The sequence below is a fragment of the Macaca fascicularis genome, chromosome 13 (assembly GCF_037993035.2).
Source record: "Macaca fascicularis isolate 582-1 chromosome 13, T2T-MFA8v1.1".
NCBI classification, from domain to species: Eukaryota; Metazoa; Chordata; class Mammalia; order Primates; family Cercopithecidae; genus Macaca; species Macaca fascicularis.
The window spans coordinates 109,560,496-109,632,584 of NC_088387.1; the positions used below are offsets into that span (position 1 = coordinate 109,560,496).

General features: G+C 39.2%; 1 long non-coding RNA gene across 1 annotated transcript; it reads left to right on the plus strand.

The window, feature by feature from the left end:
* Positions 1–18,133: 18,133 nt before the first annotated feature.
* LOC102123161 (uncharacterized) lies at positions 18,134–23,156 on the plus strand. The gene is made up of 3 exons (XR_283557.4): positions 18,134–18,266; positions 20,710–21,035; positions 22,913–23,156. It is a non-coding gene; the product is annotated as an uncharacterized lncRNA (long non-coding RNA).
* The last annotated feature ends 48,933 nt before the right edge of the window (positions 23,157–72,089 follow it).

Here is a 72,089-nt window from a genome sequence, read left to right on the forward strand (position 1 = left end):
TATAGCTCTGAAAAAATGTAGCACATGTACTCCACTTTGTAGTTTTTCAGCCTGCTTCCCGCCTGTAGAATCTAAGGATTCTGATATCTCTTTGTATTTTCTTAGTTTTGATAGCCCTTTCAGTGTAAGCTAATATAATTCCTTTAAAAACATTCTGGGTTTTCAATGAATCAATTTATAATTCACTCCATTAGATCTAAGCCACTCCACAATTTCTTCAAGATAATTCTTTCTGTGCTATGAACTCCCTTGGGGAACACTGTGGGACAATGATCTTAATGTTCTCAGAAAAACTGTTGTTTAAAGAATAGAATCTTCAAGTCATGCCCTCAAGATCTTTAGAAGGATTTCTGTCTGTTGAAAAGGTCTATTAGGCAACACCTTAAATTGATCTGTGGACTTAACAAAGTGTTTTATTTTGATACCCTTAGCTTCTCCCTTACATCATATTTTTCTAAAATTATAAGTTTGTCTTCTTTCCAGAAGTCATTTCTGAATTTCAGCATTGTTTGGCCACTGGTGTGGCTGGGCATGAGAAAAACTTTTATTTCAAAACCTGGCAGGTCCTACCTCTCTTATATTTAACAGTTCTTTATTTAGATTTTCTATCTCCTTTCGCATTTTACTATGTTTAATAAGACGAAGCTACACAGCACTACCAACATTCCACCTAGAAATCTTGACTGGATCATCCAAGGCACGAGGCAGACTGCCTATTTTCCACCTTACAGCTGGATGTAGTGATGTTAAACTGTCTATCACTCTGTAAGAAAGTCTCCTTTCTTTCAACTCCTAATTGCCTTACTCTCACTTCCTTTTAAGTCTTTCCTGATGATCTCTTTGGGGTTCATTAAGCTCCCACTGTTTTTCTAAAGTTTTTTCAATGTTTGCATCATCGCTTAATCCCAAAGTCCCTTAGTTACTTAGTCCCAAAGCCACTGCCTCATGTCGTAGATTCTGTTAGAGCAACACTTCACTTACAGGTATCAGAAGGTTTTCCAGTGACCTATTGCTGAATAACAAGTTGCCCTATTCCGTAGGGGTCTTAAACAACAGTATTCATTTCATTACTATTTCTCACATTTCTGGGAGTTGGCTGGACTCTTATGCAATGCCTTTCATGTAGGTATCAACCCATGCAGCTGGTGCTTGAATCTTCTGAGTATTTGCTCCCTCTCCTGTATGGTGGCATTGCTGGGAGATTCAAACTGCTGGGGTCCTGGATTAGCTGGAGTCCTTGGAAGTCTCTCTCAGTCTCTATGTGGTCTCCCAGTTGGCCTTTCCAGCATGGCAGCTTCAGGATAGCTGCAGGGTTGCTGGAATTCTTATGTGGTATATGAGGGCTCCTACAAGAGAGACAAACACAGAGAAAGAGAGAGAAAAAGAGAGGGAGAGAGAGGAGGCTAAAACTGTAGTACCTTTTCTAATCCAGCTTTAGAAGCCACCTGTGTCCCTTCTGTCACGTCTCTTTCTTGGACCAGCCATTAAGACCTGTCAAGACTCATGGTGTGGGTAAATCTGCTCTGCTTCTTGATCACAAAATTCTGGAAGACCATGTGGTACCAGAATTATTATTATGGAGACTACAATCTACCACACTGAGTGCTATTCTTTCAAGCATTCAACGTTTCTAGGTGTGAAACACTGTGATGTTGTCAGGGGTTAGAACAAGAGTGACTCCATCTTGAGTAGGGGGTGGGTAAAATAAGGCTAAAACCTACTGGCTGCATTCCCTGTTAGGCATTATAAGTCACAGGGTGAGATAGGAGACTGGCACAAGACACAGGTCACGAAGGCCTTGCTGATAAAACAGGTTGCAGTAAAGGAACTGGCTAAAACCCAACAAAACCAAAATGGCCATGAGAGTGTCGTCCTCACTGCTACACTCTCACCAGCGCCATGACAGTTTACAAATGCCATGGCAATGTCATGAAGGTACCCTATCTGGTCCAAAAAGAGGAGGCATGAATAATCCACCCTTTGTTTAGCATATCATCAAGAAATAACCATAAAAATAGGCAACCAACAGCTCTCAGGGCTGCTGTGTCTACAGAGTAGCCCATTCTTTTATTCCTTTACTTTCTTAAACTTGCTTTCACTTCACTCTGTGGACTTGCCCTGAATTCTTTCTTGCATGAGATCAAAGAACCCTCTCTTGGGGACTGGATCCAGACCTCTTTCCAGTAACAATGTAAGCAGATGCAGAGTGAGGATAAAGAGGATACAGTGAGCTACATCCTGAAAAATAAGGATGAGCTTGAGACTCTCTCAGGGGGGAGTTAGAAACTCCAGAACAAGGATCACAGCTGTAAAGACCTTGTAGTTTAGAAAGCTTTGCCACTCCCTCTGGTGTGTTAGTTCTGCAGTTCTTCATCATTGCCAATGATCCTTGCATGTGACTTCATGAGCAAACTGGAGGAGCGTTAGCTGCAGACTGATTCCACACTGCAGCTATTTACAAAGATTAAAAACTCGAAGGAGATCATGAGAGGTGTCTGCTCTCAAAGGAAGTGCAAACAGCAAAGTCCTGGGTCCTGAAGCAAGAAACACATGCAGAATGGTGGATGACCTGGGACAGCCACACAGCAGCTACCCCTTGTTGACTCATAGTTCAGGCTCTTCCATCGTGCGGTTTAATCTTCATAGCAAGCCTGTGAGGTAGCTCTCTGCATTGTAGGTGAGGAAATGGAGGCTTCCATGATTTAATTAACTTCATACAGCTTTAAGGCAGGAAACTAGGATACAAAACCACGTAAGTCTGTCTCCAAACCCTACAACCTTTCACAACAGTGTACTGGGACAGGTGACTGACAGGACCACATGCAACCCCACTTATCAGGGACGTGTTTTTTCCTCTCTGGAAATGAGAGAACAAAGATTACAAAGACTAAGAGACATTGGCCTGAGGAGTGGGACGTTCACTTAGCTCTTTCTTTTCTATAAGCACTTATAAGTTGAACTAACTTTTTTCCTAATATTCTCCTGTAAATGGTGGGTAGATCGTTTCTGCTATTGATGGTCTTGTTTGTAACTAACAAAATGCATATATTAGTTAGGAGAGAGGAATGAAAATAGTCTGTCAATTACTTTTGTGCTCACAAACTATGCTAGACATTTCAAGTTCTTCATTCAAAATTCCATAGCATCTGTTTAAGGTAGTAGGTACCTACTTCATTTCACAGGTGAGATACTAAGGCTCAGAAAGGTGAAGCATCTCGCCGATGTCACATAGGTAGTAACTGGAAGAATCAAGGTTTAATCCAAAGTTGTCTAACTGCAAACTTAATTTTGGGCTTTCAAATGTACAATAAAAGCACTGGCTAGGCTGGTTGGGGAGAAACTGAAGAAGAGGAACTCGTGTAGAACAGGGGAACTGTTGGACCAGCCAAGGGTGCTTAACCTCTTCTGCTGTAATAAAACGTTCAAGGGTACCATGGCCTTAGTCAGCTGGGCCTAAATCCACTCTTATGAAGCTGTGATTCTGTGACATGCTTGATAGACACTTATCTGAGTCTATCAATTAAAGCTTCAGCAACCACTGTCCGGATGTATTTTCATCTATAGTTTTAAGACAAATTATTATTTAGTGTCAATCTTTTTTCCTGTAAATGTATACACCATGCTAAGTGCTTTACATACTTAGCATCAGTTAATCTTCACAACAGCTCTGTGCTGTGGCTTGTTATCCTCATCCAACAGATGTGAAAACCAAGGATCCTTCCAAGCTTGCACAGCCAGTTTTGGTGGAACCACAATTAAGATGCAAGTTGGTTTAACTCTGAAACCTGTATTTCTTCATTAAATTGTGCCACGATTTCATTAGGAGAAGCCCTCTTGCAGGCCCCTTTCGTATTTAACGAATAATCCATACTTCATGATTTCTGCTGCTTTTCTTTTCCTGGAGGATTTTATGAAGAAATCCATTTGTCTTCGCGCCCTGGGAGCTGCTTCCTCCTGCTGTCTGACTCAGGCTTTTCAGACTCTTTGCACCTCAAATCCCTCATTAGGGAATCCAAGCTGGGGAGAGTTCTAGGCACAGTTTAAAAGGTTTTGTTCCCCCCCCCACCGCCCGCCCACCCCTTCCTATTTTTGCTTTTATTTTTAACTGCACTTCTTTCTGACAGGAACTCTGTTTGTCCTGACTTGAGTCTGATGTTATGAGTCATTGGGGAGATATAATATGCTGATTGCCGAACCAGGTTATTATTTTTTCTTTTTCTATGACTCATTCTCTTCAAAATCTCTAATTTATGATAAAAGTCAGTAAGATGTAAGCACAGAAAATGTTCCTAATGGGCTGTCTTATTATGTTCGGGCCCACTTTGTCTAGTTTAACTCTTGAGGTGAACAATGTAATTCAGTGTGCCCCTTAGAAAGACCTGGGGCCGGTGGGCCATAGTTCCCCTGACACCACTTCCAGACAGGGCAATGAGCAGTCCTGGGGCTTCACTCCTAGGTAAGAGTTCAACCTGTGGACCCAGTTGAAAGAAGAGAGGGCTTCTGATGAGATACTACTAGCGCTGCCTACATACGTGCATCAAAAGGACATAGAGCCATAAAAGCCTATCTTGCTTTACAATGTTTCTAATGAAGGAACATTATAAGTCATCCTCCTCTTAAAATGCCACCCCAAAATGGGGCAAACACATATGCAAAATACAAACATTGCTCACAAGATTACAGTGTAAACTAAGAAAACCTATCAGGTGTAGAAAGAGATGGGGAATTTTTATGAGCCACTTTATTATGTAAACAAAGAGTCAGACTCTTAGACCAGGACAAAATTTTCAAGGTCTCATTCAATGCACAACCACTTTGCATAGCCCCTTGGACAGATGCGGTCAGTGATGGGGAGCTCCCTGTATTCTCAAATATTTAACCATTTGAAATTCATTGGCGAATAACTGAACACTTACCCTGTGCCCCCATGTCTCCTAGGAACCAGAGACACGAATGTGATAATGGTGTCTCTGAGTTGCCCTGGTCTTAGGAAAACAAACTCCTGACTCTTACTCAGCAACCCCCACTGTGTCCCTGGCTTCTTAGCCTTGCCCAAGACTGTTTAACCTGCGCAGGAGCCACAGCATGAGGCTGAGGCAGCTTCTAAGCTGCTATAGATGTGGCCTTTAGTCCCCTGGGTTGCTCTTTTGTGTCAGCCTCTGCCTGGTGACATAGCTTGTCAGTGCCACTGCTTGGGAGCTGCCACAGTGCAGCAGCCGGAATGAGTGGCACGCCTCTTCCAATTTCAGTGGTCCTCTGTTGTTATGGACTGAGTTCTGTCCCCCTAAAATTCACGTGTGGAAGTAGTCCTAACCCAATGTGACTGTATTTAAAGGTAAGGTCTTTAAGGAGATAATTAAGCTTATTTAATTTTTTATTCATGTAAGTTTACCGGATATAAGTGTAATTTCTTTGCCTATATAGATTACATAGTGGTCAAGTCAGGACTTTTAGGGTACCCATCGCCTGAATAGCATAATTTCTCATCCTCTACCAATTTAATTAAGTTTAAATGCTGTCAAAAGAGTGGGATGCTAATCTGATGAAAACTGTATCCTTATTAAAAGAGGAAGAGACACCAGGAATGTGCAACTTGCTGTTTATTTTATATTCATTTTAGATTATGAAATTATGTTAGACAAAAAGCAAATTCAAGAGATTTTCTTATTTGGGTTCAAAATGGGTTGTAAAGACATTTGACCCAGGATCTGCTAATGAACATACAGTGCAGTGGTGGTTCAAGAAGTCTTGCAAAGGAAATGAGAGCCTTGAAGATGAGGAGTGTAGTGGCCGGTCATCACAAACTGACAACAGCCAATTGAGAGCAATCATCAAAGCTGATCCTCTTACAACTACATGAGAAGTTGCTGAAGAACTCAACCTCAACCATTCTGCGATTGTTCAGCATTAGAAGCAAATTGGAAAGGTGAAAAAGCTTGACATGTGGGTGCCTCACGAGCTGAGTGAAAATTTTAAAAATCGTCATTTTGAACTGTTGTCTTTTCTTATTCTGCACAACAACAAACCGTTTCTCAATCAGATTGTGACATGCGACAAAAAGTGGATTTTATACGACAACTAGCAATGACCAGCTCAGTGGTTAGACAGAGAAGCTCCAAAGCACTTCCCAAAGCCAAACTTGTACCAAAAAAAGTCATGGTCACTATTTGGTGGTCTGCTGCCGGTCTGACCCACTACAGCTTTCTGAATCCCGGTGAAACCATTGCATCTGAGAAGTATGCTCAGCAAATCAATGAGATGCACCGAAAACCACAACGCCTGCAGCCAGCATTGGTCAACAGAAAGGGCTCAATTCTTCTCCATGAAAACGCCGGACCACACATCGCACAACCAACTCTTCAAAAGTTGAACGAATTGGGCTATGAGGCTCTACTTCATTCACTATATTCAACTGACCTCTCATCAATCAACTATCACTTCTTCAAGCATCTTGACGACTTTTTGCCAGGAAAATGTTTCCACAACCAGCAGGATGCAGAAAATGCTTTCCAAGAATTCGCTGAATCCCAAAGCATGGATTTTTACACTACAGGAATAAACAAATTTCTTATTGGTAAAAAGTTGTTGATTGTAATGGTTCCCATTTTGATTAATAAAGATGTGTTTGAGCCTAGTTATAATGATTTAAAAATCATGATCTGAAACAGCAATTATTTTTGCACCAACCTAGTAACTGTGGTTTTTAGAACCAAAGACAAATCAATCTTTCTTGTCTCTTCCTTTTTGTTAGTTCCGCTTTTATTCAGTCACCAAAGGTCTTAGTACTCCTCTTTCTGACTTCAGAAGTCACTATTTCTTCCACCTGTTTTTCCAAAAGACATTTGTTTTCAATTTTTATGAGCAGACTTGACATAGTTTTGCATTTTTCTTCAAAGATATCATGACCCTTAACCTCCCCCTCCAAAAGAAAAAGCTTCCGAGAGTTCATAGTTCAATGATGGAGACACCTGTAGAAAAATGTCCAAAGAATAAGCCAAGGAGGGCTATACAGGGCAAGTGACTTCTTTTGACTGGTGGCATTTGAGCAGATTTCACAGTGGGAGGGGTAGTTAAGCTGGGCCTTGAAGGATAGGTGATTATGGGTGAAGAAGAGAGGAAAAGGGTCCCAGCAAGGGAAGTAACACGTGAAGCTGCAGGGAGACATAGAAAAGGCACATTGGAGCAAGAGTGAGTGAACTCCTGTGGTTGCAGCCCAGGGTTCTAGGTGTGAGGGAAGAGCTGGGGAGGTGGCACCACGTGGGATGTGATTATGTCGGATTTACCAGCACCTTTAGGACCTTCCCTGCAGGTGTGTAAGGAGCAGTTCCTGAGCTCTCTGAGCTTGCCTTTCTTCTGAAAAAGACTTGGATAGATGACCAGTGAATGGCATAGTGGTTTTGGCCATCAACACCTGGCATTGCGAAGGAAGTTCTGGGTAAAACAACTTCTTCCCATTCTTTCTATATATGTTTGTATGTTGATGAAATGGCACCAACATTTTTTGAAAAGTGAACTTCCTTTCTCCTTGAGAGTCTCTCACTGATATTTTTACTGTCTAATCAAGGCACAGTGAGGCAGGCTATGCAACTTTTTCAGATCCCTCACCTGGTAAATAATGGAGCACGAAGTGAGACTCACATCTTTATGGCTCCAAAGCTGTGCTCCTTCCACCATTTTCCCTTCCTCAAACGTGGATTGTAGAAAAATAAACACAATTCAATACATTGTGGTCATTTATTTTGCTAACCTTAGGAAAATGTCCAACAGTTGCCTGAATTACCTATGACAAAAACATTTCCACTGGAATCTCCTCCACTCTCCTCTCTGAGTGAGTTAAGTGGATTTCTATAACTACCTTAATGGGTGTATATATTTTGAAAAACAGTATACATAGGTGCTTAAGCCGATACCTGTTACAGTATTTGTTCAATAAATGTTGACTATTACTAATATGAATAAATAATATTTTCTTAATTGTATATATATTCCCAAAGTATATATAGATATATGGAATTTTTTTTAAATGCAGTGCTCGTAAAGCATTTCTTTCTTTCTTCAGGCAATATTCCCTGAGCACCAATATCTTCTAGGCCTTTAGATTGGAGATTACATTTTTGTGGAACTCATAGATGAAGAGGGGCTAGGAATCACTTAGACCTTATTAGAAAAATGCCATGGCAAGTGTTATAATCTTTGATAATTTCTTCAAATGACAATAATTTTATAATATTTTTTATTAAGAAAAGGGAAAGAGAACTCAGGGTCTTTCCTTTTGCATAGTCGGTTGATTTCTTTAACTTATTAACAATTCAGAAAAACTTCTGTTACTTTCAAACTCCCTATCAGTAAGGCCATGAAAACGTTTACTGTTGTGAAATTTGGAAAAAAACACATCACATTTATTTCAAAGATATAAGATTTCAAGTCACTTCACATTTTCTTGTGCAGCAACCATTCTTAAAATCTTTGATTAGACAAACTTCATTAACCAGCTTTTTAAGAAGCCTTTGTTGCAATGGCACATTATGAGTTTGCTATTTTGACGATGTCAGTATTTCCAGTCAAATCAGTAGGAAATTTAAATAGTCACTTTCATAATTCTATTTTATCTAATTCCCTTCTTAAAAGAAAACAATGTGGGGTGTTTTAATTGTATATGATGTATGATTAAGCATATTCTGAGACAGATAGAACTTTTGTTTCAAATTATCTGCTTGCAGTTTTATGTGTTTGATGATTGAAAGCATTTTCCACAGATTAGCTTCTGAGCCTTCACATTTCAAAACCTGTTTCTCCTCTGCTCCCCAGACATTTCTGCAGCCTTGGGGCAAGCTTATATTGTGTATCAACCTCCAGCCCTGCTCTTTTTTGTCATGGCACTGGGTGAGTCAACACAGTGGGTGGTAGGAATATTCTAGAAGACATTTCTACACCAGGATGGTTAGCAATAGCTTAATTGTTCTGGAAGTGACTAGGAGACATAGGAATTCATTTCAATAAACCCAAACTAACCCTAACTGAGGTTCTTCTCAGTTAGATCCTCAAAATGCCGCCCACCTCTGCACCACAACTCAACACGAGGAGAAGTTGGACAGAGATGAAGTGAAATGGAAAAAGACAACAGTCTTAATTGACTACAATTAAAATATCTTACTTTTGCAAATTTGACAAAACCATATGATCATCAAGACACATGGTCAGGGACTTTCTGAGAGCCTTGGAAGGAGCCCATGCACATGGCGGGTTCTGGAGCTGAAGTTTCCTTAAACTCAGGGAAAACACACCCCTGGCTCCATGTCTGGAGCCTTTGCAGGGTGGACGACTAGTTTACATCGCTCTGAAAAGCACCGAGTGGGATAACAAAGAGCACATGCTAATCCCCAGTCCACAACCTGGGGCACAGTTTTTTTTTTGTTTGTTTGTTTGTTTTTAATGAAAATAGCTCTCTTGTGACCATGAAGTCTGTCAGGGCCTGGATATAGAAGTCACCTCTGTTTCCATGTATTTTTTGGCACCCAAACTGTTGACTTGTGAGCTGTGGTCATTGAAATGATCTGTGTCAATAATAACAACTTTGAGCCTGAATCAGTCCACTAGAATATAGCTAAACCCTCTCCTATAGTTCTTCGTCATTGTAATTCGATAAAAAGCAAAGGGAGAAAGAAACTCTGCCTTAGGGGCGGCCCAAGCACATTGTAAAATAAGTTGTCAGCAGGGAAGAATGAATTGGACTGTAAGTATTAGAAGGGCTGAATGGCTGGAAAGTTGGAGACATGCCTCACTGACGGGCAGAGGTTCAGTTGAATGTTCTGAGGAATTGTTTTCTTGAAAGTCATGCTCTCCTAAATCTAGTTTCTCTGGAGATTCATCCCTTACATGCCTACAAGCAGGTGGCTTTCCAGAAAATAAATATGACCATTTTGCTCCTCTTCCTGAAGACTATCAATGGTTCTGATGAACCTCAGGATAAAGTCCCAAGGCCTTCAGCTGATACCAGGAGATCTTCATTATCTGACCTTGGCCACCAACTCACGGCCTCACTTTCTGGTCATCACCCCCTCCATGCCTGTGTTAGGCAGTGTTTTCCAGAGAAACAGGATCAAAAGGATGTGTATGTCTGCATCTGTACCTGTATTTATATCATTTACATAACCTATCTATATCTACATTTATGTATCTAGATCATCTATATATCTATATCATCTCAATAACTATATCTTTCTGTATCTATAGAGAGGTTTTAAAAGCTCATCACAATTACTTTCCTAGCTCGGTACATAATACTGATTTCCGTTGCCGCCCATATCACATTGCTCCATAATCTGAGTCTATTGAGGAAAACTCTAAACTTCTATCAGTCTGTGTCCAGTCAGAAACCACTTTAGGTGTTTCATGGAGGGAATTTAATACAGACAAGGTGGTATAAAGCCAGAAAAAAAATATATAGAAGAGAAAATAAAGAAGTGAAGGAAGAGAAAGGAAGAAAGGTCGGATCCACCCACCAGCTTAGGCGAACACCCTGGCGCTGGCAGCTACAGTCTACTCCTGCCCTGGGCTGTTGGAGACGCTACCACACCCAATCCTGGATCCTGACTCTACTAAAGGGGCATTGCTTGGGCCAGAGCTGGAACTGCTAAGCAGGTGCTACTTCCCCTGGGGTTACTGGAGCCTGCCATTCCCTATGTTCACTGTCAGCTGTACCCAGTAACTTCTACACAATCAGAGGCACAAACCTCCAACTTCTTTCCCCAGCCTTGTAATCTTCAGCCAGTGCCTCCTATTGGCTGAATCTAGTGGGAATCCTGCTGACCGAGGCTCTCTGGAAACATAGTTTGCAAACGCCTGGTTTTAGCTCCAGGCAGGAGTGTCTTGTCCTTTGGAGGCCTCCTGAAATCACGGATCCCAAGCATTTTACTGTGGTCTTTGTCTTTCTCTTTAGAGCATCTTCTTCAAAGCAGTGATGAAAGTTTAAATAAGTTAATCTGTTGCCAAGCAACACACTTTTACATTAGCACACTTCTTATTGCTAGTGGTGGCATTTTTTTTTTTTTTTTCCATTTCCGCAGTGACAAGGTACTGGCAGGTTTTAAGGAATTATACATACACCTACAATACTGAGAGGGTTTTTTCCCCCCTTCTCTTCTAAAAATGTGCTGAGTTTTATTACCTTAGATAGAGGATTCTATGAAGCTAGAGAATGAATTAACATGTCTTCTTTCAAAACCTCACGTGCTTTCAAGAGATATTGGTTGCATATTTTATGGGCTTTTCACTTTTTTTTTTTGTTTTGAACATAAAGTAAACCTGGTGCCTTAGATAAAACCATGAGCTTCTCCATCTTCTCATTTTCTCTTTTTCAGTGCTTTTCGCTTGAGTATGAATCATAATCCACAATGGGCTTTGTTCCTTGAGAAAATAATACTCAAAGCTAACTGATGAATCAGAGATTTTTGGACACTGCCATTCAGCTGTGATTTGGTCTTTCAGTTAGAAAAGTTTTTGTTTATTTTTCTTTTAGAGAAATCTATACACACACACTCACAAGTGTGCATTTCTTCACATCTATATTGTGTCTGTATAAATGGAAGAAATGGACATTTGTTGTTTGTTCTGCTGTAAATAGGTGCTGTTCTCAGCAATTCTCATCCATTGCTATAGCCCCCAGTCAGTATTTCATGTTTTTTCCTTAGGTTTTATTGCTGCCATTTGATAGACGAAAAAAACTGAATAGCAGAAAAGTAAAGTAACTTGCCAAAGTCATCGCAGTCATTGATGGAGACAGAAATCAAACTTAGGTGTGTTGTTGCTAAGACAGAGGCTTTGCCACTGGTTGTCACATCATGTCAGCACACACGGTGCGTGCCTCATGCTCATGATCATGGTGAAGCTGATCAACTCTAAGATTATCTTATACTCAGAATCTATAAAATATTAACTTGTTTTACTTTTGCTTGAAGTTATTTTTTATTACTATAATCCTAACCAAAATACTTTCACATGCACAATTATAGCACAACGATAAGTCTCCAGAAATGGAAGGATGAATCTATGAACACTCACTCAAAACTTCTCATCCTTGTTACAGTACAGGAGAGCAGTAGTCTCAAACTGGCTCTATGTGCTTAGCGAGCATGTGTTAAAGACATGGTATTGAGCTATGGCAGCATGTTCATCCATAAGATTGGTCTCCCAATTGGGCAGTTTGACCTGATATTCTGAAAAACACACACACACAAAGTTGCATTCTATTGTCTTTAATATCCGCACATTAGCTAAAAATAACCCTATGCTTATTTTCACCGTATCTCCTCTCTGTAATTTTTTGCTTTGTTTACACAACTATACATTTTAAGAGCAATAGTTAAAATAGTAGCAAGCATTTTTTTTTCCATTATTTTGCTTACTGGACTGACCAAGACTCAGGGAAAGGGAAAGTAAGACCATCTTTTGGTTAAGTGCATTAGGATTTTCCAACCAAAAATACTAATCTTGCTATCTATTGCTACCTATCACCACCACCACCTTGTTGAAACTATGTACCATTGCATCTTAAAATAGTTCTCTCTATCTATCTATTGCTACCTATCACCAACCACCACCTTATTGAAACCATGTACCATTGTGTCTTAAAATAGTTTTCTCTATGTGATACTTTTTCAATATATTAAAACATTAGAACCCTTGGTGATATAAAAAATTAGCTATCAACTGGTTAAACTCTCAGAGGGAAGTTGCTGAATAGTTTTACACGGAGACAGTATAAGAAGAAAGGGTTATTGTCAAAGTAAATTAAAGCACAATTCGAGTCCAAGGCAAATTTTCAAAATCTTTCCTTTTTACCTGTTATATATTTTTAAAAAATCTTCAACTTATACCCTTTGCAATAAGAAAAACCTAAAACATATTATGTGCAAACAATAGGCAATGTATAAGTGCAAATTGGAGAGAAAAGAAAGGTTGCTCTGAAGAAGGGAGGGGACACACAGTCGTGTCAACACCTTCCCATCTTCCCTGCTTTTGGGGTTTGGGAAAGTTAAGTCAGAAGGTCTTCTTGCATACAAGATTAACTTTTATTTAACAATTCTAGTCTATATATTATGGAGCATTTGATAGTACCTTGTTAAAATGTAATAGCATCTTCCATATTAATTATTCACTGGATTCTCACAGCAGATGCTCCCCTTTCCAGGTGTAAAATCTCCTAAGGTAGGGATGAAGTCCCACTATTTCCTCCTCTACTGGCCCTACTCTCTCCCCCATAGCGCCCAGCACCAGCAGGCATCTCACAGGAGGCATCTTACAGGTGATTCTAGGCAGAGTGAAGAGCCCCACCTCTTCTTTCCTTTCTTTTTGGGTCTGCCTGCCTGCAGAGAGGATAGACTTTTAGAGATATGCTGTGTTCTTGCTCAAGGAGGCCAGTACTGACAGTGACCAGGTGAGTGTGTCTGTCTAATTCCAGGAATCAGTATGGGAAGCAAACTGTGGCCACAAAACTAAGTTATATCTTTTAACTTGGCCTTTCTCACTATATTTTGAATTTCATCTCTCTGGGTCATATGACTATCTCTCTGTCAGTTCTGAACCTTGACAAAGAGATGGTTAGCTATTGGTTTCTCCAACTCCAAAGTGCCAACTATCAGCTAATCATCATACTGATTGCATATAGTCACTCATTTAATGCTTATAAAAATCCCACAAGTTCCAACTGGGGAAATTGTGCTGCAAGGAATCAAGAAAACAAAAAATAAAACTTGCCAGTGTTAAACAGCTAATCAATGGCAGAGCTGAAAGTCAAATCCAACATGGCTTAATTTCAAAATTTATGTCATTTATACCACCATCTACAACCTTTAGTAATCATTGCCTTTGCCCCACTTTCACCTCTTCAACTATATTTTTTCTTGACCCTTTTAAATACCTATTCCAGATGTGTTGAAATAAAATCACCCCAATTGTTCAGTGATAGATTCTGCTTTTCAATTTCATTTTCTTTTCATTGCACCACTGCATAGGATCTGTAAAAAAGGGACAGGTCACTGAGTTTCCCTCCAACTCTTCATTCTGTGGGCAATCTAAGATTCATTCTGTGGGTAATCTGAGATGGCCTCTTTTCTTCATAACCAAGGACCTATTTATACAACAGTGACACTTTCGCATATGAGAATAAGCGGATTGTGACAAAAAAGAGACCCTTTCAAAAAGCAGAGTGATCTCTTTACTCCAATATTGTGATCAAGTTTGTATGTTTCCTGTCCATTAATTTATTTATTATCTTTCTTATAAAGGCAAATTATGTCTATTTAATAGACAGTGTTTTGTAAATGTACACTTAAAACAATAACAGCAAGTGGCGTTTGCAACTGTTTCTATTCATTTTCTTTAAATTAAAATGAAATCTGAGTATAATTGCCAGATCCTCTCAGAACCCTGAGTAAGTAAGATTCGTGATGTCAACAGACACGTAGGTTGTTTCCATAGCTTGATTATTGTAAATAATGCTTCAATGAACATGAGAAAAAAAAGTTTCTTGGTTTCCTTTTTATGAAGATGTTTAAAAAGAAGACTTAAGTTTCGAAATAGCTGGCCATCTCTTGTTTTAAAAGGCAAGTCGCTGGACTTGATCTGAGTGAAATCAGATACTGTGTTCCCTCCCTTGGATGGATGATACACTCTGAAGTTGCTGATTGCGCGCTATAGCAGAAAAAGCAATCTGCAGAGTACAAGAATCTAGAGTACGAGAAAAAGCCCAGACCTCTCTGCTTGATGAGACTTTTATCAACCATGTGGAACAACTTTAGGTTACTCAATCACTGCAGCACTGAAATATTTTAAAATTCTGAGCCATGTGTTGCCACACACTAAACACAGATTCAGCAAACCTTCCACTGTGGCATGGTAGAGAACCTGAGGCTAAGGATTAACAGACATTCTGAATTTGCAAACCAGAAAGAGCTGCACTTCATCACTGCTTCAAGAAGGCACCTGGGACGGGAAGGCCTTCTGCTTTTCTGTCTTCCTCTCTCTGTAAGCTCCCCAAATGCGTATTTTGGTCACCTGCATAACCGTTTAGTACATGTGAGATTCTCCAACGTTGCATTTAATGGGAATCACATCAGCTGTTGGGGGAGCCTGAGGAGAGAGAGACGACCAGAGCAAGACAGAGCTCGGGGGGATTGCAGTCCTTGGGGACTGTCCACACTCAGGCAGAGAATGATCCTTGTCTACTTCTGCTCCAAGGAAGTTTTCACTCACGCTAGAGAGAGCTGCTTTTCCTTCTGCTGATATTTTTATTTAAGGCAACAAGCCAGTCCGAACATAGAGGCTTTTAAAAAATTTATCCTTTTGCACAGACAGTTCCTCTTCCTGCAACACTGTTCCCACCCACATCCACCAGTGAATTTCTTCCCATTCTGATATTCAGCTCAAATGTCATCTCAGGCAAACACAGTAGTTCCACATCACATCTCTTCTGTGCTCTCTGATGCCCCATGTGTATCTGTGTTAGTTGGAGTTGTAACTGTTAATGTCTACTACACTGCCAGCTCAGGGATGGCTCTGTCTGATTAATTTCTACATTCCTAGGAGTCAGCACTGTGCCTGGAAAAGAGAATTCTCCAAGAAATTATTAATTGACAAAGTAGTGGATGAATGAATAATTGTCATTGAGAAGTTATTATATGCTCTGTGTGTGTGTGTGTGCGTGTGTGTGAGAGAGAGAGAATTACCAATCTACCTTTCTGCATAAAAACCCCACACCTGTCTATATGTAATCACCTGATGGACATTTATATCTGTGTGTGCCACAGGTCCCCAAACCCAACATAACTAAAATTGCTGCATTCTTTAAATTCTCCCAGTACCTCTCCTAAGTTAATCCTCCTTCTCTATTTTCTAATTCAGCCATTTGTCTGTTCCACACTCTACATTTAGGGTCATCATAAATTTCTTCCTCTCTTTTCAAAAGTGCAATGTGTCATTAAACCTTCATAAATGGCTTTTCTTTTCATGCCCTCTTACATTCTGAGATAACTTGCTTACAGTTTCCAGGATGATTTCAAAACAAAATTTCTGGCCAATCTCCCCTGTTTAAGCAACAAACAGACAACGATCTTTGATGGATGTCTGTGGCCTGTAATCTGAAGAGACTAAAGTTCTGTGATGGTAACTCAGGAGCCAGCGGGAGGGAAGTCCAGAGGCCAAGTGTGCAAAGGGATGTTTCCTGACCTCAGAGTACGCAGTTTTCTGAAATCCACAGGTTGTGTACATGGGTCTGGCTATCCCAGAAATCAGCAGAACATCTCTCCTACATGGGAAGAAGGAGCAATGGCAGCTCAGGACTACAGATGTGAGGGCAAACAGCGCCTAGGATCACTGGGCCACCCACATCACATTCCAACAAGGCACACACTTTTGCCAACAGACTGCCTCTCTTTCCTCCAGAACTTGTAGTCTGAATTTCATCCAATATGTTCATAACTTCCTTCTCATCTCAAATTTAGACGGAGCCTGTAAATACTAATCATGACCTTTGCATATTTGATAAAATTTAAAGGTACAAAAGAGACTCTGCAAAGAAATAAAAGTATTTCCCTTAGCAAGTCTCGTGTGCAGGAATTTTTTTATTTATAATTAAATGATTGAACCATGACTGTCTCAACCCATTTCATCATTCTTCAAGAGGTAAAAACACCTGTAACTGCCACTCTGGCTTTTAGAGTGTTTTGCAGTTTACAAGGAGGTTTAAGATGGATCAGCTCCATATATCGTGTATTTCTTTAAGGAAAGAAGGCCTCAGATGATTATTTTTGTTTAATAGAGGTTCGAAAAGAAAATGGAGGCTTCTAGAAAGTAATTGTTTTGGCCAATGTTACACTACTAGCAGGCAGAGAGACAAGACAAGAAGCTGGATGTTTGGGTTTCCACAATTCTTGGCTGAATCTCACTTTCTAACACTAGGTACACTAGGCATTCACACTGTCTTGTTTTTGTTTTTGTTCTCGTTGCTTTTAGTTTCCATTTTTTTAGAAACATACCTATTGTCTTTGATCTCAATTCTTCAAGATAGAATTGGCTTATACAAAAGTGTTAGGGTGTGTAAAAACCTGGCTCAAAATCATATTCTTGTACCGTATTCGCTACATGACATTGGATAATTTATTCATCGTTGAACTTCACTTTTCTCATCTTTAAAAGAGAACTATGACAATCTGCATCCTAAGGTAAGGCTGGCAGGGTGCACAGTGAGAACACTTGGAATCTCCACATGCATCACCAATGCCAACTGTTGTCTCTGTAATGGCAACTCCTGCCCAGCAGGACTTAAACTGATCCTTGTTCAGCTTTCCTAATTTGTGGCCTCTTGCTTTGCATTTGGGCCATAAACAATGGGCTACAGGTCCTCAACAGGGGTTCCATGTGATATTTGCTTCTGGGTCTGCCTTATGTGGATAGTAAGCAATTAGACTTAAGCCTAAGGAGCAATTTTGCTTATGCAATATAATTAGAAGCCATCTCTGTTTTTCATTTGTTTTTTGTTTTTGAGACAAAGTCTCACTCTGTCGCCTAGGTTGGAGTGCAGTGGCACAATCTCGGCTCACTGCAACCTCTGCTTCCCTGCTTCAAGCAATTCTCCTGCCTCAGCCTCCTGATGTGGCTGGGATTATAGGTGCCCACCACAACACTCAGCTAATTTTTATACTTTTAATAGAGACAGGGTTTCACTACGTTGGCCAGGCTGGTCTCGAACTCCTGACCTCAAGTGACCTGCCCTCCTCGGTCTCCCAAAGTGCTGGGATTACAAGTGTGAGCCACCGTGCCCAACCTAGAAGCCAACTCTGAATGGTGTTATAATTAGAGGTATAGTTTAGTTTAATTCAACATATATTTATTGAGCACCAGGTATTTAATACGTAAAGATAAATGAGGTGAAGTGTCCTTAAGCATGCATGGTATATGAAATCTGGAAGATAAACATGTAGATAATTGCAGATAATTGTGATATATACTCTATGTGCACACAAAGGCTGTGAGGACGCAAGAACGAAGCGTAAGCAGCTGTGCTTGGTCAGAGGAAGGGTTCCAGGAAAGCCACACGGAAGAGATAGCATTGGACTGTGACCAGGACTAAAAAGATGATGTTGCCTTGGCAGACAACTGGAAAAACATCATAAGCAGAGAGAACAATGTCTAAAATATCAACCAAGGTATTTTGCAACCAGTTACGACTCTGATTCTGATTTTCATGCTTCCTACCTCTTTCGCCTTGGGTAAGTTACTAAACCTATCATTTAGTCTTTCTTATTTGTAAATTGATTCGAATAACGTCTTTCAAAAAGGTATTGACATTGACCTTACATTGTGGGATTTCACTAATCTAATGCTTGGTGTATAGAAGGTACCCCATAAATTTCAGGCTGGAACTAGCAGAGGCATGGCTTATTCATGGAATGCAAAGGACAGGAGGAGCGCAGCATAATTCAGTGTTTTAATGAAGGTGTCCAAGGGTAAGACCCTTGGGAAATGAACAGTGTGCAGCATGGCTAGATGTTGATGTCTGTGAGAGAGACAATTATGACCAGGTTTTGTGGTGGTGTGTCTGTTCCTTGTTTAGATCATCAAACTGAATCATTGTGGTGCCTTTCTCCGCTCTCTCCAGACAACTATTCCCTGTTCACGCTCTTGAGGGTTTTATCGGGTTTTTCGGAGCTGAGATCTCTTGCTTAATGTGTGTGGTGGCCATAATTTTCTCAGCATAGCAACCTGTCCACCGTGACAGCGTCCCGTTGCTGGCCTTTCAGCAGCGCAGTGGATAAGCTCTGCAGTTGACAACCATCCACCCTGGCTTAATGTTTCACATGACTGAGGTTGTACTGGGGAAGCCAAATTCCAAGAGGAGTGAATTATGTACAACTGTTCCAAGAGCATCTGTTCAAGCTCCCGTTCTAGGGCCCCCCATACTTAACTCCACACTTGTGTACCCAGTACACAATCGTACTTTTGACCCTGGAAAAAATCATCCAGCAGACAACAGGCGAAATAAATATCTCTCACCAGGTACCTAATGGAAAATAAGCGGGTGGCTCATGTTCACTGTGCAGCTATCTTTATTTTTAAGGTCTCCTGAGCAAGAGGGCCAAAGTCCAAACTTCCCGAATTCATAGTATTAAGTTACTGTTAATAGGACTGGATTCAAACTACTGCACTGTAGACTGACCCTCCAGCTCGTGGTTTTGTTTTTTAACTCCAGGCTCGAGTTTAGAGCAATAAGGTTAGCCACCTGAAACAACAACATTTGCCTAATCTAGTGTGATCTATTTCCCCAGCGAAGATTACTTTCTGTGTTATTTTATTTTTAAAGGGAGTTAACATTTAACGTACACGTTAGCTCGTTCCTGTTGCCCTGAATGGTTCTGTTTGTTTCAGCACGTCTCTCTACCATGCTGTTGAGCCCCGCTTTTCTTAAGGTTCAGGAAACTCTAAATATTAATAAGGGCCAAAGACCCATGCATTTGGCAACTCCTTCCCCACCACACACTCCATTAAACACAATATCCGAAGGCATTTTGTAAGTTGGGAAACTTGACCAGGAAAAGTATAGCACCATTGCAATTGGGAATAGTGACTTTTTTAAAAAAATGTCATTGATGGAGAAGCAATTGATAGAATTGGCTGGTCAATAGTTTATTTTCAGCAACTCCAAGGATTTATAGAGATGAGTAGTTCTCAAAGTCATCAGTGGTATCAGCATTTCCTGGGAAAATTGTTCGAAATGCAAATGACCAAAGCCTACCCCAAATCTGCAGAATCATAAACTCATCAGAGAGTCTGAGATGGGGCCTACCAGCTGGCGACTCTGATACACCTTACAGTTTGAGAACTAGTAGTATAGACACAACCTCCTACCTCGTAGAGCCGTAATAATCAGCATTAGGGAAACACAAGTGTACTTCAGGGAGCTTAGGACCGAGGCCCAGACAGTCCTGAATTCTATTCCCAGTTCTGCCATTGACTGGATATTAATCTTACATGTGTTTTGCAATATATCTAGGCCTCCTATTCCTCGTTTATAAAATGATTATAGTAATGCATTCCATTCTACTTGACTCCTTGAGTTTTGATGGCATTAATAATAAATAATACATTTTAATAATATTTTTAAAAATATTTTATTTTAAATAATAAAATGAATATTGCTCAAAGTGCTTTGAAACATTGAGAGGGCTTCCCATGGTGACCAACCTGTGGCAGCACTTTATTGCAGAGATCCCCTTAATCAGTCTCTCCAGGTATATGGGGATTTCTGAAATTCCAGACGAATAATCTTATCACAGTGCAAAATTATTCTGTCCTATAAATGGCAACAACAAAAAGCATTCATTTCAAGTGGTTAGTAGACAGATAAAATGAAGGAGGCGTCAGTGGAACTTGAAGGATGAGTTTGGCAAGCAAAAATAATAGCACGTCCTTCTTGGAGCCAAGAGGGAGCAACCTGTGTTCACTAACGACAGAGCTGAGGATACATAGAGCAGAAGGAGTGCATGAATATGTATAAATGCTTGTGTGTGTGTGTGTGTGTGTGTGTGTGTGTGTGACCGATAGAGACAGAGAGAGAGAGCAAGAGATAGAGAGAAGGAGAAGTAAAAAGAGGACAGTGGCAAGGTGGAAGCATGCAGCTCCCATCTGTACCTAATGGTACTTTCTCCTTTACAGAGTACTGCACTCCCCTCAATCCTCACCCAAGCTGTTGGGTTGACACAGGAGGAAACTGAAGCCCAGAGGACATAATTTATCTCCCTCCTTGATACTGGCATGTGAAGAAGCTGAGGCAGAAGCTGAAGGAATGGCCACAGGCACCAAGGATGGCCAAGGAGGCCCTTGATGCTTCTGGTCCTGCTGGGACCACTGAACACACATGGACCTCTCTGCAACTTGAGCAAGGGAGGGTCAGGCTGGGTGACAAAGGCATGAGCAGAGCTGCCCAGGGTGTCTCTGTGCATGTTCATCCCAGTCTTAGCAGAGCACAATTTCAATCCACGGTAATGCTCCAAACTTGGTCCCCCCAACACGTCCAGACACTCTTGTTAAGTCAAACACTAAGAGATATTGGACAGTATTTATTTTTGTTTCTCTGTCTCTATTTATTCTTGTTGAAATAATAATATACCAGTTAGACTATTTAAATAAAAATTCTATCTCCATGATCTTCAATACATAATATTTTTCACAATTTTTTTTATTTGTTGTTCACAGTTGTTTTACACGGTTGTAATGACAGCATACATATCCTCTTGACCCTTCCTTTTTTATTGCTACTAAATAATAAACAATTAGACTTGTTGTTATGGTGTTTCCACGATGTTCTCTTTAATAGCTACGTAGTATTTTATTCAGAAAACACACCATAAATTTTTGAACCATTTCTGTTTTTTTTAGTTGAACTCCCATTTTGTGCTAAGACATTCATTGCAGATATATACAATAACTCATTCCATTTTTACTATGCTTTTTGGTACTTTGGTTAATATTTATTTCCTGTTACGTTTTGATAGAATTTGGAAGGTAAGCATCCTATTTTTAATAGGATGCTCATTGTTATCATAAGGAGTTCCACAAACATTCCGAATACTGTGATGTTCTATTTATATCCATCTATTCAAACACATGGACACTCAGCTCCCTTTTATGGAGTTTTGTGCATTTTGCCTCTTCTCCCTCTCCTTCTCCCTTCCTGTTCTTCACTAGTTTAATCTGGGGAGTCTGACATCCTTGCTTAAACACCACCACCTCCCCCCTCCAACACATCACCACCAGTTTGCTTCTTGTGTCCTGTTTCTAGTCAAAAATGAGTTAGATTGCCAGTTTTCTTTCTCTGTTTTTCACTTTTCCTTTTCTCTTTTTGCTATAATAATTGCCCATCCCGTTCCTTTCTTTTTAAATTTAGCACTTGATTTCATCACTCATATTAAGTATTCTTTTCAAGAATTTTCCCCTCTACTCTGTTCTTGCTGTTAACAGATTTAGGGAAATGTAGGAGTCCCTGGCAGGAAAGAGCACATCAGGGCAGCATGAAAGAGAATTACAGGCCCTATGTTTGAGGTCGCATTCTTTGCTTTGGCCACTATTAAATGAGCTTATTTACAACCCTCAACTTCGTCCCTCTCTTTTAAAGACATGCATGTATACATTAAATGTAATACTCTCACCCCCATCTTCATTTAATTTTATTACCAATAATATTCCATTTTCAAGGTCCAGGGGTCTATTATTTACTTGTTGAATTTTATTTTGTAAGCTGTCTCAATTTACTTTTTGAAAGGAATGGAAAAACAAAAGAAAGGTTGTCTACATGATCAAACACACTTAGATTTGACAGTGAAAAAAATCACAGAAAGACATTCCATGGTGTGGCAACTCAGATACAATTGATCTTAAAAACCCAGTTCAGCAGAATGCCTTAGTAATTATTATTCAGAATACCAAGGCCCAGGCCCATGGTACAATTATCAGAAGCTCCAGTTTTGATACTTACTCTCTGTTAAGAGAACTCTCGGGAGAGGAACTGAAATAAAACAGTCTCTGGAATCACTGATGAAAGTCTCTCCTAAATGTCTGCTGCACACTGAATGAGGATGAGCTGTGGTCCTTGTCATGCCTTCTCACTGGAAGAGGAAAGAGGGTAGAATGGGAATTTCTTCTTTTCCTTAAGTAGCAAAAACTGGCCTGCTGTTTACCAAACCCATCCTCTTTTTCTCCTGAGCATACAACTAGGAGACATTTCCAGTGTTCCCTAAAGTCAGGTGAGGTTACATGACCGAGTCCCGGCCAATGAGATGTGTGTAGAAGTGGTAAGTGCTATTTCCATGGTGGTCCATGATAGTTGATTACATGTCATTTCCTATGCTCTTGCCTTTAGTTTCAGATTCACCCAGATGCCTTGGATAATTTGTTTTGGAAAACATATATTGAAGTTACCAGAGCCACAGTATGACAGAAGACTGGGTCCCAGAATCAGAACTGCAAGGAAAGTCATGCACTAATGAAGAAAACAATTCTTAAGGCTTATGTGAGCTGAAAACAAACTTGTCATGTTGCTGCCTTCACCCATTTTTAGAAGATGTTTGTCCCCAGTAGTGCTACTCTAATAAAATACATCATCAACACAGTAACTTAAACTGGTCTCATTATAAATCCTAGCTCTCCTATCATCGCAGTTTAAATCCAGCCTACTGATGTGGAAAGGCATATAAATGCCTTCCAGATTCTGAAAGGCATAATTTTCTTCACTTATTTCAGGTTTTACTAAGGATTCCATACCCTTTGCTTCTGTTGAATTATTTCGTAGACACTATTTTGTAAAGTAGATAGAAGAGGTGCCTAGGATTTAGGGTTTTTAATGTCTTTCCATCTTCCCAGGATGCCTATATAGTAATCATTTAAAATACAAGACAATCCAATAACATGACATGAAGCTTTCCACGAACTCAAAGAACCAATGAGAATAGACTTCTCTAAAATATTGGTGAACAAATGAATACTTGCCAGAGTCAGAACAATGCATTTTAATTGAATTATTGCACTCACCAGGCATTCCTGAGCCAAAGCACTTTTCCTTTTTTAAGTAACAATTTTGTCTTTTAAAAAGTGTATTTCTAGCTTGACATAAGCATGACTTTTTCTTTCATGTGTCATGTATAAATGGAGCAATTTATTTTCTTTGGACTCACAGAGTAAATCCTCATCTTTGCTTGTGCTGATGGGGTGCAGGCCTGTGTGGGAGGAATTCTGTGAATGTGGAGCTTTCCCGTGGGTGCAGAGAGAGTTTGATGGGAGCTGATGAGGTGTGTGTGTTCTTTAGACTTATCAACCACCACATGATGCTGGAAGATGAGCCAGTGAATCTGTGGGTGTTGAGCTTGTTGGATATTCTGGATGCAGGTTTTTTTTTTTTTTAATTTACAATTTAATAAAACCCAGCTGACAAGCTTTTTTTGTAAATCGTGTTTATGAGATATGAGTCAGTGATGACATATCCGTAAGCGATTCCAATGAAAGGAAAACCTTTCAGGCAAGCGGCCCTTGGTTTTGTGGGAAGCTTAGCCAAGCATGTTGCTCTAGCCTCTGGGGTGAATTCTTTCCTAGCTTCAGTGAGATGAGAAAATCTTCAGAGCACATTCCAAGATGGGGCTTTTTTTTTTTTTTTTTTCTGTGAGAGGGTGAAGATAGAGACCAGTTTGGTTTGGTGGTTGTCATTCCGACTTTCCACACTGTCATAACTAGGACATGGCTGTGAAAGAACATCTTGAAGATGAAGCAAACCCTGTTTTAGTAGCCGGAAAGATTTTGTTTAGTTTTAGTTTAGTTTTTTGTTGTTGTCGAAGCTTTCAAAAGTCTTCTCTGAAAGTGGTTCTGTGTAGTGGGGGGGAGAGACAACTTTGTTGTTTTCTAAGAAACAAACAAACAAAAAACCTGCTTCTTTGAATCTCCCAAATGCAAAAGCAAAGATACTTTCCTTGTACCTTCCTCCAATTCCTGCCGTACGGGTTTGCTCTCATCAGACTTCTCTCCTTACTGTGCCATCCAACGAAATGTCATGGTCCTTGAATGGTTTTATTAAATATCAGTTGGCAAATACGTATGCAGTCGTGAGGCACAGGAAATAGCAAACCATCCTAATATCCTCTAAATAAGATGAACATTTCACTTGAGGGAAGGTATTGCAGATGCTCCAACTTGAGGAAGAGAATACACACTCTATAAATTGAAACCTTTCATTGTAGTTTTTAAAAATCTCGTATTTTCATTAGGAACTGGAAATAAGATCAATTTTCTCTTGGGACCTATATTGAAAAACAGAGAGAGACAAATATAACCCAGGCATACCGGAATTGATGGGCACTCAAGTAGGGATTTTTTTTTTTAAATAAAAACTTACCTGCCCATGGTATGGTTAAGCTTGACTCAACTGCAACATGATTTTTGTCATTGTTAGATGCCATAAGGTATTGTATTAACAGCCTAACCTACATGAGAGATCGTATGCCTCAGGAGTTCAAACATATCATCAACATTATGGCTAGAACCAAGGTTTTTAACAGGTCAGGCTACTTTCAGGAAAACTCTTTCAAGTGTCATATGTATACAATGTTTGGAATTCTTATTTAACGCATTCTATTATTTAGAGGGCTTGCTTCTATTTTTCAGGGGCTGAATAGTGCTTTGACTTAGTTGTTTACAAAGTGCAACTTAAAATGCAAAGGAGGGAGAGAAAGAGAGAGAGAAAGAGAGACTTCTGTCAGAGGTGTCCTCTGCAGTAAAAACTTTGTATTTTACTTCCTAGAAGAGCCCAGGTCTTGATCTGAAGGATCTTGACCTGCCCCAGGCATGACTGTGTGACAAAGCCGAATATGAAAACAGTTGGGCATAACCACTGGAGAAAAACTGCTACTTTCTGCATGACTTTGCTCCATCAAGCACAGCAGCTATATCCTACTCAGTTCTGAGCATAAAAGTTTAAAAGTAAAATTGACAATGTGGAATTTATCCAGAGGAGAGCAACTAGTATGCTAAGTATTATAAAACCAGAAAACTACTTGAAATGAGGAGATAACACTGAAAGAAAAGGAGACATTTAACTGAAGAAAGAAAACTGAATGGGGACCCTAATTCTGTTTTCACGTATAAGGGAACTGTCAAGAGAAAGTAAAATTTGATGCTTTCTAGGTAGCTCCATTGGGTGGAAAATTAAGAGAGGGAGATTTCAGTGGAATGATTATTTAACTGATAATTAAAATGAAATGACCTCTCTCATAAGTGACTTCTTATCACTGGAAGTAATCAACGGAGATCCTTGATAATCTTGACAAGGAAGCTATAGATGACATTTATAATGGATGAATGTGATCAGATTATTTCTATGGCTCTCTTTCTGCTTCAAACTTCTGCAATTTCATAAACCATCTGTTGCGGCTTTTTCGTTGTTCTCATTTGTTTGTTTTTAAGACAACCCTATTAAATTGATGTAGAAGAGCCAAGATTAAGAGACTGACAAAGTTTATGCTGAAAAAGGCCTGTCAATAGATTTGCTGACATGTAGATGTTACGTGATATAAGCACACTAAGACTTTCCTGTTCTCATTAATTCCTCATACTGATTGTGTCCAAGTTTCTCTGAGTAGGTAGCCAAACCATCATGAACTTTGGAGGTTTTCTCCTTCTCATGGATGTCTTATTAAAAGAAGATTCACTAACATCTAGCAGAAAAGTACTTTTTCCGTATTTTACCATCTAGAGTGCCATACGACTCAGGCATTATATCACCCACTTAAGCTTTACAAAAGATGTGTCAGGTTGTTACCACTCCGTTTTTGCAAATGAAAAACTGAGTCTCAGTGAAGTTGGGGGGTTTCTGCCAATAGGCTTTTATGGAAGATATTTTGGAATGCAGAGAAAAGTGAACTTTCTTGTGTTTCCAGGATGTTACTTCAGCATGTCCACTGGATACCTACTAGGTCTCCAGTAAGAGCCTACGTATCTGGATAGATAGATCTAGGATACTGAGATGCTACGTATCTCAGTAGGTCTGGTGGAGAATTCCTTAATCTACGGAAAAGACTAAGCCAATAACTCTTTGTGGGTATGACAAAAAAGATGTATGTTTTTGCTGAATAATTTTGCCTGTGTTACCTACACATTAAGGATTTTATTCCTCAGTAAATCATCTGTAATAAACCAACTGTGTAAAATTTCCTGTCACAATAATCTTGATGTCTTAAAATTAATATCTATATGGATTTACAAATTTAAAGACTTTTTTGACAAAAAGTCTCATTTTTGAATTATTTTAAATGCCCAAGAAATTTAAAATACCGTCAAAAATATGAAGTACTTGGGAATAAATCTGATGAGCGATGTGCAAACCTTCGAAAGTTGAGTGGTTTTTAAATACTATCATTGACAATTAGAGCTTTCTCTTCTATGATTGCCTAATTTATTCTTTGACTCTATTTTTTGTCTCTTTTTTATCATTTATGGAAATTCATCATTTTGGCTTACATAGCCATTTAATTTTTTTCCAATTTTGGTGTATCAGTTTACATATTTCATATTTTTTTGACATATTACTTATTTTGTTTGTTTTTTAAGCATTCAGGTTTCAGGTTGTTTTTACAATGTTGTTACTTAGATTATACTTACAGAGCTTTATTTTATTGATTTTCATAACGGTTTTTAATTTTTCTGGAATTTAATTTTTAAAAGGTATTTTTTGAAACACCTTTTCAATGTGTTAAGTGTATAATGTATTAAACAGACAATCAGTTTTCAGTTTAATTAAAATTTTATCTGAAATAAATTAGATTACCATATTCTGGATTTTATTTTCAGCGATCCATTTATGCACTTATATTCAAGTGCATAAATGACATTATTATATTACAAATAACATTATAAAACTTTGTGTTATTTTAATACATCAAAAGCACAAATATTTCCACAGTAATTTCTTATATCACAGTTTTATTTACTCTTTGTTATTATCCCACTGGAATTTTAAGAACCTTTTATAGAAATCTTTGTCTTTTTCCTTCACCACTGAAAAAATGAAATTCTTATTGGAATCATATGCAAAATTTTATGTATGTTTTGTTAAAATGAGCATTAAGATATCACAATTTCTCATTCAAAAAGTATATGTTTTCATTTCATAAAATTTTGTTTTTCTATACAGATCTTATATCTCTAATGTGAAATACATTCTTAAATATTTTATAGCTTTGGCATATTTTTGTATAAAAAAAGTTTTTCGACTGGGCACGGTGGCTGACCCCTGTAATCCCCACACTTTGGGAGGCTGAGGCAGGCGGATTACCTGAGGTTAGGAGTTCAAGACCAGCCTGGCTAATATGGTGAAACCCCATCTCTACTAAAAAAATACAAAAATTAGCCAGGCGTGGGCGTTGGTGCCTGTAATCCCAGCTACTTGGGAGGCTGAGGCAGGAGAATCACTTGAACCCAGGAGGCGGAGATTGCAGTGAGCCAAGATTGTGCCATTGTACTCCAGCCTGGCCGACAGAGCGATATTCTGTCTCAAAAAAAAAAAAAAAGAAGAAGTTTTTCATCTCTGTTTATAGCTAGTTATTTCTGGGATTGGGGAAATCTATTGATATTTGTGTGCCTTTAATTCAGCCCCTACACCAAAGTAATTTATTCAATCTAATACAAAATTTTTCATTTTTTTGGCCAATCATTGGATTTCCAAGACACATAATCACATCTTTAGAAAAAATATTAATAAAAGGTATTTATACTAATTATTTAATACTGTATTATTACAAATGTACTTTGCCAGGAATGTTGAATAATGGTAATATAGACAATAGACATCCTAGTTCTGGAATTTAATACTAGCAGTTTTAGCAACTCTGTTGCTAGAAATATGTTTTCTGTTAGTGTGTGATAAGTAAACCTCATTATGTTAAATCATTTTCTTGTATGCACATTTTACTAAGAGATCTTTTTATAACTTTTCGATTTTATCTAGCATCTTTTTAGGATCTATTAATAAATGACAATATGATTTCATTCTTTAATTTGTTGAATTGTAGTATTTCTGATATTAAACTATCTATGGTTTCTTATAGTAAGTTATCCTGTAATAGCTTCAAAACCCAAGTTTCCAGGAGATAGTGCCATTTAGGAGTTCTCAAAATCCATGTGATACCGTGTCTACTTTTCTGTACCTTACATTTTTGTGGAACACTATATTTTTGAGGTTCCATTAAGTCCTTTAATTTTGCTATTGTACATTAGTGTTTAAGTATCTAAAAGTTGATGTGCCTATCCCCCTTTGGGTGAAAATATAAGGCATTGTTTTCAAAATTGAATAAATATTGAAATCATCTAGAAATATATACATTTTTAAAAGACAAAAATCCCAGTTCCTAGACTTTATCACAGATCAGTGACTTGAGAATATTGGAAAAAACTATCCAACCACCAATATTTTTGCATCCTGTTTTATGTCCTTCGATATCCCCATCAATGTGTAGTGTTGCCAAGTTTTTTGTTTGTTTTTGTTCTTGACAATCTGTTGGGTATAAAATTGTATCTCATTGTGATTGTAATTTTTATTTACATAATTACCAGTGGGGTTGAACATCTTTCCGCATGTTCCTTGACCATCTGTTTATTCTCTTCTTTCAACTGCCTCTCAATTTCCTTCACATATTTTTATTTTGAATAGTTTTTCTCTTTCATAATAATTTGTAGAAGTTTGATTTTAAAATATTTTGAATAATAAGCTTTTGTCATATATATATAGATCACATATTCTCCAATTATTTTAGTTTTTGTTTTGCTTTTAGTAGTTTCTTTTTAACACCAGAAGTTTTAATGTTCAGCTAGATTAAAATTACCGCTCAATTCTTTGTAGCTCTCATTTTGAATCTTGTTTAAAGAACACATTTCAAAATCTGAGACTATAAAGATGATCTCCGGTATTTAATCTTAAAATTACACATTTTTTGTTTTTTCATTTATGAAATAAATAAATAAATATGGTGTAGGGTGAAGATGTCTGTGGTTTCTTTTCAATATTAATAACTTATATTTCCCTGTTCGTTTAATTTATATAAAATTTAACATGCTTTAATGAAAACATGAAATGTTTTAGCAATTGTGTTCAAATAAGCTACGGCAATATTTCACTGTATGAATAAGTAATAATTTTTGTATTTGGTAGATCAAGTTCATTGACATTGTTATGTAGCTCAAGAATCGTTTTGTTTATTTTTGACTTTTTTCTTCTACGTACGTTTAAAACCAGCTTCTCTGGATATTTGAAATATTCTTGGGATTTTTTCACTTGTTTTGAATTTACTGGTTACTTTAGAAATAATTGCTGATTTTGTCTTGAGGGTTCTTACATAAATTTTTAAATTTCTCCATTTATTAAATTTTCTTTAATAAAAATAAATAAAGTTTAAATTGAAATTGAAATAAAGTTATAATTTTTTCCAAAGGCTCACACACACTGTTTATTTAGATTCATTCCTAGGTGACGTTTTAAAAAATATATTATTGTAAATGGGACTATCATAAAAGTTTCTCATTATGTTTTGTTGATATATAAAGGAACATTATTGTGATTTCTAATCCACCAAAATTGCTGAACTTTTAAAAAATTTTAATAATTTATATGAACACTTTGGGTTTCCTTAGGCAGATAATCACATCAACTGCAAAAAATTGTGACTTTGCTTTTTAATTCCCAGTTCAGTTGTGTCCTACTTACTTGCTTTATTTCACTAAGAGTGTCTTGTCCAAAAGAAACATGTTATATTTAAATTTAAATTTTCTAGTAGGCATATAAATAAGTAAAAGATAAACAAATTAAATTGAATTTAATAATACGTTTTATTAGGCAAGATATCTTAAATATTATAATGTCAACATATAATCAATATAAAATTACAAATAAGGTATTTTTATTTTTATTTTTTACTAAATATTTGAAATCCAGAGGGCATTTTACACTCAAAGTACATCTCCATTGAGACTATCCTCATTTCAATTGTCTATAGTCACATGTGGCTGGGGCTACTGTATTATACAGTGTGACACAAACTTCAGCCATATTAGCTACAGTGGTGATATTGGACATCCTCTTCCATTTTCTGATTGCAAGGAGATTGCCTGAAGAAAATCTGAGGGTTTTCTTCTTTTTGTTATTTATTTATTTATATTATTATACTTTATTTTCTGGAGTGCATGTGCAGAATGTGGAGGTTTATTACATAGGTATACATGTGCCATGGTGGTTTGCTGCACCCCTCAACCAGTCATCTACCTTAGGTATTTCTCCTAATACTATCCCTCTCCAGCCCCCCAGCCCCTGATGGGCCCCAGTGTGTGATGTTCCCTTCCCTGTGTCCATGTGTTCTCAGTGTTCTACTATAAAGACACATGCACACATATGTTTATTGCAGCACTCTTCACAACAGCAAAGACATGGAACCAACCCAAATGCCCACCAATGATAGACTGGATAAAGAAAATGTGGCACATATACACCATGGAATACTATACAGCTATAAAAGAAAGGATGAGTTCATGTCCTTTGCAGGGACATGGATGAAGCTGGAAACCATCATTCTCAGCAAACTAACACAAGAACAGAAAACCAAACACCACATGTTCTCACTTGAAAATCTGAATTTTAAAGGCAATATCTGCAGTGTACCTTTGGTTCCAATTTTTTTTTTTTTTTTTTTGAGACGGAGTCTCGCTCTGTCGCCCAGGCTGGAGTGCAGTGGCGCAGTCTCGGCTCACTGCAAGTTCCACCCCCGGGGGTTCATGCCATTCTCCTGCCTCAGCCTCCCCAGTAGCTGGGACTACAGGCGCCCGCCACCACGCCCGGCTAATTTTTTGTATTTTTAGTAGAGACGGGGTTTCACCATGTTACCCAGGATGGTCTCGATTCCCTAACTTCGTGATCCGCTCTCTTCGTCCTCCCAAATTGCTGGGATTACAGACGTGAACCACCGCACCTGGCCTGATTCCAAATTTTAATCAAGTTAAAAGAAGTTATTCCTATTCTCGGTTTCAGATTTTTAAAATCATGAATAAGCTCTACATTACATTGAATATTTTAGTCAATTCTTGAGATTAGCATATGTTTTAGAACTAATTTATTAATGATTGATCACATTAATAAAATTCTCATATTAAAATATCCTTGCTTTCTTAGGCTAAACCTAACTTATTTAGGTATTTTCTTTTATATAACTGCACTTTGTTTTATATTATTTATAAACTTTTATTTTATTTTAGAGTGAGATTTGCCTTTAGTTTTCCTTTATCATGCAATTCTTTTCTGTCAAGATTATAATGTGTCATAAAATGTGTTGGGTATAATTATTTTTCAGTTCAGCGGATCAATTTTAATAATAATGGAAATGATCTTTTGTGGAACTTATTTTTAAATCATTCTAGACACTGTAAAAGTAGGTTCCAACAATTACATTTTGTTTTTCATTTGTATTTTGCTAAGTCAAAATTTGAATAAAACTATTTGAAATAATCTGTGATTACTTACTACATATTCTGAGGACATGGATATTTAAAAACATCTTTATTTTGGTTTTCTTTAGTCAATTGATATTAAACAGGTTGCTAAAATTTTCCTTTCCTTTTTATCAGTAAGTTTTGCTTAGTCTTGTTTTCTGAAAAACTAGTGGCAAAATTATTTGCAAAAACTATTCTTAGTATTTTACCATCGATTTTATTCACTATAATTTATTTTATTTCTGCAGCTATGTGCCTCTTCTTTCTCACTCTCTCTTTTCCTCCCTCCCTCTCTCACTAACATATTTGTTTGAGGCTGATCCATTCCCCTGGACACACTGCCTTATCTGTATCTCATAGGTTTTGATGGGTGGTATTTTGTATAGATAGATACATAGTTTTAAATTCTTAACGTGGTTTTTTATTTGATATTCATATTTAAATATGTATTCTCTTTAGCATTTGTTTTTTGGTCGGGTGAAGAGGTTTGAATTAAGTTCATGCCCCCATCATCACTGGTCTGCACAAGGGGTACAGTGCCATCCTTCCTCCACTAGCAACAATTATTCTAATAGTTTGATTGATCTCCTTTTATTGATATGTGCCTTCCAAAATGCATATTGCTATTTCATGCTTGTACCTAAATATAGAGAAATGTTCATCTTCTTAATCTCTTCATATGCTTATCAATCTTTAATATTTTCTTTTCCATAAATCGCCTGTAACTGTTATACTAACTGTTATAACTGTTATACTTCTTTGTCCCAGCATTCTTTGTTATATCTAGTATTTTTCTTTCTTGGATTTAATTTTTATTTTGCTAGAGTCCAGATTTGAATACTACTATGAGAAATAGCCTGTAAGTACTAGGTATTCTGTGGCGTTGAATATTTAAAGCACCTTTGTTTTGCTTTTACATGTATATGCTAGATGGATTTATTGGAAATAAAATTGTAAGTTTTTCATTACATTTCTCAGAATTTTGAAAATGAATCCTCATTATCTTCCAGCAACTTCAGTGATGATCTTCCTGTGAGAACCTTCATCATTGATTCATAACTGAAATATTCTAATTCCTGGACTTGTTCTGAAATCACACCATGTTGGGACCAGTTGAATGTTTGTTGATATTCTTTTATCCTGTTTGGCATTTCCTTGTTTCTTTAATTCTAAAGAATCTGGAAAAATGTTTTTCCTCTTACTTTGATTGTTTCCCCTATATATTTCATACACCTGGAATGCCTGCTGGGAAGGTGTTGCAGCTTCTGGATCTGGCCATGATGTTTCTGAAGTTTTCTGTACTTCCATAGCTCTTAGTCCATTTGTACTGCACCCTAGAGAGATCCCATGGTTCAAACTCCCACTTAGCTAATTCTCTCTTAAGGAGTCTCCTACCTACTACTAAGCCCTGGTGGGTTTTGTGTAAGGATCACACTTTTCATGCATAAGATCTCAAATGACTGTTTTTCTTAAGAGACTAGTTTTTTTTTTTCTTTTGTCTATCTGAAATTATTAATTGTTGTAGTTCTTTTTCTTCATTTCCTACATTATTTCTCATTTTTAGTGTATTTTTTTCAGTTTGCGTCTCTGTTTCATTTAGTTTATTTTCCTAAAATGTTTGTTTATTTCTGACTTCTCTGTTCATCTTATTTGTCAATTCCTGTCCAAATGTGAAAATTTGTATTTCAAGAATTTCTGTTTAGATTATGGCAATCTTTCTTGATTTCCAGTATTGCTATGATTTTATTTATTTTTAGATGTTTCTTTTTCTTCTGTCATTCCTAGGGATTTGGGTCAGAAGCGAAAGTGGTATGTGCACTTGGTCCAACATGTCGATCTAATCCCTCTCCACTGTTTTCTAATTGAGTACGTTTTTGTGTTTATTATGCTATAAGTTTGCGGCAGTGTATTCCTTCTTTGTTCTAGGGCAGAGTTTCTATTTAGAGGTAAGGGGTTGAGTCTGTCTGGTCTATCCATGTGAGAGTTACTAAATTGAAAATCATATCAGGCAGGTTGGAACAGTTCCAGAATGAGATTTGGGTGATTGGCCAGCTGGAGATATGTGATCAGACTGTATGGATAAGCGTCTTTAAAATGTACAATTCATGACTTCACTAGTCCTCCTCTGGACTAATGAATGCCTTTGCATCTCATAGCATTTTACCAGCATGATAGAAATCTCTAGAATATTTATGGAGAAGGCCAGCCGTCTTTAACAGTTTAAAATTCTAACGTAATTCTGAAACTTCTTACAGACAAAAATCATGAGAGGTTTATAAATATGAAAGTTACATCAAATTATGGAAGAATTATTTTGAAAGACGTTCATGTAATCAATATATACGCCACACAGTTATAAACAAGAACCCTCATAGTTAGAGATATAACATCCTATTGGAAAGTTATCAAGTTGTGTACTAAGGATTTATTTTGAGGCGCCCATTTTCGATGAAATGCTTGATACATAATTGCTGTCAGTAGGACAAAAGAAAAGTGTTCAAATTTTCTCTCTAAAAAAATTAATATTTTATTCACTAACTTTCATTGCAGAAAAAGCATATTTTGATAAAGGTAAAAATATTTTTTAAAAAATAACTTGCTTCTGCAAATTTGTCAAAATCAAATCAATAATCCTTTCAATGTCTATATCAAGTGCAATGGGATATGATAGTAATGAAATCTGGAAACCAATGAATTGAATATTGAGTCAATGAAGTGTGAACTTTTTGTGTTTTTTAAAACTTATTTCCTGTTTACTTAAAAGCAACCTAAAATGTTTCTGGTTTTTTAAAAAAATCAACATATATTTTAATATGCAATGAAATTTGATTGAATACCAGCTAGTCAGCTACACCTTGTATTTTTCTTGCCATTATCTGACACCCATGACTGACACTTGCCAGTGGTCCCTAAGGATCTCCTTGCTCTTTGGACTTCCCTCTTTCAGGTTTTCTTCTGGTTTTGCTATGGCCCCAGAAATAGTACCCTGAGACGTAGTAATTATCTGTCAATTTCCTCTGACCCTTATTTTACATTGCACCATGACTTTTGGATAGCTATGTTCAAGTTTTCCTCCTTATAAGTTCTTTAAAGGCAAAATAGATTTTTTAAATTCCACCAGAAGAAACTTAATGACTAGGATTTGAATAAATATCTAGCAATATGGGTTTTGTTTGTTTGTTTGTTTATTCTGGGATAAACTTTCGCACACATTACATCTCGACACCAATAACATTGAGAAGCATCTTACAGTTGCCATATAGTTACATTTCTCCTGCTGGCAAGAAGTTGCTTAATATTCTAGTGGCATAATAGGAAAATGGCAGGTCTTTGATGTTTCAGTCAACAACCAGTTAAGGACTACTTGAGAAATACACATGAATTCTGGTTGTTGTCTCAATACTTTTTTGACACCTTTTTGTAAGATCAAGAATCCGCCAGCATTAAATGTTGCAACTTGATATAATTGACTTGGAAACAAATCTTGAAGCAATTGTGGAAAGTTCTTGATGGCACAGAGGATAATAATTTGTGGGGAAAGAAATGGACATCAATAACTAAGTGGAAAATTATTTCAGACAAGTGGCTTTGAGTACGAAATAGTTTGAGGATCACTTAACCGACGAATCTCAGTTATATTTTCTTTTTAATATTTGGTTAAGTGGTATGAGATTAAAAACAATGTCTCATGTGTCTAAAAGAACTCTATCAATAAATACAGAATAAAAATTCTCTGTTATAAAAAGCATTGTCTTATAGCTCAATTGCCAGCAGATAAGAAATTGCATTTTCTTTTTTAGATGTACATTAAAAAAATGGCATATTAGAGTCTTTGGAATGTAGTATTAATCTCAGAGCAGAGAATTTAATGATTTAAAAAGTTTCAAAAGCATTTTTTAAACAAAATTTATTTAGCCCCTGTTATGTACGTGTAAGTCACCTTGCTAGTCCTGATGAAAGTGTGGACAAATTGTCCAACAAGTAAGAAGAACCTTATGATGTAAAGGAGGAAGAAGTGAGACTGTACATAAATACTCTTAATAGCATGAAAATGATGAGTACTTTTCAAAGAGCCATCTAACTATGTACTACGAAGACTCCAAAGACAGGAAAGATGATTTCCAACCTGAGCTGAGGAACAAAGCCATCTTGAATGCCATTTGAGCTTGGTACGCGATATGGGCAGGATGTTGACATCAATGATGGTGGAAGAGATGTCATGGGGGAGAAGATATCACCCTTGCAGGTGTGTTGTTGAGTAATGAGCAGTTTGACCAGCCTACAGCTTATGGTCCTCAAGGGTAGGCAGTGGAACACATGGCAAAAGCCGGGCAAGCTCTCTCATAGGGTGTCTCCAATGTCAGGTTACCAGGTCATGGCACTTGGACTTCATTACATAATCAGTTATAAGCCACTGAATATATTTTACATAATAAATAAATCTGACCATGATTTGATTATGTTCTAGGAATATAATTCTGGTATCACAAGTAGGGTGGATGTATGTTGTGGCTAGGGCAGAGGGACGCAGCAAGGTACACAATGGAAGAGTCAGGAAGGGGTAGGAGAGACCTTTGCCCACTTTACAATGATTTGTGGATAGTGCTGCAACAATACCCACAAGTGCTAATCAGAGGTAAAACCAAATCCTATCTGATTGAAGTAAACATCATGACAATGAGCGCCAAAGTCATTGTTATAATTTACATTTTTTATTCAAGATAATTATCTCTTTTGAGATATGGACTAATTTCTGTAATTATCCTGTGTGGGCCCAGACCACTACAATTGCTGATGAAATCAGGAAATTTTGGTAGTTGGGAAGTGAGGAGTTTATTCACAGTTTATTCTCCTCTGTGGCAGCCACAAGCCAAGACGAGAAACCGAATACTGTCTCCACAGTCCTAGCTCTCAGAGTCGTGACTCTTTAGCTTGGGAGAGAGAGAACTAGCAGGATGAAAGACACACACACATACACACACACACACACACACACACACACACAGAGAGAGAATTACCGATATAAAAAACATGGGAATCAAGAAGAGTTTTTTTCTTTCTCTGTCTTTTAACATAAAGCAAAAGCTAGAAAGAGGTAGAAAGAACACAGATTTTGTCACTTGCTATGATTGGGGGTTGGGTTCCATCCTGAGCATGTGACCCTAGGAAAGTGATTTAACCAGGATCTCTGAGCCTTGTTTTGTTTGTAACTATATTGCAGGTCTGTCGTGCTCACTTACAGTTATTTTTTTGGAGCGGGGAAAAATTTCCTCACAGAAAACTTGAGGTTGGTCTAGGTGCCCTATCACATGCCAGGCACTCTACTCTATCCCTCACATACTTTCCAGCAAACACCTTCAAGCCAACACGTCCAGGAGAGTGGGTCGGCCAAGGGTCACTGAACATTGGGTGTTTTGGTGAAGCAAAAAGAAGAGGCTCCTGGCATGGACAGATTCAGCCTGGACACGCATAGGGTACGTTTGACCCTAGGCCAGTCACTGGCTTTCTCTGATCCTGAGACAGCTCATAAGTAAAATAATTACAATAGAATTGTTATCGGGATTCAATCAGACTGCGACGTCCACACATAGTAGGTTCTCAGCCCTGTTCGCTCTATGCCCAGATACCCTTGCTGAACTGAGAGGTTTTGCTGTCAGCCTGTGGTATAAGCCGGCTCTCACACTTTCCCTCAGCTAGTCTGGTGTGTGCTGATGTTATCTCATTCAGCAGAGATAGCTGCTGGGAGCTGACCTTCATCTCTAACTGTCAGTTTCCTTTGAACAGTTATCCCTCAGAACATTGCAGTTTATTTAAAACCAAACAGAATAGACACCGCCCATCCAACTACACTCGGTGTGAGACTCTTGTATCTCTTGTATTGGAAGTTCTTTGCTGACAATTTATCTGTGGAATTGAACCTATAGGAGCATGAAGAAGGAAAATGAAGAAACACACACACACACTGCATTCCTCGCTTGTGACAAGAGTACATCTTCCAGAGAACAAATGGAAAGTTCTGTCTCAGTATCACTTAAGCCTTTTAAGTGTTCCTGATAAATGTTCTATTGCATGGTACTCGAACACTTTCTAACAAAATGATGGATTCAATTTAATCTCAAGCCAGGTTTTGGTACCACATCTTCGTGCTGAAAAGCCCTGGAAAATTCAGCTTGGATGACAGGTTCCTTCCATCATATGCCCTTGAGAAGAAACAGCACCTTCAGCCTGTTCACCTGCAGGAATCTGGCTGAGATCACAGTTCCTGTCTTATTTTTAATTTTATTCTTTTAAGAAGCTGCATCTTCCTGCCCTTATCTCTCTCCCGTGATTCATTTCAGTTTCCCCAGTTGATGTTGAGGATTAACAGTTCATCATCCATTTGAACCCAGGCTCTTCTTATTGGACTCAATCTGTACAAAGTCAGATTCATTTGACAGAGATTTGGTTTTTCATGGATTTGAACCACTCACATGCACTCCAGAATTTGTTATTGTGATGCCATATTCCAGTGTTTTAAAAAAAATGCTTCCATTCACTGAATTCAGCAAAATATAATGAGAGTTTAATAGGTATCAAGCTCTGTGCTAAGCGAATATGTACACTGGTGTATTATTTAGGGCTCTCCCAAGAAATAGAATATATATATTTATATAAAACTTTATATTTATGATAATATATATGATTATAAATAACTAGATGTAATTATTTGTAAATATGCAGAGAATATATATATAGATATATATGGGATTATATGTAATTCTATATAAATTACCTATATATAGCTAGAATACATATACTTATATATAAACATATAGGGTCTATATAATTATATTTATAAATATACAAGAGATATAGAGACAGTCAGGGGAGAGAGAGAGATTTACCATGACAAGTTGGCTCATGAAGTTACACAGGCTGAGAAATCCCACTGTCTACAAACTGGAAGCTAGCGGTGTAATTCAAGGCCAAGTCTGAAGGCTGAGACCAGGGGACCCAAGGGCACAAATTCCAGTTCAAGAGCAAGAAGAGACCTACATTCCAGCTCATGCAGGTAGGCAGGAAGCAAAGGGGGGCAAAGTCTTCCTTCATCTGCCTTTTTGTTCTCTTCAGGCTCACAGCAGTTTGGTGAGGCCCACCCACAGTGAGAAGAGCAATGTGGAAGTGAAAATCAAGTCTTCTAGCCTCACCGTGCTTTAAGGAGAGCCTCAAACTGAGTCATCTGATGAATTGGTGAATGCCGGGTTGTCTTGGACTGCATAGAAATTCTCCTGACTGAACCAGGGAAAGTTCCAATTGTTAGACCCAGTGACTGAAGACAGATGAGCATGACATTTCCATAGGAGTTTGTTTAACTATCTCCAGGAAATCATCTGTCCAGATGTAATTGTCCCTGGGATTTGGTCCATGAGTACGAAAGTCAACTTTGGTGTCTGTCCTCAAAACTATGAATTCAGAATGATTATAGCTCTAGTATAGAAATACCAGTATTGGAACTGAACATATGGATTGATAAGAGGCCTTTGCAAAACGTGAAGTGCCTACTAGAGAAGGGGTGAGCATTTCAATATTCAGGACTTGAGGGAACTGAATCCCAGTTCTAGTGCTGCTGCCTATCCACTGTTTTACCTTCTTGATGAAGAATTGGCCCTCTTTAGCTTTATTTTCTTCTCCATCAACTGGAGCATTTGGCCAAATGGCATCAGAATACTTTTATCAATCTGAATGCCTATGTTTTTATTTTATAATTAACAAATGACACAAGAATAATAACTACTGTGATATATTTGACTCTGAAGGTTTATTTGTGTATTTACTTACATTGGAGGCTTTTGTGAATGTGTAGACAGAAAACAATTAGTCAGAACATCCTCCAGAAAGCCAGTACAGTGATGGCCAAAGAATACAGCCTATTAACCATTAAATCCTTAGAAGAAAACCTAGGAAATACCATTCAGGACATAGGCATAGGCAAAGACTTCATGACTAAAACACCAAAAGCAATGGCAACAAAAGCTAGCATTGACAAATGGGATCTAATTACCCAGAATCTACAAAGAACTTAAACAAATTTACAAGAAAAAAAAAAAAAACATCAAAAAGTGGGCAAAGGATAGAAACAGACACTTCTCAAAATAAGCCATTTATGTGGCCAAAAACAATATGAAAAAAGGCTCATCATCACTGGTCATTAGAGAAATGCTAATCAAAACCACAGTGAGATACCATCTCACACCAGTTAGAATGGCGATCATTAAAAAGTCAGGAAACAACAGATGCTAGAGAGGATGTGGGAAATGGGAATGCTTTTACACTGTTGATAGGAGTGTAAATTAGTTCAACCACTGTGGAAGACAGTGTAGCAATTCCTCAAGGATCTAGAACTGGAAATACCATTCGACCCAGCAATCTTATTACTGGGTATATACCCAAAGGGTTATAAATCATTCTACTATAAAGAAACTTGTACACCTATGTTTACTGCAGCACTTTTCACAATAGTAAAGACTTGGAACCAACCCAAATGCCCATCACTGTTACACTGGATAAAGAAAATGTGACACATATACAACATGGAATACTATGCAGCCATAAAAAAGAATGAGTTCACGTCTTTTGCAGGACATGGATGAAGCTGGAAACCATCATTCTCAGCAAACTAACACAGGAACAGAAAACCAAACACCACATGTTCTCACTCATAAGTGGGAGTTGAACAATGAGAACATACGGGCACAGAGAGGGGAATATCACACACCGGTGCCTGTCAGAGGGTGAGGGGATAAGAGGAGGGAGAACATTAGGAGAAATACCTAACGTAGATGATGGGTTGATGGGTGCAGCAAACAACCGTGGCACATGTATATGTATGTAACAAGCTTGCACGTTCTGCATATGTATCCCAGAACTTAAAGTATAATATAAAAAATGCATTCCTGAATGTTAATATTCAGGAAGCTCATAACCTTTAAGCTATACAAATACAAAGAAAATTAATCATCATGTAGAATTTCATAGTCAATGAAATTCATAGTCAATGTTTCATTCCTGAAATATATAGATAAAATAAAGATGTTTTTGGTAAATAAAAGCTGGAAAAATGTATCACCTAACAGAAGAAAAATAGTTATTGATGGAAACATGAAAATGTATGAGGGAATGAAGAACACTGGAAAGGGTAACTATGGAGGGAGAGTAATTAATATTGTCTATAAAAAATGCAATAACTGGAATGTCTTGGGAATTCCAATGAGAAGGCCTAACAGTCATTATTATTCAAGGCAAGAGTGCACAAAGGACATTAAAGTGCCCAAAGTCTCCAGCAGGAGTATGAAAGTAGTAAGAGTAATAATTTGTGTTAGACAGTGATATCTCAAGAGGCATAGTATAATATCTAGGTATCCACTAAAAAAAAAAATAGCAAAATAATGTGTAATTAACAAATTAGCAAGAGTAATTTCCAAAACTTAGATGGAATAAAACTGTGGATGAATAAAGACTTTTGTCAGAAATGAGATTAGGGAAGTCACACTCTGCTAAGACAGTGAGCATCCGTGAAGAAAGGAGCTCACATTGTTCTGTAAACCTAACACACTAACAGAACCAACAAGCACAGAAACTCAACTGGCCCCCACTGATGCCCTGTTAAGCAAAGTACTTCTCTTTTCAATGATCCAGAATGACCTTTTAATTCAAGGTGAAGGTGCCGTTACTCTCACGACAAGGATTTTTATTTCATCTATCTTTAGAAGGGTCAGGCCAGATAAAATCTGTGTTCTCTGAGGACAACTTGAAAAGTGAAAAAAGGAATATAGAATTAATGAAAGATTCACGAGATGAAAATTGGGGTTGAAAATTTGAGAGACTCTTCCCAGATCTGAAAACAGGTCCTCCAGCTACTCTAACCCTTCTCCCTTTTCCCCCAAAGTCACATTTTGGGGAATGGCTGCACATCTGGTCTCTGGAGATCCTTCACCTGGCTCCTAAATTCATTGATGATTCAGTGAAGTTGAGCACACGAAATCTTCTAAGGTCAGACTCATGGTTTCCTTTCAGGCTCATTAGCCTTTAATTGCAAAACCAGTGCATCTGCTAACCACAAAGACATGGTTGGTGCACGCTGGAGATAGTAAGAGCTTGGTGCCATTGCTTCTGAGAGGTGGCTGTGGCCCGGGGCACAGTTTATGTGGCAGGGTGCCAGATGATGAAGCATCTTTTGTGGCTTCTGAGCAGAGTTGCTCCTGCAGAAAGCATTGAGTCTTCCGGCCAAGCCATTCTTCTGTATCGGCAATCAAGGTCAGGCTTTCTTGAAAGTAGTGCAATGTGTAGTTACCAACAATTTTAAAGATGCCATAAAGACCCCCTGCCAAAAAGGGACACCCTCGCTTCCATACTAGAATGCCACAAACCCATGTCATTTGCCACTCTGTTAACTCAGATCATTGGAAGGTTTTGTATTAGTGGAACCTACAGACTTGTTCTCTAGTAGGGCAATGTAATTAGGACCTCTTCAAAATAAGACCTTCCTACTGAGAAATTTAATGAAGCAAGCCTCCTTTACAGTTAAATCATACAAGCATCATCTCCTCATGTTCTCTAGTCTCCCAGACCCTGGTCAGGAGGCGGTGTTCTCACAGCAGCTGTGAGTAACATTCTAGCAGCACATGCTGGGCTGCAGTTGTCTATTTATTTGCCTCTCTTATTAGATTGTGAACTTTCTGAAGGCAGTGATTTTACACACATCTCCGAATACATAGGCTCAGGACCTGGCACTAAGAGGGTACTTTGAAAATGACTAACAGAAGAAGAGAGGGAGAGGGAATGACGGAGAGAAAGGAAATTCAGATGGTTCAGTAAGTGTTCTTAGTTACCTTACCAAAAAAGCATTTTCACTTATTTTTTTAGTAAAGAGGGAAGAAAGATCAGATGGGTACTGTGACCAAAAAGCAAGTTTGGAAAACCAGTGTTTGAACTATCGTTCAGTTACTTCTCCTGAATGCTGCGAGGCAAGAATCTGAAATCCTTTATATGATTTTCAAATTTTTTGTAGTCTGTGTCCAAACTCTGAATTCAAATTTTTTTTTTTTTTTTTTTTTTTTTGAGACGGAGTCTCGCTCTGTCTCCTGGGCTGGAGTGCAGTGGCCGGATCTCAGCTCACTGCAAGCTCCGCCTCCCGGGTTTACGCCATTCTCCTGCCTCAGCCTCCCGAGTAGCTGGGACTACAGGCGCCGCCACCTCGCCCGGCTAGTTTTTTTTTGTATTTTTTAGTAGAGGGGGGGTTTCACCATGTTCGTCAGGATGGTCTCGCTCTCCTGACCTCGTGATCCACCCGTCTCGGCCTCCCAAAGTGCTGGGATTACAGGCTTGAGCCACCGCGCCCGGCCCAAATTTATCTTCTACCATTCTTTATCATCACACTCCTAAGCAACATCCAAGCTAAAATTGTTATTATTATCTGGTCCTTGTGATGCGTACAGAATTTAGCTTCTGCCTATAATGTGTTCTCACGGAGAATAATTATTTATCCTTCAAAATTTATCTGAAAAATTGTTTCTACTTTGAAGCTATCCCCAGGCACAATTGCTTTTATTCTCCCTTTATTCCCATTACTCTGTGTGCTCACATTTATTACAACATTTGTCAGCCTCATTTTTAATCACTTGTCTTCCTGGCTTCTCTACTAGACAGTGTGCGAGCTGCGAAAAACAGGGCATTTCTGTTACAAACCGTGCATTTTATTTATTTCTGAATCTCCGGTCTCCCGAGTTTCTGTGTTGCCTGACACAATGCAAGTACTCAGTGAAATGTTGAACAAAGATAACCTTGCAAAGACTAGAGGAATCCGAGGACACTGAATTACTAGGAAGAGATTAGACTCAGAGATAGACACCAGCACCCCCCGTGGTGTAACAATTATACTAGGACTTGGAAATCACCAACGGTGGTCATAACCATGGTTAGCAAAACAGAAAAATCGCAGGGCCGTGCTTCACTACCTGGAAGGGAATACTTAGGATTCATATGTCTTCAGGATGCAGTACTGAGAAAGACCCCACACAAAGTCATTAGAATAATTGTGTTGAAATCACACACACATTGTATACTGTGAAATCAAGATGATTATGATGGAAACTGTCATATGTGCATTAAACCACCAATATTAGTTCACCTTTCCTCCTGGGCACACAGTTAGGTGACCTGTCCCATCTCTCTTGTAGTTAGGTGGGACTCTGTGCCTGAATTTTAGCTAATGTACTTTGGGCAAAAGTAACATACTTGACTTCCAAGCCTGGACCATTGAAACTTCCCATGCGATCCTCCACCTACTGTTTCTTCCTTCCTCTGCTGCATAGGCAAAGGGTGGTGGAGGACTCCAAGTAGATCACTGGATGGTAATTGAGTGGTGAACTATTAGATAGAAAGATCCTTGATCTCTGCAAGATTGCATGGAAAAGAATCCTCCCACATTCCTGCTGCCAACTCGCATCAGACTTTGATTTGAGTGATAAAGACCTCATATCCCAGTAGCCTCACATATTAAAGATTTTTTTCTTATAGCGATTTGCCTATAACACAGACTAATTCAATACTTAGCGAATCTAAGCTCCCTTGTCTGACAAATAGAGATTAATTCTGTATTGCCTTCTTTACAGAATTAGTGTAAAGATCAGAAGAAGGTTTGTCAAGGTTTTGTAAGAACATTTACTAACGTTCTTAGTAAATGTCGGTAGAGTTTATTGCCTTTTCTTACAGGGAATCAGGCAGGGAAAAGAACATAATTTCAGACCAATCGTGTTCCTGTGTGAGAGAACAATCTGGAAAGTGTGGATCTTGCCCATGGTGAGTTGGAGGCACCTTCTTCTATTTTAATGAATATTTTGGGATGAATATTCTATGATTTGATTGTCTTGTTTCTCAGATCTTTTCAGTGTGGCCTTGGGTCTGGTTAAGCTGCTCTAAAAATTACCCTCCATCATCTGGACACACACTGCTCAATGCATGGTCCTGGACAATTCTTAACCTTTCTTTTGGCCTCCACACCAATTATCACATAGTAAGAGGTGGAATCAAGGGATCTCTGTTCCTGTCCCATCTATTGGCCATTACCAGATGTAGTCAGCTCTCTGTGCCTGAACGTGCTCAAGGGGAGTACAAAATGCTTGGTAGACACCACAGAGGCGACTCCACCACTGGGGAGGAGATGAGGAGGAGGAGGAGGATTGCCTGACCTGTTGTCATTCAAAGTCATCTTCAAGTCTGAGATTTTTGAGATGACTTTGTGGTCAGGAAGACTATGAGTCACACAAATTTCTAATTCTATTTCAGGAAACTCGTGGGAGGCAGGGTAGTGTTATGGAAAATAATAGGGCGCTGGAGCCACCCAAACCTAGGTTTGAAACTTGACTCTAAAACTCACAGCTGCGTAAGGCAGAAACATTACTCTGACTCTCTGAACTTCACTTCCCCTCTCTGTAATTGGAAGAAATATCACCTACTCTCAAGTTTTGTTGAGCACTTAAAGGGAGTAGCGTGGGAAAACACTGGAATGCTATCTGGCACACCAGGGTGGTACACGTATGCACTCTGGTAGTACTGCTAAGAGATATTACAACTTTCCTGAATCTTCCTAGAATTCCAAGATAGAGTGAAGAGCATCTCTTTTCTAACTTAGTTATGAAACCTCCATTATCATTACTAGATAAAAACCATACATTTAGCTTTGCAGTTCAAAGCTACCAAATGTATGATTCAGAAAAATGCATTTCAAGTACACCAACACAGCTTGGTGTGGTGGCACACATCTATAGCGCCAGCTACACTGGAGGCTGAGGCGGGAAGGTCATTTGAGCCCAGGAATTCAAGGCTGTAGTGCATTATGATTTGGTTGTGAATAGCCCCAGCACTCCAACCTGGGCAACATAGCAAGACCTCATCTCGGAGGGAAAAAGTATATACCAACATAGACTCAGTTTTCTTACATGGGAGAGTGAAGTCATTACTAAGCTCGTGGAATGTGTGCAGGATTCAAATGCATTTATTCTCTAGGGATCACACAGTTATTATATGCATACTGTACTGTACCCATGTCCCATGCTGAATGACGGGATTCAGCGAGATATGACCCATAGCTATAATAAACACAACTAGCATTTACTGAGTACTCAATATGTACTAGGCACTGTGCAAAGCATATTAAGTACATTTTCTTGTACTTATTCTTCAAAACACTGTAATGAATGAACATTAATGCTTTAATTGTAAAGATGAGAAATTTACTGAATAGATAGTTGCAGTAACTTTCCTGGTTACTAATTGCCAGAACCTCCACCAACAACATCTACTCCAATAACGATGTATTCATTTACCTGACTCCTGTCTTTCTTCCTGCCCTGCACAGCTGGGTATGTAGGGATTCTTGTCCTTGAAATAGGGAACTTCATGGCTTGGGGGAGATTAGTTCTCCCCATGATGCGGACACAGTGCAGGTGGGATGTCCAGGCAGAGCTGGCCTCCTGCTACTGTTAGAAGAGAGTTTCCTGGAACTCAGAAGGTTCAAGGCAGAGACTTCAATGTTAAATCCCTTTAATGTTTTTTTGTTTTGTTTTGTTTGTTTGTTTGCTTGTTTTTGAGACAGAGTCTCGCTCTGTCCCCCAGGCTGGAGTGCAGTGGTGCCATCTCAGCTCATTGCAAGCTCCGCCTCCCGGGTTCAGGCTATTCTCCTGCCTCAGCCTCCCAAGTAGCTAGGACTTCAGGTGCTCACCACCATGCCCGGCTAATTTTTTTTTTTTTCATATTTTTGGTAGACATGGGGCTTCATCGTCTTAGCCAAGATGGTCTCAATCTCCTGACCTTGTGATTCTCCCACCTCAGCCTCCCAAAGTGCTAGGATTACAGGCGTGAACCACCGCGCCTGACCAATCCCTTCAATTTTTATAAAATAGTTAACATACAGGAATGGGAAAAGCACATCACTAATAACAGAGAGAAGAGCACTTACGTTTGAAAGGTAGGCTCCTACTGAGGGGCCTGAGAATTTAGAGGGTGATTGTTTGATAAAAAGATAATAATGGCTACCATGTTATCTATTTTTATGGCGTACTTATTTAAAACCACCATCTAGAGAGCACGATTAAAATATTTTAAACCCAAGTCATCTGTTTCCTTTTCCCTGGATTTTTGGGCGATTCTTTTGACAACTCTGGGTCCCACTGACTTAGACTTGTGGTTTTAAGCTATTATTGGTGAACCTCAAACCAGATGTTTCACGTGGGAGAGAGGCAATGTGGGAAGGCATGGTGGCATTTACATGCAGAGGCAGAAAGATTGAATCAGCAAAGATTTCTGAGTTGTCTCTTGCTCAGATATGATGTGCAGAGCAGCATAGTGGGGGCCACGCCACGAATCCGGGAACCTGACTTCCAGGGCCAGCCCTGGTTCTGTCTTGCAGTTGTGTGGCTTTCAAGGGGCCAGTTACTTCCTCTACCTCAGCCCCTATGTCCTTCATTTGAAAGCTTTCTGCCAGTTGCCGATTCTCTAATTCCCTTGTCAATTCCAAGTTGTCTGATGTCAATTTTGTGTCCCATTTGCCCCCTTCCAGAATGTTCTTGCACCCACCTCAGTCTGCTAACACATTTCTTAAATTTTTGAGTTCACAGATTTGTATATATTCATCTTCTCAGCAGCAGTGCCTTCCCCTGACTTCCTGAGTCCACACATTATTCAAGGTTCAGTTATTCTTTCCCTCAGGGAGAGACTTCGGGTGACTTCTGGTCATGTTCTAATTCACCATTCAGAAATTTTGATTCCTTAAGAAATCTAAATTCATTAAATATTAGGCTTATGCAGAGTCCTCAGAAATCCACTAATTTTACACAGGGAGTAAATGAGGACCACATAGACTTGACAGATAATAGAGATTCCACAATTTTTTCAATTATGTTGAATATATTTCTAGAACTTAATAGGAAACATCTATTTCGAATTTCCTTCCAAGACATAAGTTTTCTCTTCTTCCTAGCATTCCCTCCTTACTACTAGAGTTCATGGTAACCTTGAGAAATTAAAATGTTGCAAAGCCCATGCCCTCACCTCCACGGAGACCCTGGTAGAGAGGCGGTGTAAAGGATACTGGGATTAAAACCCAAGCTCTGTCTCTGACATTCATTCACTGTATGACCCTGGGAACATCAATTATCTTGTAAGGGTAAGCTCTCCGCTTCCTTTTTCCAACTTCCCTGCTCAATTCCTAAGTGTGAAACCACTGGTGTATGAAGGCCCTGTGTAAATTGCAAGGAGCTGTACAAATGCAAGGTACTTTTGATACGCAGTGATACCAAATCCTTGCAAGTGATGTAGCAGTTGTATGTGTGTGTAAGCAGGGGGTGTTATATGTTTCACAGCTGCTTGATTGAGATATAATTCACATGCCATATAATTCTTCTATTTAAAATGTATTTTTAGTCAGTGAGGCGTGCACTTCTGCCAAATTTATGTGGCACTAAGTCATCTTCTTCTCTTTTTATTGGCTTTATTGTATAGCTGGTTTAATCCAGGTTCATAGAAGCAAAAGCCCTGTCAGGTGACCTGGTTTGCAAGGCCCGGGCCCCTTGGCTTTCGGTATGAGTCGTCCTGATGTTCTTTTGCCTGTTCAGTCAGTGGAGGGGCAGGAAGGGGAAGGGTGGAGGAGCGTTCCCACCCTTTCCTGCATAACAGCAGAGACCTCAAACCTGCACCAGCAAACAAAGGAGTAGGGGTTTCATGTATTTTGTGTTTCTTATTGCCTGATCCTAAACTTAAAACCATCTTTCATCTTCTTAAATTGTCAACTGTCCTTCTTTCTCTGTTTTTTTAAAATTATTTTAACGAGTCAAAATTGCCTGATAACTTGCAAGAGTACGTCAGTAATACAAAATTACTACCAGAAAAGAAAGTGGCGTCAATAAATATCTGCATCCTATTCAGTTTTAGACAACGATTGTTAAAATTAACCATTGTTACTAATTTAACATGTAACTTACAACGTGAAATACCTTTTCTCCCTACTAAAGCAGAGAAAAAAAAAAAGGACTCCAATTGGTCTTGACACTACATGAGTCATCTTTATTGGAACACGGCATTATTTTTCAAAACTAATATTGTTCATCACATCTAAAGTGGCTCCAGACCAACAAATAAGACAGCTGCCAACTGATAGATCATTGGCAGTGCTGGCTGCACTGTGGCAGCTAAGACAGAGGCCCCAGGTAGCAGGGAGGTGAAAGGCCCCGTTGAGAGCTGAAGCTCAAACTTGTAGACTCTTTGTTCCTCTAATTCTCTAGCTTGGATTCTTCAGTCCTTTCTCCGGAGCTCAGTTTCCTCCCTACACATTGGAAGAGAGTTAGGGCCTCTTCAATGCCCCGTGAGTTCTGGGAGGCTGCACTTCCACAATTCTAAGACCCAGCGGAACAAGAAGATGCACAGCCCCTGTGAGTCTGCAGAAAAATGGGTCCCTATAGGCATGAAAAGTCAGACATGTCAAGACTTATCTCATTTCTTTCACCTAATTTTATAAATTCATGGAAATTTCCCAAGTTTTCTGCATATTCATAAAGAACACAGTGAAATCTGTCATTAAGTTTGATTGCCTCTTCTTTCAGTGTCTGGGACTGTCTCCTTCCCACCCATACACTGTCAGATGTTACTTAGCATGAATGGAGTTTTGAGTCTATACCGGAAGCAGATGAAGCAAGTGTGCTGTGTGGTGGAAGGCTGACCCATGCTCTCTGACCTTGAGCAGCAAGTGAGGAAATGTATATATGCATTTTGTCACAGTAAAGAAGCCATTTTTATATCAATTATTTCATCAGATCCACATTGCTACTTTATGAGGTTATGATATGAACGAGATAATGGAGGCTCTAAGACATTGGGCAGGCTGGGCACGGTGGCGCGCACCTGTAATCGCCGCACTTTGGAAGGCCGAGAAGGGTGGATCACCTGAGGGCAGGAGTTAGAGACGAACCTGAACAACGTGGTGAAACCCCGCCTCCACTAAAAATACAAAAAAAAAAAAAAAAAGGCCAGAAATGGTGGTAACTACCTGTACCTGTATGTACTCTGTATGTAAATGCCTGTAACCCCATGTACTCAGGAGGCTGAGGCAGGAGAATTGCTTGAACCTGGGAGGCAAAGTTTGCAATGAGGCGAGATCACACCAATATACTCCCACCTGGGCAACAGAGCGAGACTCCATCTCAAAAAAAAAAAAAAAAAAAAAAAAAGACATTGGGCAACCAATGGAGGGGCAGTAGCAGAGCAGGGAGTGAACCAGGTGCCCTGGCTCCCGAGTCCAGCCTTCCATCCAAAGCACCTTTTCCCTTTGGACAAATGCCAAAGCAGTTAAAATGCAGAGCAGATGTAGATAAAAAATAAGTGCTCTGGGGGCACCAAGAAGGAAGGTGAAACCCAAAGGTTCGTCTCAAAGACAACACTTGTCCCTTAGTTATATACTTATCTACAGACCCTTGAACAGAGCCTGAACAATGGGAACATCATGAATCCTTGTTGAGGGGATGCTAAGCTCATGATGAGATGCAGAAGCTCTTACCAAGGAGGTGACATTGAGATGGACAAATAATGCTGGTGCTTTGGAGGCAGGGAAGGCCTTTCCAAAGTTCTGCAGAGAAATGGTGAATGGAAAATGGGTACTCCAAGCATGAACAATTAATCCACGTAGCTGGAGAACTGGGATTATGAAGGGGAAATGAAGAAGCAAAAACCACATTATATTTACTGAGAAACGTAAGTGTTCAAACAAGAAATTTGAACACTGTTCTCTAGACAGTGAAGATCCTAAATCTAATGGTTCTGAGTAAAGTATTGACACTTTCATGTGAGCAAATAAAAGATTAATTACAATAATCAGGCATTTAGCGGGCAAATAGGCATTTAGGTGGGCACATAGAGATCCATGCCCCATTAGGGACAGGACTCTATGGACTGTTAATAAGACGCCCCTTGTTTGCTGCCTCATATTTGAGAATATATCCTGGAGTATCTGCTTTCTCCTCATCTCTTTTGTATGCCTTCCTCACTAGCACATTTACTTATGAGTAGGGTGACCAATTCATCTTGGTTTGTCAGGATGTTCTTGGTTTTAGCACTAAAAATCGTGCTTCTCAGAAAACCCCTCAGTCCCTGAATGCATCTACTGTGTGTATGCTAACATCTCCCAAATCCCTGGCTCCAGTCTAGTCTTTCTCCTGAAATCCATACCCATGTATCCAGCAATGTTAAGGCAACTTCATTTGGGTGACTCAGAGTTAATTAAAACCTGCGATGTCTCTAACTATCACATCACTTTCCTGCTTTCCAAAACAGCTTTCCAGCCATTGTCCCAACACAATCCACCCAGCTGCTCAAGCTGGAACCATAGGAGTGTCTTGTGACTCCTCTCTCTGACTCATCCCACTCTCATCCAGTCACCTCCTGAGGACCTCTCAGACACATCACCTTTCCGCTGTCCCCCCACCTCTATCCCAGAGCAAGCCACTGTCGTCTCTTCCTTAAATCTTTATAACAGAATCTTAATTTGGTCTTTTGCTCTTCTGACAAATATTTGTTACCCCAACCAGAATGATGATTTTTAAATGCACATATTATCCTGCAACTATGCTCTTTAGACATCTTCAGAGGTTTATATCCAAACTCCTTGTCCAGACTCATAAGGTCGACCACATCTGAGGAATGCCTACGTTCCCAAGCCATCTACAAATAGAGTTCCACTCACTCCTGCACGAGGGGTAGGGGGAAGGCACGGGCTGGCGGGTGATGCCTTTTCCCTTTCTCCTCACGAGCAATGTGAACTCAGTGAAAAATAACTCTTCCTTCTTCCTACTGGGGAAGTAGGTTTAAAAATGCTCTACCAGCTGTCATTTTCCCAAAAAGAGACTTCTAATTGATCGAATTAGTGAGAACTCGAATGTATTAAACTACATTGTACTAGCAGGTAGGGCCTCTGTGTTAAATGCAGATCTCACTTGAAATTGTGACACCTCCAAAGGTATACACGGCTCTCAACTTCTGTACAGCAAAATCGTGGATCTGAATCAAGGTATTCTCTCTTTTTCTCTCTCTCTCCCTCTTTCTTTCTTTCTCTCTCTCTCCCACCCACCACTCTCCACCACCAATTTTCTCTCAAGACCTCAGCATACCTGAGTATACAGATCTAAAATTTTAGATTCAGAGATAGGAAGTCCCAATTGAACTTCAAGTCTAAATCACAATTTATTTGTTTTTTTGTTTCCCCTCAATTTTCTTTTCGGAGAGTTTTCAAATACCCAGAAAAGTTGAAAGAATAGATTAAGAGTACCTACAAACCAACAAACTACATTTAACTACTAGTAACTTTATCTAACTATATTTCTGAACCATTGAAAATAAGTTGCAACTACCATGACACTTTGCCCCTAAATGCTTCCTCGTGTGTGATTTAAGAGCAAGTATATTCCCTTTCACAACCTCGATGTCATTGTCACACATAAGACAACTAACAATAATGCCCTAAGATTGAATATCCAGCTCAAATCCAAGTTTCTGTAACTGTCCCAAGGATGTTCATTATAGTTCTTTTTTTAAGTCAGGATCTAATTAAGGTTTACACATTGCATATGGCGACGTTGTCTTTGAAGCTCACATTTATTGGGCATTTACTATGTCCCAGAATACACAGCTCATTCTATTTAACTTTCACAAGAATATTTGAGATAGCTTTTGTTATTATATAAAATGACGATAAAATACTTAGCCTTGAACACTCTGATGTATTTTAGTTATTCACTGTTACAATCACAGAATCTATCACAGGGCATTAAGATGTACTAGGTACTAACATGTAACCACAATCTCTAATCCAGGGTATACCAAAGCTGTGTTCTGAAGCACCAAATGCCGGCTGTGATGGTTAATACTGAGCGTCAACTTGATAGGATTGAAGGATACAAAGTATAGATCCTGGGTATGTGTGTGAGGGTGTTGTCAAAAGAGATTAACATTGGAGTCAGTGGACTGGGAAAGGCAGATCCACCCTTAATCTGGGTGAGCGCGATCTAATCAGCTGCCAGTGAGGCAGAAAAATGTGAAAGGAGAGACTGGCCTAGCCTCCCAGCCTACATCTTTCTCCCATGCTGGATGCTTCCTACCCTTGAACATCAGACTCCAAGTTCTTCAGTTTGGGACTCAGACTGGCTTTCCTTGCTCCTCAGTTGCAGATGACCTATTGCAGGATCTTGTGATCATGTGAGTTGATACTTAAAGAATTCCCCTTCTATTTCATATATATATATATATACACACACACACACACTCCTATATATAGGAGTATATATATGTTTAGGATTATATATATGAAATATATATTATTTATGTAATATATTGTATTATTATATTAATTATTTCTCACTGATAGAACTAATACTCTATTAGTTCTGTCCCCCTAGGGAACCCTGACTAATACACCTGCCATCTTGATGAAGAAACTTTACTTCCCCAGTTGGCAATGGCTCCTTTTATTCGCTCCATATGTCAGAACTTCAGGTGGGACATAGCTTAAATGTGATTTTCTCTATTATTCCATCCATGACCACCACTATTAGATCGCCTACCAATATTCTTCTATAGCAACCCATTCTCCTTAGGTGACAGATGCCACAATTATAATTCCTTGTTCAGACTCTCTTCCCCACTAGAGTGTAAGCTTCGTGAGGTCAAGAATGGTGACAGTTTTATTTGTTTCTATATCCTCAGTCTTAGGCAAAGAGATTAGTTAGTGCATATTAGTACTCAACAAATATTTATGGAAGTGGTGCAGAAAACTTTGGTTCCATCTTTCTCAGTTCTGCTGGAGGACTGAGGATCAGGGAGAGTAAGCATGGGAAAGGTCTTTGAAAATCTAATAAGCTACATGGTTATGAGTGAGTATCATGACTTCCTTTCTCCACATTGAAACTTATTTTGGAACGGTGCTTGTGTATTGGCATCAGCCCTCACCAGGCCTCCTCTGTGGGGCAGAAATCATTCATCTGTTACTTAGCCTTTATGTCAGAGCTTGTATCTTGGAGCTCCTATGACACACAGATTTAGGTTGTGTTCAATGGAATGTGTTCTGTAACTATAGAGATTATGAATATTCTAAATCCAGATTACCTCTACTTTCAATGGAATATGAAAATCTCTCTTTCTGTCTCTCTTAACAAGATAAACATGTATTCAACCAATCAGATCCATTATTAGCAGGTTTTTAAAAATGACCACAGGATTGAAGAGATGAAGTAACCATCATCTGTAAGATTTGGCTAATGACAAGAGCAAGCACCATCCCTCCCGCTCACATGCCTTGATTCTCAGGGAGCTGCTGTTGTGGACGGAAGTGCTAGTCTCAGGGTATAAGTCCCCTTCAAGTACAAAAATAATTTGGAGCTATTTTGGAAAAATCATCTCTTATGTAATCTGGTTGTAAGTAAACTCAGGAAACTGAGGAAACGACGTTGCTTTTGGTGTCAATGCAAAAAATTCCAGTGAGTCACATATGTACCCGTTACTTCCTGTTATACACACACATGCACACCTATGTACAAATACACATAGTGGAACCACATTACACACAAAGACAATATTCTTAAATGATGCAGATGAAATAAAAGTCACATATAGTCAAAATAACCCTGGGTTATCCCTTCTTTGGTTGAACTCCCAGTGAAGCAGTTACATTGATTCCAAGATCCAGGTTGTGAGAAAGCAATGGACCTGGAGGGATTCGTGGTGAGGTGAGGGGCTTGCCCTCTCGAGGCAGCAGCCACTCAGACCCACAGAAAGAACTGCAGATTGTCACTTCCTACCTAGGACACGCGCTCACTGAGTGAAACAGTGGGGGAGTGTCTCCCGCTTCTCCCTCTTCATTTATCCCATTATCTCTCTCTTTCTTTCTCTCTCTCTCTGTTGTCCAGAGAAATAGAACTACTATTACATATATATTATATATCCTAATAGTAATGTTATTCTATATACTAATAGTTTTCTATATTTATATACTATTAGTAATCATATTCTATATACTAATGGATATATATATAATATATATCCTATTAGTAATAGTATCTGGAATAGTATGGAATATATATTCATTATATATGTCTTATGGATATATATTTCCATTATATATATATTACAGATATGTATTTCCATTTTTTATATATATCATATGTAGTATATAGTATATAATATATAGTATAATCTATGGTATTCTATATAGTAATGAATATATATCCATTATATAATATGTATAGATATAGAAAGAATAGATATCCATTATATATTATATATGGATATCCATTAGTATATAGAATACTATATATGTATATATAGTGTATATGTAGTGTATCTATCTATGTAGATAGATAGATAGATAGATGGAACCTTCCTAAATGCAGAGTTGTATTGTTGTATACGTTAGATAATGGATATATATTATATATGTATATCCATTAGTATCTAGAATACTATTACTATTGGATATATATTATAAATATTGTAATGGATCCATTATAATATATGTATCCATAAATATATAAACGTATCTTTTATTTATAATTTTTATCCATTAGTAACAGTATTCTATATACTAATAGATACACATATTATATATATGTGTATATATATATTTAAAATATATATCCTATTAGTAATAGTATCCTGTATACTTATATACTAATAGATAGATCTCTCTGGACCCAGGAAAGCCAATGGTATAATTTTAGTCTGAGTCCAAATGCCTGAGAACCAGGAGAGCCAACGGTGTAAGTTCCAGTCTGAGTCTGAGTTCAAAGGCAGAAGAAGACCAATGTGGCAACTCAGAGTCAGGCAGAGGGAGGTGATCTTTCTTAGTCCACCTTCATGTTCTGTCCAGGCCTTCAGTTGATTGTATGAGATCCACTCACATGAAGAAGGGCATTGTGCTTTACTCAGTCTATGAATTAATCTCACCCAGAAACACCCTCACAGACATACCCAGCATGGTATTTAACCAAATAATATCTGGGTACTGTGTTACCTGATCATGTTGACACATAACATTTACACACACACTCTCTCTCTCTCCCACCTTCTGTCTCTCATTTTTAGAAGACAGAACATAATTAAATTAACATTAAAAACCATAGCACAAAGCGTATGCAACTCATTTTGGGAGCCGAGAGGAGGAAGCCATGACTTTGCCTCAATTCGGGGCAGTGTCAGGGAAGACACCACAGAAGAATTCACTTTCAAGTACTCCTTGAAGGCTGAGTCAGTTGAATGGGGAGGTTTGGTGGATGAGGGCGGCAGCCTGGCCAGTGCTAGGAGACTCTCTGTATGTATGAGCTAAATGAAATAATGGCTTGAATTGAAAGAACCTTGTCTCAGAGCAATTGACATTTTCTTCAGATGTGTTTGCTCTTCCTCTTACACGCCTCAGTTTCTCTCCACGAAAGGCCTTGTGACCTCAAGAATAAAGTCCTGTGTTATGGAAGAAAAGGTGCTGGTTCAGCAGCCAGACAATCTGGGTCTTACTGGATCACCTTGCACAAATTATGTGACCTCAACAAGTCTCTGTCTCTTTATTTGTAAAAATAAATAAATAAATAATAAATACATAAATAAAACCCTCCACTGTTCAGTATTGATGTGATTTAAGAAGACGCATGTGAGAGAGACCGTAGCTCTGTGCCCAACACAGAAAGATACTCATAAACACTTAGTCCCTCTCCCTCTCGGTGTATGGGTGCGCTGTCCCTGCAGGGAGAAGGGAGCAGAGTCTCTGAGCCAATGCTAGAACTATTGGGGAGTGCAGAGGAGGAGGCAGCCTGACTCACACGAGAGATAAGAGGGATGTGGAATGTGTTTTCTGAAAGCCACCTGAGGTGACAGGGAAGGAGGCCAAGCACGGAGTGAAGAGCCTGTCGGCCAAACCCCTCAGAGAGGAAAGGTCCCAGGCATTGGCGAGGAAAGCCAAAGCACCTCTTGTCCCCACCCTGACTTCTCACGTTACCTTGGTCCTGTTACTCATCAGAAGCTTGAAAGGGGAGCACACTCATCTCCTAATTACAGCATAGCAATGGGCAAGGGAGGAAGCGGAGGCCTCGAAGAGCCTGTTCTCCCTGGACTACAAGGGAGGGTTCCAGCCTTGCAAGGCGGCCCGGTACAAGGTGTCTTAGGGCTGGGAGTTCTTGCCTTCTTCTAACTGGCATCTCAGCACATTCTGGTTTCCCCAGAAGGCCATCCAAAGACCCATTCTTTAGACAGCTCCATTCCTCGTAGTAGCATCTGAGAAGAGAACTTTCTCCTCGTCCTGAGTTTGCTTCCTGGGGTCTGGTAGACAGCTCCTGACCACAGAAGGGGCCCCCAGGAGACAGAGGTGCCAGCATGGGGGGGAGCACCACCACTTGGGGTCTGCAGAGGAGCAGCTGTGCAGAGCTTAGGGAGGAGCCTGCTCCTTTCCTGACAAGGACCCACATCCAACAGAACCAGCTCTAGTCTGTAGAGTCTCTCCAAGAAACCCGGACTTTGCCTGATCTATCCCGGCCAGGCCAGCCCTGGCACCTGTCAACCAAGCAGAGCACCCTTGTCCTGCACACTCGCCACATCTGTGAAAGGGTCTTTCCAGACACTGCACTCGCATGAATATTTTTCTCTCACTAAACATTTTTCTTTTAAAAATCTCTTATTAAGGTACGATTGCCTTATAAAAAGCTATACATATTTAACATATCCATCTCAATGCATTTGGGGTAAAACCATCATCATCATCAAGGTCATGAACCTATCCATCACCTCCCAAAGTTTCCTCCCACCCCCGTATCATTATTATTATTGGATTTTCTTTGATTTGTTTTCTGAGCTAAGAACACTTAATAAAAGATGTACCTTCTTAACATCGAGTAAGTAAGCAAACAGTATCATTAACTATAGGCACTGCCATATAGTAGACCTCCAGAACTTACTTACCTTGCATAACAGAAACTTGGTACTCGTTGACCGTCTCTCAGGAATGGTGATTGCCTCATCAGCCCCAGGCAATCACCATCCTGCTCTGCTCCTGGGAGTTTCAGTGTTTTCGATTCCACATTTCAATGAGAGCATGCGATATTTATCTCTTTGTGTCTGGCTTATTTCACTTAACACAATGCCTCTAAGCTTTTGTTCATCGACGGCCTCTGCTCCGATTGCATTTTACACTTCTTTATTTATCAGAAATCTGCTTATCTTTCAGGGTCCTTACCAATGCCTCATTCTGCCTCCAGTCTTCCCAAATGTACAGTGGTGTTTAGTTCTGTCCTTCTCAGCTTACACCTGCACTTCAGTTATGTCTGTTCTTGTTGCACTCATTCATCCTGCCCCGTGATATAATGGAGTTGAGTGTTGATGTGTTCACCTTCCCACTGGACTGGATGCTCTTTGAGGAAAGGGAGCTCAGAGGAGGAGGAGAGAAGTGGGAGGAGTTCCCTTTGAAGTCCCATAAGGGCAGCATGGGCATTAGAGTGAGGCAAGTTAAATATTTGTCTTGCGTGTGAATTTTAAGTATGCCCAAAACTCAGAAATCGAGATAAATATTTGAATGTGGCATGTTTAAAAAAAATCAAAGTTTTGGCCAGGCGCAGTGGCTCACACTTGTAATCCTAGCACTTTGGATCACTTAAGGTCAGGAGTTTGAGACCAACCTGGCCAACATGACAAGACCCTATCTCTACTAAAAATAATAAACTAAAATAAAATACAAAATACAAAAAATTAGCCGGGCATGGTGGTGCATGCCTGTAATCCCAGCTACTCTGGAGACTGAGGCAGGAGAATTGCTTGAACCCAGGAGGTGGAGGTTGCAGTGAGCCAAGATTGTGCCATTGCACTCCAGCCTGGGCGACAGAGCGAGATGCCATCTCAAAAACAAGCAAACGAAAAGTCAAAATTAATTCAAAACTCCAAGATAAATATAAATATTAAATGTGCTTTTTAAAAGCAGGCTGTTGTCATATTTTGTAGCCTTGCCTCATTGTGCAGTAGGAACAATCATTTCCCATCAGTCCATGGTTCCAAGGCCTCATGGTCCTCACAGACCCTCCTGGGTGAGCTTATGAGGAGGGTTAAGCATGGTGCAAGAACAGACTGGACAATGCAGGGCTTTTGTGCAGTCATTTTCATTAAATTTCAAATCTTTTTTAGCTTTTTCTACATGGATCAAAATATGGTAGAATATTTTGATAAGTATGTATGGGGCACCCATTTTTCCATCGTTTCTTTTGGCTCAGGCACTGACATGACCGTGCAGCTAAGCTGCAGAAAGTACACTTGCTCTAGGATTTACCACACAGAGAAGATTTATGTCAGCAGAAAAGGACCCTGAGGACTCCACTCCCCACCCACTAGTCAGGGAGTCTCGATCCAAGAGGTCTGGCTAGACATACATTATTCAAACATTTTATTGAGAATCTGTTCTGAACCAGGCACTGTACTACATAGTTCAGAAATTGATAAATTTCCTGATAAATGCCCTGCTCTCCCAGTGCTTGCAGTTTCCCATTACTTTTTTTGTGTGTCACTGGGAGGGGTTGAGGCAGGGGATAAAGAGATGGAGACTAAAAGACAATCATACTATGGTGTCCTGAGTGTGATGGGGACAACAGGAACGCGGAGGAGTCAGGAGCCACACATTCTGTCTTCTCGGGCCGAGGCAATGTTACTAGAAAGGGCAGTGAGACACGACAGATAGGGGAGCAGGTGTCACTAGCAGATGCACAAGCAGGTAGGCAGTAGTGGTCCTCCTGATGCACTCCAGGGGAAAGGGAGTCCCCAGTGGCATATGGAGACTCCCAGAAGCAAGAAGAAGCTGTGTGAGTTCAGGGATCTCAGTCTGGTTGGCCCTTAAGGTATGAGAGCAGAGTTTGGGGCTCTCTGATTCCCACTAAGGAAACTGGACCTGAGTTGCTGGGGTGTGTAACTCTTCCAAGGAGCCCAGAACAAAACAGTGACATGGTCAGTTGTGCATTCCAGTTGCCTCCAGGCCCACTGAGAGTGTGAAGCAGGGTGGGGTTGGCTGGAGAGGAGAGAGCAGCAGGCTGGCCTGTTGGAGACATGCTCCCTGGTAATGAGAGGAAATAGAAAATGTAATTAACATGTCTGCCACCAGAAACGAGAGCTAAATCTATTACTCTCCTCCTCCAGTTTCCATTATGCATTATTGTGTTTCAATTATAATTTCAAAAGTATTTCCTTAAGGAAATATGTTAGGGTTCCTCAATGGGAAAAGAGGGAATGGAGCCATGAAAGTAATTTATTGCAGTGCCTGCCTTTAGAAAAGGAAGAAGAAGATGAAAGAGAGAGCGGAAAGGCAGGCAAATTGAGAGGAGTTGGACTGGGTCACCTGCACTAGGCAGAGAGCAGCTGGCCAAGAGATGCTGGAGTTGCCTGAATATTTACGGAGTCAGTTCACAACATCTGATGATGGAAGAGGCAAGTGTACCATTTCATCTCTGGCTCCTTTTAGTCTGCTCCCTTGTCCTTCTGCAACAATTTAAGCTTGGTCTGAAAGAGAGCCATGTTCTGCGCTGTCACCAGGCTGGACGCTGGGATGCAAGGGTGTAAATGAGTAGGATGTGGTCCCGCCCTCAAAAAGCTCACAGTCTAGCAGTGAACGGAGAGGAAGCTAAAACAACAAGAAAGGAAGTATGGGCAAAAGAGCTTCTACTTGGGGCTGCAAGAGCAAGCCCATGCCATTTGGTAGGTAGGATGCCAGGCTGGTGAAATAAATGTTTTGTCAGGCTCTGATTCACGCGTGAGTCAAGAATTCTCTCAGGGGAGAGACACCTCCAATGTCTTTGGAAAGGATGGAGGCATTCAAGGTGCATTCATTCACTCATTCACACGTTAACATGTAACTGGGAACTCAACCAAGAATGAGCCTCAGCCTTCTCCTTGAGGATGTCGGGATACTGGGAGAGACACATCAGGAAATAATTACAAAGCCAGGAGGTTGGAGCCAAGATGGTGATATGTGTAAGGTGTTATAGGATCTCAGACGAAGAGCAGTGAATCCTGTCTGGGAGGAAACCAAGTGTCCAGGAGACAGAGAGCCTTGAAGTGAGTCTTCAAGGAAACTAGAAGTTTTCCTGGTAAATGAATAAGAAAAAGGCAGAGAAACTGTCCTGGCTAAAGCTGCAGCCCAGTCCGAGGCAGAAAGACAAAAGCAGCATGGTGATTCCAGGGAGCCCTGGATTGATGTGGGGAGAGAAAGGAGGAGACTCTGGCCAGGTCTGGAGGGCAGAGGGCCATGCCTGGGAGCTTGGATTTCATCTTGATGACACTGGAGAACTCATGGGTGTTATTCAGCATAAGCATGACATGTGGATTCTAGAAAGGCTACAGGGTGGCTCGCTGCAAGATGGCCAGGAGAGGAGGGAGACTGGAGTTCTAAAATCTGCGGGAATCCACAGCAGTCACACGAGAGCGACTTCTGTCTGGAGACACATTATCCCTGCAGTCCACACATGGGGTGAATGCCTGGGAAACAACTGAATTTGGGGAGGGGAGAGAGAAACACGTTGTTCATTTCTTAATTAGGAGCTGATTCATAACTACTTCCACCCTGTTTCTTTTTATTTTCACCTATTGATTTTGTTTGATCCCTAAATCAACTCTGCAAGACAACTGGCATGCTCCTCTTTTAGAGAGGAGGAAGCTAAACCTCAGAGAAGTTCAGTTTGTTCAAGGCTTTGCATAAAGTGAGGTGTGGAGATGGAAACAGAACTCACGTCTTTCTCACTTCAGAAACAGGACTTCCTTCCTTCCTTCCTTCCTTCCTTCCTTCCTTCCTTCCTTCCTTCCTTCCTTCTTCCCTTCTTTCCTCCCTCCTTCCCTCCCTCCCTCCCTTTCTCCATTCCTCCCTTCCTCCCTTCCTCTCCTGCTCAACCCCAGCACCTTGGGAGGCCAAGGGGGGGGCGTGAATCACCTGAGGTCAGGAGTTCGAGACCAGTCTGGCCAACATGGCAAAACCCCAACTCTGCTACAAATACAAAAAATTAGCCGAGCATGGTGGCAGGTGCCTGTAATCTCAGCTACTCAGGAGGCTGAAGCAGGAGAATTGCGTGAACCCTTGAAGTGGAGGTTGCAGTGAGCTGAGATCGCGCCACTGCACTCCAGCCTGAGCAATAGAGCAAGTCTCTATCAAAAAAAAAAAAAAAAAAAAAAAAAGACAGAGAGAGAGAAAAGAAATTAAGGTGTCTGGTAAGGCAATGCCTGCCTTCCACTGCCTAATGGAAGACAGACATCTGAATAAGCTCCCAGGGGATGAGGGCTAGATAGACATAGGGCTATGTCCTAGTGTTCATGCAGGACAGAGGATGCAACATCTGCCTCTGTCTAGGGGTTCAGTTAAGGCTTCCGGAAGGAGGTGGTATTTGCTTTGAGGATGAATAGGAATTCTCCAGTTGCAAAACACTTTCTTAAGTACAGAAGTTCACCACAAGCTTTACTTAGTGAAGAATCTACCTTGATCCCATGATGACTCGGACTGGAATTCCCTTTCATTTGCAGCTAGTTCACTGATTTGCTGCTGAAGCTTTCCTTGGTGACCTTTTCTTTTTCATTTTTGGATGTGCTTCATTCTGGCCACTTGACCTTGCCTAAAAAGCCCACGCCAAGTCTACTTGAGTGTCTGTATAAGGCCACCAAAAACAGGTGGGTATGCCCGAGTGGTGTGGCCTAAAATCTATGTGCACCTCCACACTTACCTTCAGGGACTGCAGATAATGTCCTCAAAAAGAGCGGTCAGACAAGTCAATTCCAGTCCTCTCTAGGCAGCAGCCAGAGAGGCAACTCCCCGAGCACGGGGGGAAGCAGCCCAAAGTTGTAAAAGGATGCAGGCGAATAATTAACTCACCGTTTACAAGAAATTCTAATCTTAGTGCAGTTCAAGGTAAAGACAGACACCAGCCAGGGACAGCCAAGAGCAACATTGCCAGAACATTTGGAGACAGGGCTTTCAGCCAGACACTGTTTTTTCTCTAAATATTGTCACCAAAAACTCAGTCGGAAAGTTTCTCTGTCCCCTGAGCAACCCTAGTATATTAGTAATAAAAGAGTAAAAATAATTACTATGATATAGGATTGCCTCTTATGTGCTAGTCATTTGTTTATATTATTTAATTTTATGCCTCACCCACTGTCCTCCCAAAATATCTAAGTAGATATTATTACAGAAAAGGAAACAGAGAGGTTGGGCAATTGGCTGAAGTCACACAGTTAATAAGGAACAGAATTAACTTATGTCTAGAATGTGAACTCAAGACCATCTGCTTTTCAGATTTTTATTTTGTTTTGTCAAGCAGATAAACTGCTTCGACAGACCAAGGTTTTATTTATTTCTGAATCATCGACATCCAGATGAAAGCATCACAAATATTTGGGGCTATCAAGATTTTTCTTAAAATATCCTGAAAAATATGGTCAGACTTTCTCCCCCAAAACTGCACATGTGCACAGGAGAAGTTTTCTGTCAAATGTCAGGGTACTCAGAGAGTTTTTTGGAAAACAATATGCAAACTTCAGGTTAAGAAACCTCGATGAAAATCTTTTTTTGCGAATTGGTTTAGAATTACAGTTTACAACCCCAAGTCATCATCCCCAACAGGGTTTTGCGATCTGCCTGGGGCCTCCCTTATAGTCTCTCTACTCCTCCAGTTCACTCTGGTGCAGAAGGAGGACCTGCTGGCCAACCAGATTCAGAGGGGACATAGCCAGCTATCACTGGGAGTTCTAGGTCACTCTAATCTCACATTTCATTGATAGCTGGGACATTTTACCTCTGATATCACCTGTGGCTTATCCAGCTGTCCAGAGGCTGGGGAAACCCCGCCAGTTCCACAACCCATTTTCACATTACTGATGGCAGAGACGAGAAGACAATAAATTTCTGACTTCTCACGATTTCCCAAACACGCCTTGCTCTTTCATGGCTCCGGGCCTTTCTACTTGTGTTTCCTTCTGCCAAAAGCATGTGTTCTTCTCCTAGGAAAGCCTACTCCTCGTTCGGAGGAGTGGAACATCACCTCCCTTTGGACATCACCTTCTCTTGGATGCCCTCCTTGACCACTCTGCACCCTACAACGCACACAATCAGCCATCGTCTTTCTTCTCCCTTTGTGAACCCTGCACCTGCCCACGCCCTGCCCCAGTCACTGGCGTGGTGCTGCCCCATCAGTGAGAATGACGCCTCTATCCCCTGAGGGTGCCACAGAACCTGGCCTATAGGAAGGTTTGCTAAAAAGCAGAATGGACAGTTGGAGGGAGCTAGTGGAAATTCCTCTGAGGCAAAGTGCTGATCTATCTAGAAACTTCCTTAAAGTGATATTCCCTTAAAGCATTTTGGTGGATATTAGTCATTGTCTTTTTAACCTCAATTAATGTGATTTAAATGAGTTTTTCATTTGTTTGGTTTCTGTTTATTTGGTTTTTGGCAATGTATGACTTTTCGACCTCAAGTCCTGAGATAGTTTTCCCTCAAATTCCTTGGAATTTGTCATCAGGATGTTCACCAGGAAAGGCTGTTTTTGAATCAAATATACCCTTGGAGACATTCTCAAATTGGAAACTCTATTTAAGACAGGAAATTCTTATTTGAGCACACATGCGCGTGTGTGTGTGTGTGTGTGTTCAAATAAGAATTTGGGGTTGTCTATCTTTGATATTTAAAAGTATCTTTCAAGTATTTTCCCAGGCCTTTCGTACTATTGTGTTATCAACAATCCCATCTATCCTTTATTTTATGGTTTCCAGAGAACACAAAATAAATGAGAAGCTACATTGTGTGTTAAGTTTTGTGTGATATAACAAAAAAAAGACTTTAAGCAGTTTGTTTTGCTTGGTTTATTTTGCAAACAACCTTATTCTCTCTTTCTCCCCTGCCCCTACATTGTCTCAAGTTAATGAAAGACCCTAGGTTTGATGAGATTATAAGACAAGTCACCAAAACAACCTGTGGGCAGTGTAATGAAGCCTGGCAGTTATCAGAACTATCACTGCTTTAAAATATTAAGTATGATGCACAGTAGCATCAATTTTTAAAATGTGGTCCTGGTATTTCTGGCAGGTCCTGAGATCTTTCTAGGGAGTCAATGAGGTAAAAAAACATTTTCATATTAACATGAGCGTGTTAATTACCATTTTCACTGTGTGGATATTCGCAGCGATGGTGTAAAAGTAACGGTGGGTAAAACTGGGCACCTCAACATGAATCAAGGAAGTGGCACCAAACTGAAATAGCAGTTATCATTGTATTCTTCAGTATTACACATTCACAGTAAAACCAAACAAGCAACAAACAAAGAAAACAATACCCCAGCTTTACCTAAAAATGTCCTTGCTGAAGCAATGAAAATTATTAACTTAATGCAATTTCTCACAGATCTTCTTACTACTCTGTGTGATGAAATGGAAGGCACTCACACTGGCCGCAGTGGTCATCTCAGAAAAAAGTACTTGTGTGTCTGTTTGAGTTACAAGCTAAACTAGCAGTTCTTCTTGAATGCATTTTTTTCTTTTTTTTTTTACAGAAAACAATGAACAACTGTCAGAAAAGAATGTTTATTCAGATTTGGATATTTTAAAGACATTTTATCAAAAATAAACTGAGGGAGCCTGCCACTTCAAAGAACACAACCGACAAATTGTTGTCAATAATACTTGTCACGCTTTTAAGCAAAAATTGGTTAGGAAGCTTCTATCTACCAGCATAAGCTTGACTTTTACTTAACGTGTACTAAAAGACATCCAGCCTCACACAGATGTGTAGTGGGAAAAGGTGGAAGTACTTTTACAGCCTTTTTAGATAATTAGATAGTTTAGATAACTAATAATTTAGGAGATAATTTTTCTCCTTCAATACTGCACTAAAAACTGGCATGTGGTAGTTTTTTAAATAGTTGTTGCAGTGTGGAAGTTGAAGCCACATAAGTGATTTTTTTTTTTCTTTTTTGTGATGGAGTCTCACTCTAACTCTCAGGCTGGACTACAGTGGCATGATCTTGGCTCACTGCAACCTCTGCCTCCCAGGTTCAAGCCATTCTCCTGCCTCAGCCTCCTGAGTAACTGGGATTACAGGCGTGAGCCACCACACGCAGCTAATTTTTGTATTTTTAGTATGGATGGGGTTTCACTATGTTGGCCAAGCTGGTCTTGAACTCGTGACCTCAGGTGATCTGCCCACCTCCCAAAGTGCTGAATTGTGCCCAGTCATAAGTGATTTTCTTTCATATTTTATTACATTACTTCATACACTTCAACCAAACAACGTATCACAACATACTGAAGGCAAAAGCAGATATAAAATTCAGTCATTTTATATTAAAGCTGACTTTAATTTATAAATGTATAAAAATATAAAACAATATATATCTTCTCACTCATTTTTATTTTAAAAATAGTTCCTTTATTAAAATATGTTATTTATGTTAGCTTAATAGGTTTATATTGTCATATTTGCATGCATTGCATGCATTCATTAATATTTATAACTGCCTCAGTTTTAATTGCTCATACAGAACATAATTAGTAGATATAACCCATACAAACAGAAGCTCTTTGTGGTCCTCAATAGTTTTAAAGAGAGTAAAAGCATTCTGTGATCAAAAAGTTGAAAAACCACTGCACTCTAACTATATTTGCAAAAATTATCTCAAAAAGCCATTTTTAGTGTGGAATGAATGAGTTGATGGCCCAGTTTCCAAAACCTACCATTGTTCAGTCCTGATTCCTTTCGAGCTAGCCCAGAGAGGTGTGGCTGGTAGGCAGAGAGTTGAGGCCTACAGAGTTCTGGTCATATATCTAAAATATAGTTCTAATTATAAAATGGACAAAGGCTAATAGCTGCACATTTGTCTTATAAGCCAGACCCCCATTATTAGGTGGTTGTGTATATCTCTTTTCCATAGCATCAACCCTGTATCTCAGTGCAGGTAGCATGTCATCTTCTAGAAAGGTAACTTGATACAGACCCAGGCTTGAAGATAAGAGCACTGGGTTCTCTTCTCAGACTCACCATTAACCAGTCTTGTGACCTTAGCTGTCTCTCTCTCTCTGGACTTCAGTGTCCTTATTCACAAAAGGCAGATGTTTGATAACTGGACCATATGCTCTCTACAATATTTTTCAACTTGGAAATTCTATGAATCAATTTGGAGAAATATTTGAAAGACAATAAGAATAACAATTGACTTATAAGGTATTTTATACTTGCCAAATTACTTTTTCATCCAAATTCTTGTCTGGTGTTAATTTTACGGCAAATTCTTGCCTGGTGTTAATTTCACGGCAATTGAGATTAAGGATTCCAGAGGAGACTGACTGGTATTGAGCTCTGATGTGTCACTAACAAGCTGTGTGGCCTTGAGTAGGTTATTTAACTCACCTACAGCTCAGAGAGTTGATAAGGTGATTAAATGAGGTAAGGCATGCACAGTATTTCAAATAGATTCCGGCCTATGTTACACACTCAGTAACTATTAACACCTGATTCAATGTATTGTAATTGTATGTTCACATGTCTCTCCCCTCCTAGACTATGAACTCCTTATGGAAGAAGACTTCATCCAGTTCATCATTGCATTCCTAGCATAGGGCCTAGGTAATAATCAGTACTCAGTAAATGCTCATTAAAGGAATGAGTGGATGACTTAAGTGATATTTTAAATCATTGTCCAGCGTATATTCTGTACTCAATCCCTCTTTCTTTGGGCAGAGTTTAATTTTCCATGTTATTTGGGTTGATCCATGAGATTTCAGAGGGCTTTAATGCACGTGTATGGTTTGGCTTGACTCTTGTGCTCTGATGATGATAATGGTGATGATGATAATCCATGAGAATTGTCATCCAGGTAGCCAGTGCTTCTTTAGCATGGGCCCCAGAAGGACAGAGACAGTGTAGCAGACAACCATGCTCTGAGGAAGAGTCTTCTAGCCAGTGCCTTCCAGGCTGTGTCATATTTCTTTCACGGGATCACGTGAGATTGAGCTGCCAGAATGTTGCTGATTTGGGGTGAAGAGAATTGTTTATATATACACAGGGCTCCACACAAAATAGTCCTGTGTTGTCCATACACTCCAAAAGCAGCCCTGCCATGAGCCAAGGCCATCCTAGACCACCTGATATTGACCTGCAGACTCATGAGTACAAGAATACATGTCTGTTGCTAAATGACTGAGATTTGGGGATGGTTTTTAAAATGACAGTAATGTGGGAATCATAGATAGATTGATACAACCATACAATCTATGAAGTAATTGTGATACAGACCCAGGCTTGGGTCTGTAAGTTATTTTTCTTCTTATTTCAAATGTGACAAAATTAACAAAGGGGATATCATCTAGAATGCACTTGTTTGCTAACAATAGAATACAGCTCAAATTGTTATACAGGATAATAGAACCCAAAAAGGCAGAGGTAGTGCAGAGACAGCTCTTGATGAAGCTGAGCCAGTGGGTCCCCAGGGTCACCAGGGACCCCATTTCTATGTATCTATTCATATTGCCTTTTGCCATGACAGTTTCGTCTTCAAGTTGCTGTGGGCTCATCTCTGCACATCTGCACAGGTAGAGTTCCTAGAGCCTGCACCATCTCTACAAGGTCTTCAATAGTCACTCTGATCAGACCCTCTAGGGTCAACACCAGTCGTGATCCATTCCCAATTCTACCCTGTGTGTGTATGTGTGTTTTTAATCATCACTCACTTCTTTAACAAATATTTATTGAGTGCCTTCTCTATCAGGCACTTTTCTATGTAGTGGGAATACACTATTGAATGAGGCAGGAATAGTCACTGTGCACGCAGAAGATACATACTCTATATTGTATATAATAATACAGACAAACAGGCTGGGGAGAGAGGGAGCTAGATAATTATATATACAGAAACCTAATGATGGCTATCATTTACCAAGACCAAAACCAGGCATTACACCAGAGGTTTTTAAATTCAATCTTCAAAATAATGTTACAAGATAAGACTTATTGTTCACATTTTATCATTAGCAAAATGGTACACAGCAAAAATGAGTAATTTACTAGGCTCACACAACAAGGCTAAATTTATAATTTTTTGTTATTCATCTGCCATGCACATTGCCTGTCATACATGAAAAATCCTGTTCCTCTTTGGATGAACATAATTCCTATGCCAAATTATGTTACAATAAACTATCCTTTATTAATTTTATTATAGTAATTTAGTTAAATCCCTTAGAATGCTTTGGCTAAATACAAAGTGCTTAGAACCTCATATATTAATCAATTTTTCAAAAATGAAGCATTGTCTGTATCCATAGATACTACATGTATATCATTGTTGTTACTATTACCCAGACAATTTTAAGCTTTTCTCGTATATTATTGTAGTTATTCTTACCTTCTTTATTTTTAAAAAACTAATGAATTTTTATTATAGAAATTTTGAAAGGAACCCAAAATTAGGAAAGCATAGAAAAAAAATTATCCACAGTCTAACAACTCATAAGCAACTAGAGGCTTAGTTTTTCTAGTTTTTTCCTCCATACTGTATTTTCACAAAAATAAGATTATATGCTACGTACCATCTTGCATTATACTCTTTAAGCTTATTATTATACCACCCAATTTTATATGTTATTATAACTTTGCTAACCTTATTTTCTATGTCATAATTCTAGTGTATAAAATATGCCATAATTTTATTAGTCATTCTTTCCCTGTTGGACTCTTAGATTGGATGACTAATAGATCTATTTTAACTTCTTGTTATGAGGACATAAAGTATTTTTATTTATTTATTCAATCTAAATTTATTTTTGCAATGGCAAATTAAAGAAGAAAAGACAAATTGTGTTGAGACATGCCTAGGTTTTTCACTGTCTACATGTCTAAATCAAAACTCATCAACTTATTCCAGAAAAAGTTACATATATTGTTTCTCCTACACCTCCTCCCTTGGTTAAGGTTCCCTATTTTCCAGACTGCCCTGGCTCAGAAATGCCCAGTCAGCCTGACTTTTTACTCCTTGAACATTTAAATCTAATCAGTCTCCAAGGCCATTCAGCTCTTCTTTCAGAGTACAGTAACGTTACATCCCCCCCTCTCCGATTTTCCGAGTGAGTATCTAAAACCGGGCTCCTTTATCTCATATTTTCTTTATTTATGAGCCAGGGTCATGACTGAAATAACTCTATATTTGCATGTAGTGAATGCTTGATGAGTACTGGACACATGAATGCTGAATAAGCATCACCTTTACCTTTTATTGATTTTAAACATGAATACTACCCCATTCCTCCTCTAAAGGCTTGTTGAGCACAAAAATCATGAACTAATAATAAAAACAGCTAATAATTTTTAAAAGGCCTACCATGTGCCAGGAATGATTCTGAATGTTGCATAAGGTTTTTCTTTAGTGCTTTAACTGCCCTACCTGTAACGATCACCATTCATTTCTTAAGTGAGGATACAGAAAAATAGTATGGTTTACACAAGGTTCCATAATAACTGTGGGAACTGGGCTTTTAACTGCAGGTTATCTGGCTAAGCATAGCTCTGTCACCATGCCTGGCCCCATGCATTGATTGTTAGATTAAATCATGAAGAATGGGACCTACAAGGTGAGCCCCAATCATATCGTGGTAACGCCAAAGAATGTTTATGAGCAGTGAAGTTTGGGTTGCCAAGAGGTTCCAATAAAAGAGAAATATATTTTCCAGTTTTCAATAAAAAATGTTTCCCAATAGTGTGTCATCATGGTTTTACTTTCTGGCATTATTGTAAAAGCCTCAGTTTCTGGTGGAGATGTTTGCTTGGGTCATAACAGAGTGCACGCTCTCCAGGCACTGCGATGCAACTGAGAGCTGTAGCCCAGGAGCTGAAAGCACAAGTGTTGGTTTCAAGCCACTTAACCTCACATCTCATCAGGATACTTACTAACGTTATGGCATTGGGTAAGTTGTTTCATCTCTCTAAGACTTAGCTTCCTCATATTTAAGATAATAGTGTTTATACCTACCTAATAGGTTTTGGCATAGGAGAGAGAAGGAATAAAAAAATAATAATAAATGAAACATACAGCCACCATGCCTGGCACCTGGCACATGTTAAATACTTTTTTTTGTGGTGATGACTCCATGACTTCCTGTTTTTTCAATAGTTACCCCTACTGGTGCTTGTATCAGTCCATGAACAGCACTTATTAGATAGTTATTATACACTTAGTTGATAAAGAAGGGAGAAATTATAAACAGAATGCATGGATGTACAGGGACATGGAACTAAAAATCAATGAGGAACTGCGAGTAAATTGTCACCTTTCAACCTCATATCATGAACATAGAGATACCCTTAAATATTTTGGAATCGAGTTAATTTTTTGATAAATGTGCATTATTGTATATATTGCAGTCATATGTGTTCACACACCCAAAACAGTGCATAAGTTACCATTCCTGATCCCTTTCTTCTTTTTAAAAATACGTATTAGAAGATAATAATTTCTTGCTTGTAACTAGTCAGGCAAAATAAAAATAAAGATTCCTGATGATTAATTATGATGTTGACTTCATAATGAGTTTAGAATAGTCTATCTCTCCAAAGAAGTTTTCTTGGTATAAAAGACATAAATTCTGCATTAAATAGTTTTTAAAATCATCTTTTCAAATAGGTGGCTGGGCTGGCAAGAAAATAAAAGAAATGCTTTAAGTCCAGAGATTAGGAGAAACACAAAAGCAGAGATTTTTGTATGAGCTCTGGCAGTATTTTCTGATCCCTGGTGGACTAGTGCCTGACTCTCAACAGCCACACATGTGCTTGAGGATGAGTAAACAAAAGCTGAGCACAAACCCAAATGTTAGTAGTCTTACAGGGTGAACCAGTAAGAGAGAACCATCCCATAGAGGGAAGCTTTGGGGTAACTGTCTGACTCCCTCCACTTGGGTCTGGGTGGAAAAAAAAAGTTCCTGGATAT